This window comes from Stylophora pistillata, chromosome 11 (genome assembly GCF_964205215.1).
Source record: "Stylophora pistillata chromosome 11, jaStyPist1.2, whole genome shotgun sequence".
NCBI lineage: Eukaryota > Metazoa > Cnidaria > Anthozoa > Scleractinia > Pocilloporidae > Stylophora > Stylophora pistillata.
In genome coordinates, this window is record NC_142529.1 from 15057291 (window position 1) to 15129379 (window position 72089).

Below are 72089 nucleotides of genomic sequence, written 5' to 3' on the forward strand. Positions count from 1 at the left end.
CTCATTTTTATTCCTAGTTCTTTCTGTTGTGAGTCTAACGGAACGAAAAACACACTCACTTTTTACCGTTTATATGTTGCAAAATCACAATTTTGGGTCGTCAGGCAGTCCACCGAGTAATTTTTCTTTGAACCATCATCAATGATGATTAATGGAGACAAACTAACTCCCGAGTTAGGATTTCGAGTTAGAATTTCAAGTTGGATTTTCGAGTTAGGATTTCGAGGTAGGATTTCGAGTTGGATTTTCGAGTAAGGATGTAGAGTCGGTTTTTCGAGATGCTTACTAGTAATCCAGCTGCGACGAATCGGCTAGTCCAATGCAGTCAACAAAAGAATTCGTGTAGGGGTGGGGTTGGTGTTTTACCTTTTTATTCTGCGACGTCACTATGTAAAGCAAACATGAAGTAAGAGGCAAGACATTGAGTCTTCCACGAACTTATTTCCCTTCGCCACTAACATGCTCCTCATTTCAAAAATGGCAAGATTGGGAAAGCTTTAATACCAAAAGATAAACGAAACGAAAAAAATTACGATAACCGGGCGTAAATCGAAGGTAAGATCTAGAATATGATTTCTCTTGTCATATCTATTCTGGTGGTACAAGTTTAGAATTCCGCGTTAAGAATTGGACAACAACAGGCAAATATATAAATCCTGTAATCCCACCATATTTTGAAGACCGACAAATGGCACGAATGCTGCTTTACAGTGCTTTCCTAGTTCCCCAGCCCCCAGTAACTGTTTTGTTTTCTGCAAAAAGGCTTCATAAAAGGGGAGGCCCTTAGACTTCTCAGAACAAACTCCTCTCAAACGATATTCCAGGAGAAAATTGCAAATTTCAAAGCGTATTTGCTTAAGAGAAGCTACCCAGAGGACCTCATTACCACAACCCTCTCAGAGGTGAATTTCAAAAACAGGAAATTAGCTCTTCAACAGAAACCGAAGCCGAACCAACGAATCTTGCCTTTTACACGATACCAACCATCACTGCCAAACCTAAAGCAAATTCTCATGAAAAACTGGCATTTAATAGAAACACAACCACTACTGAGCGAACTATACAAAAATCCGCCGCTAGTATCTTACAAAAGAGGGCGGTCGCTCAAAGACATACTCGTGAGGGCCAAACTTTGAATAGGCTATTCTAAACACGCGCTGGGAGTCGTGTAGGCCTGTCAACCCCATTTAACACAAAAAATCCCGCCAAAAAATCCTAACTCGAAAATCTTAACTCGAAAATCCAACTCGAAATTCCAACTCGAAATCTAACTCGAAATCCAACTCGAAATCCTAACTCGGTAAATAGGCAACCTGTGATTAATGTGTTCTTTGATAAAATCAGAATAATTTTTAATTTGAATCTTCTTCGTTTTGTATTTTTTAAACAGGTGAAAAACGTCAGCATAGTTGTTGTAGGAGTTGGTAAAGAGATAAAAAAAGCAAAAACGCAGTTCCTTGCAATTGCTGGCAAAAATGGGAAGGTCTTTCTGTACGATAATTTGCAAAAACTATCTAATAGTTTGGATGAAATCCTCGAAGCCGCTTGTGGTAAGCATCCCTTGCACCGATTTATCTCCTTGTCATCTGGTTTTGTTCTCCGTGTGTCTTGAAAAGGTGATTGCAATTTGAAAGTACAAAATAGAACATAGGCCCACTTTCTCTTGACCAATGCGAACACGCTGATATAGTTGTATTTCACCAGCGTGGACACTTTGGTGATCCTTATAGCAACGTAGATTCGCGCACGAATAGCAAAATCAAGGCTTTGAGTCTAGTTTGATATAATTTTCTCTCTCTGAGAGTTTTTATTAGTAACGTGGAAATGCTTTTTGAATAGTAGCCCTAACAGTGCTGACTGAGGATGACCAGATGTGTTTTGCTTGTTTTTTAGAATAAAGATGCTTCGTATTTAGAATGTGACGTCCACCAAGAGGGAAATAACAATGCAGGGAAGCTTTAAATTAAATGTTAATTTGACAAAATTAATGTATTTGCAGATGATATTGGTGATGGGTTAGATGAATACAACACCAATCTAGTTATATTGTCTTCGTTTTATTACCACGGAACAACTTCAGTCAGCTGTTTGAGAAAAACGGTGCTGAAGTAAACTTTTCTCAACTTCGCTCTCAAAAATGAGCACTAAGCTGAAACAAAGTTCCCTCAACTTGCTTAGGTTGATATTCCCAACCGATGTCAAAGGTTTTCAAACTCCGCACATATCCCGTAAATCAAAGAGCGCTTAGATTCCTCCACTGATGATAAGTTCTATGAATTTTAGGAATTTTCTTGTCCAGCCGAAGTTTTCAGCAAGATTTCTTCCACTTAGTCACCTGCTAAAAACCCTACACTAAATAAAACTCATTTTTATTCCTAGTTCTTTCTGTTGTGAGTCTAACGGAACGAAAAACACACTCTCTTTTTACCTTTTATATGTTGCAAAATCACAATTTTGGGTCGTCAGGCAGTCCACCGAGTAGTTTTTCTTTGAACCATCATCAATGATGATTAATGGAGACAAACGTAAACTAACTCCCGAGTTAGGATTTCTAGTTAGGATTTCGAGTTGGATTTTCGAGTAAGGATGTAGAGTCGGTTTTTTCGAGATGCTTACTAGTAATCCAGCTGCGACGAATCGGCTAGTCCAATGCAGTCAACAAAAGAATTCGTGTAGGGGTGGGGTTGGTGTTTTACCTTTTTATTCTGCGACGTCACTATGTAAAGCATACATGAAGTAAGAGGCAAGACATTGAGTCTTCCACGAACTTATTTCCCTTCGCCACTAACATGCTCCTCATTTCAAAAATGGCAAGATTGGGAAAGCTTTAATACCAAAAGATAAACGAAACGAAAAGAATTACGATAACCGGGCGTAAATCGAAGGTAAGATCTAGAATATGATTTCTCTTGTCATATCTATTCTGGTGGTACAAAATTAGAATTCCGCGTTAAGAATTGGACAACAACAGGCAAATATATAAATCCTGTAATCCCACCATATTTTGAAGACCGACAAATGGCACGAATGCTGCTTTACAGTGCTTTCCTAGTTCCCCACCCCAGTAACTGTTTTGTTTTCTGCAAAAAGGCTTCATAAAAGGGGAGGCCCTTAGACTTCTCAGAACAAACTCCTCTCAAACGATATTCCAGGAGAAAATTGCAAATTTCAAAGCGTATTTAATTAAGAGAGGCTACCCAGAGGACCTCATTACCACAACCCTCTCAGAGGTGAATTTCAAAAACAGGAAATTAGCTCTTCAACAGAAACCGAAGCCGAACCAACGAATCTTGCCTTTTGTTACACAATACCAACCATCAATGCCAAACCTAAAGCAAATTCTCATGAAAAACTGGCATTTAATAGACAACCACTACTGAGCGAACTATACAAATATCCGCCGCTAGTATCTTACAAAAGAGGGCGGTCGCTCGAAGACATACTCGTGAGGGCCAAACTTTGAATAGGCTATTCTAAACACGCGCTGGGAGTCGTGTAGGCCTGTCAACCCCATTTAACACAAACAATCCCGCCAAAAAATCCTAACTCGAAAATCCAACTCGAAATTCCAACTCGAAATCTAACTCGAAATCCAACTCGAAATCCTAACTCGGTAAATAGGCAACCTGTGATTAATGTGTTCTTTGATAAAATCAGAATAATTTCTAATTTGAATCTTCTTCGTTTTGGTAGGAACCCTTTATTCATTCGAGGGAGATAAGCACAATTTAGCGATTAAACATCATTTAGCGGTTAGCACAATTTACGAATAATAACATTTTTGCAATAATAATTGCTCCGCTGATTATAGAGACGAGCGCGCTCTGATCGGTCGAGAATCGTGTAAGGAATCGCCATAATTACCTCGCAGGGGTGATTTTAGCTGATTCGCTAAATTTTAAAATAGCTGCCTCGCATTTTATCCTTGTTATACAGGATTTGATAAACGCGATAGAAGGTACAATTCTTTGGAGCGCAAAAGATGCTACTAAACTTGGAGTAACATTTTTAAAAAGAAAGATATAAAGTTTTTGCTGGTTAACTTGAATAAACCTGTTAAATCCTAGTGGTAAGTGGCTGCTCATCTCGATACGAGCGACCAAAACAATTTATTTTCAGAAATAAAAAAGTTTCAGGCTTAGGTTTAGTGAATATTCACTTCGCCTTCAGTGAATGACTGTTAAACATGTTAAAAATTCTTGCAAAAAAAAAAAAAGAAAAACACCGACATACTTAACTGACCTTTGAGTTTGGTAGGCCCTCCGAAGCTCATCTAAATCATCTTACAGAGCTGAACGACGTGTCGTAATCCGGACAACAGTTATCGGAGAAAATGACTCAAAATTGATCCATAGACTAGCAGCCGCCTGTTTTTGTTTATCAGACATTCAAAGATATATTAAGTAACAGTCATTGCGCCAGTCGTCTTGAGCTTTAATAAATTCAGATGGTATTTTGGGCTTGGAAAGCAAAAGTTGCGCCCCCGCGCCTAAACCTATATGGAGAGTAGCCAGAGGATTCTAGATCAACGGCACTAATAACCCTTGTGAGAAAAGAGCAAAAATGTGCATATGTTATAGGGCGGATAGAACCAGCTGATCGAACTGAAAATAAAGACATGCCCTGCGGTACCTGGGCAATATGTAAGCGATTGGACAGCGCGGCTACGAGGCAGAACAAACTGCCTGGAATGCGCAGCAATAGTAAGGAAAAAATGCGTTCCTGAAACTGAATAGTTTTGGAGGCGCGAACGATGCGTGGAAACTGACGAACATCTGACCGTAAACTGACCTTAGTCGAGGCCGCACGATCAACAACTAAATTAGACTTTCATAAGAATGTCTAAAAGACCGTTAAGAAAAGCGTCCACATGGCGACGTGCAAAGGATTGGAAAAATCTAAAAGGGGGAAATAATAAAGGCGTAATAACAAACGCAGAGCAATTGGCGCCTTGCGCTTGACTGCCGTGCTTAAGTACCGTTTAGCTCCGTCTAACAACAATTTATAACGATGATCAGCATCCCAAGCCAATTCATGACCTAGAAGTTTATGCAATGTGTTTGATACTAATCAAATGATTCAAAATAGTGCCATCAGCGCGGCCGAGTGATACCAAATATGCTATGTAACGCGTAACTAATTTAACAGTCACTGGGAAAGGAGCAAATGAAACCTTGGCGCAAATCGCAATATAACTCTGTGTATGCGAGTTGAAGTTCCTTTTCTATGGTAATTATTCATCATCACCCCGGGTGATCACTGGACCATTGCTTTGCATGTAAGCAATAGGCAGCGTATTTTTCTTATTCCTCGTGTAGCAATAGGCCTAATTTGAACTTCGATCTTCAGAAATGATTAATAAAGATGGTTCATGTACTAGTTTGCCACAAACGAGGGTCAAAGCAAGCTGACCTCCCGGCCCATGAGGCCTGGTTTTCCAAACAGTACTGGTAATCAGTGCCTATCTCGGCGACTGTTTCAAATTCTTAGATTTTTTAATTTCAGCGAGAGCAAATGATTCCGTTATACACGGCATTGACTAGTTTAACACAACACGGAAGAAAGAGCCAAAGCAAATTCAGCCGTCGCTTACGCTAATTCGGCTTTGCAATGGCCAGAATGTTCCGTTCCGTTCTCTCGGAAATCCTATGATGTATCATATTATCCGATCTATAGAATTCCCCTGGGAACCTTTAACAATTACTTTGAATCTTGAATTTCAGCTGAAATATTTCCTGGTCATCGTTATTTGATGAAGTTAATGTTTTTGTTTTTTCATTGTCCATTTATCAGCGTTAATTCTGTTGCCATGATTCATGATTCAATTGGAAAATTTTGGCCCTTTCACCTGTTTTTTTCTTTTCGAATGGGGATGGGAAAGCATTTGTGCAAGGGACCTTTCCTATGAGATGGTACCAATTGCAATATGATTTTTTCAGGGTTTTAGCCCTTAATCAATTGAAATCCAACCTTTTAAGGTTGTAGTTCCCAGATGGAACAGGTGAACCATGGTGTGGTCTCATAGCCACTGGTGAAATCGCACGAATTCCAATCATTAATCGCTAATAAATACCGTAAACCAGTGCACTCAGAGACATTCCTTTTTATTTATATTTATTGTCACTAACTACAGTTTGCAAATACAATCAGTCCCGATACTCCACTGGTTGTAAAAAGGAAAAAAATGACTCCGACATGGTAAATGCTATGGGGCATTTTCATTCTGGAAATTGAAAAAAAATTTCATCAATTCATATATTTTCTCAATATCATTCACTAAACGTTCCCTTTTCGTTTTGCACCAACTCTGCCATAATGTTAGAACAATGCTTAAACTCTCACGAGAGATTCCCATGTTACTTCCTATAGTAAATTATACAGCAAGCATTTGATGAAAGAAGGCGATTTTATCATCCAGCTGAAGTAATCTAAAATAATATTTAGGAAAACGTAAAGTAGAGTTTTAATGTAATATTGGTGAATGAAGTATTTTAAATCGAGTGTTAAAAAAGCTTTTTGATTTTCTGGAAAATTAACTTACTCGAAACCATTAATGTCTATAACGGAGTTATATTTTTGTGTTTTACATGTCACCTTACCAGAACAAGCTTTTGCTTTGATTTCTTCAATCTTCTCTTTAAGTTTGTCGAAGTCCTCCACCTGTACCACGTTACCTCCACCAGCGATCTGTTTCAGGGTTTCTATTTCTACCATCTTGCCAATTCCCACAGCCACGGTACTAACGTTCTTTTTCTGTTGTTGGCAGAAATAGAGGTAATAGAAGGAGACAGCTGATATAGGAGAATTGAAGTATCTACGCTCTGACTTGAATGGGGGGGGCAAGGAATATTAAGAAAGAAATAAACGAACCAAACTTACCAAACTTACTAAATTTAAAAAATTTAATTTAAAAATCTAACTTACCAAATTAGGATCATTGGGGCGAATATACTATTAGCTGAAAAACTGATTTAAATTAATTCTAAACGGATATCATAACAATTTTTCAAACACAGTGACAATGTCTACATATGCGAGTTGCATAGTGACACAAGTCGGTACCACCATTGTAAATTGGCAGTACGCTAATTGGTGTTACAAAAAATAAAATTAAAATGTAAAAAGGAAAAATGAAAGTAGCCTGTCAACGGAACTTGCATGGGAACAATAGAAAACTGTAATTCATTATGACTGACAGTTACCGGTAAATAGTGACTCACTTTAAATTCGTTTTCTATTCTCGCAGCAAATGCCTCGAAATTGAAGCTTTTGCCGGGATGTGTTGGCTTTCCATCTGTAAACACAATCATGACATTCGGTTTGTCTGGTCTGTCTCCCCCTCCCTCGGTAAACAGCTCGTCTAACGCCATTTTTAAAGCCAGATCGGTGCGAGTTTGCAAATGACGTTTTACAGGCTCATCGGCTATTCTCTCTAAGAGAGCTTCCTTGTCATGGTATTTTGAATTCGCGAAGGAAAACGCCAGGTCCGCATTCTTGTTAAAAGTGATGAGACCGAAGTGATCTTCTTCGGTTGCCGGGTTAAATTTCTCCACGAGGTCACACAAGAAGACGATAACTTTTTCCAGATTAGATTTTCCGACACTCTTGGATTTGTCGAGTACAATGCCAATGTCAAGTCCAGCTGTACATGGAGGACCTGTGGAAAAGTAACTTATTGGTGATGATTAAGTTGCAATGATTCATTCAACTCTCTATCTATTGTTGAACTATGCTCCATTCACGCACCTTGTCCGAGAAGCTTGGCAAGAGTTATGTTTTTATTTCTAACCGTACTTCGTCTTTCGATCTACCATTACCAAATTATCGGTCCAAGGAAACTGATTGCATCGATGTATGTATTATTTCTTGTGGTGTTTTGCAAATCAAACCAGAAGGTGGTAAGTTTGAAGCGCGGTAATGAAATAGAGAGAGATGTAAAAGAGATCGAGCAGAGTTTGGTATCTCCCTGATAAACCCTGAAAATAAATTTAAAGTATCTTAAAGAAATAGTAGTTGCCGAGGCTAGGTATGCGTTTGAATAACTTGAACTACTTGCAGAATAAGACATCACGTCTCGCGTATCTCATTCGACGCACGTATGGAAACTGTAAAAATAAAATAACAATGCTCTAAAGTGCCCATAATGTCAAAAATCGTTTTTCGCTCATCTAATTCTACATTTCGCCAACTGAACGCGATTTTTTTACGAATTTTTACATAGTTCAAAATTCTATTTTCTTGTAGTCGACCCTGGCCGCTGATCACAAGAATAACTTGCTCAAAATGACCACGTGACTGATGTCTGTGACGTAGGCTCAAGAACCTCACTTGACCTTAAAGTGCATATAAATACACTGATCGAGTGAGGGTCGTTTACGATATTGTGAGCTTACGATATTGTGACCACTCTGAAGCCAATTCCCACTTGTTTTCAAGTCAGAGAAGTAACAACCCAAAATCACGTGTTCCTGAACCCACATCACGACTCACTTTAAACCGAGGAAGACTGGTGCGAATGGTGGGCCAAAATGCGGCAAATTTGAATGTCTTTAATAAATTAGAAAAACTGCGTTTTATCCAAATCGAAAATTTTTTTCGCAGAAGTTCATTTGGGGAAATGTAGATTTAGATGAGTGAAAAATATTTTTGGACATTGTGGGCACTTTAAGAATCTTGAAATACATTTCGCTCTTCGAGCCTTCGAGCCTCTTCAAGATTCTTAAAGCATTGTTCTTTTATTTTTACAGTTTCTATACGTGCGTTGAATGTGATACTCGAGACCTGATGTCCTATTCTGCAAGTAGTTCGAGTTAATTTTAAATTAGAAAAATAATAATTTTGTCTTCACCGAAACAGCGTCAGCGAGTCTTACGATGATTTAAATACTCACGACATATTCCTTCATTGCAAAGAACTGTTTTTTGAGCTGGTCCCAACTCACTGCAGTCTTTTCCACCTTGAGATGGCGGAGGATTGGTGCAGGTCCTTGTCAGTATTTTTGTCCCTTCTCCACATGTCACACTGCATTCAGACTCAGACCACTCAGTGTAACCACCATTAGTTGCTACATAAAAAAAAGGTCATTCGAATCGAAAGTTGTTAGTTAAGAGCGTGTCCATAAAAAAACCGGGCAGGGGGCGATAAACCTCAAATCGCCGATTTGACTCAAACTTGGCACAAATGCTAAGTATCATGAGTTAACAACTGCGTGAAATTAATAGGTCAACATATTTAATTCCCTGGGAGAAATTGGGTCCCCCTGGGAAAACCCCTATTTCCTGCATAATTTGTGCATAATTAATTAGTTAACTTTGCATCGCTGCTACGACAAACTGAAAATCCGTCTGCCAATCCAAACAACTGGGTTGTATTTTATATCTATCAGATGTCTAAAAAATTGAATTTTTTTTAACTTTTTCATTTCATTTCTTCTCTTACCTCTCGCTTAAGTAAAGACGACTTTTTCTGGTTTTGACAAAGTCCAAAAATAAGGGTATTTTAAGGCCCAATACCTCCGATGAGCAACCACTTCTGATCATTATTCCCATATGGGCAGTGAAAGCCATCACTGGAATTCCAAAGTTAATAATAAAATTTTTGAGCAATTTATTTCGTAGCTCGTGGTGACGTGAAATTTACATTTATTTCCCGCTTTTTAGTCTTTATCGTCAAAATTCCATACACCACATCTTTGTTTTATTAACTTGAAATAACTTGAAATTTTCAAGAAATTTCCCAGAGAGTATCGTTTAAACATGAACGAGGAGAGAATGTTTGAATAGCGCAAGTTGAGCCATTTTGGAGAACTTTTTTCGCAGCCATATTTTGATTATTCTCGAGGAAACGCAGCAGTTGATGATGAACATCAAGGGCGCATATAGTCGACATTTCTGACAAGAAATCTAGCAAGAAACTTGATAGTACATACATGTCTCTGTGGTGCCTCAGTTGCAACTTTTGACTTGATATCATTTGTTAACAATGTACCAGATTCGACTTGCTTCGTTGCCTTGTTGAAATATTAAACGCAGACAGAGCTCTCGGAAAGATCCACCAAAATGATTGGTCTTTTACGGCGTGACACTTATCGTATTATGTGACAGGTGTTGGTGGCAAAAAGATAATTTGATGCCCTAAAAGCTGAAGTTACTCAAAAGGACAATCCGCCATCTTCGATCAGATCGCGCCTGCAGTTTTGTCCAGCGGTCAGCTCACATTCATTTGGCATGTTGTGTTTCTAGTCTACAAAGTTTAAAATGTAACAAAGATTAACGGCTAACAAAATATTTAACTCGTTATTTTTTAAGCCTGAGATAGTTGCTGGTTCACCAAAAAGCAAATAAGCCGGTCATATACTGGTCTCCTATCAGCACAGGGAAAGAAAAGAAAATGGTCAAAAAACTGACATGGGGTTAACTACGGGCTCATGCAATTTTGTTGGTCTTTGAAAAAATCTACTTGCGCTTATTTATTCCAAATTGCACTCGAAATCATGTGATTATGTATTAATAATATACATGAAAAAATACGTGTTAGCTTCTCATAACTATACAGAAATTATTTTTGCGCGCCTCACGCGCAAAAATAATTCATTGAAACCGTGCAAGTGACATTGACCTTGACATTGACCAATCATTCTGACCAATCAGAATGTCTGGTTTGTTACCTTCGTTGCACTGAATTAACCCTTTTCTGCTCTGAATTAACTCTCCTCTGCACTGAATTACCTGAAAACTGCATTCATCTTAACTACCTGGGTAACTTTTTCGTGTATATTATTAAAAATGTAACAAAGATTAACGGCTGACAAAATATTTGACTTTTTTATTTTTTAGGCTTGAGATAGTTGCTGGTTCACCGAAAAACAATTAAGCCCGTGATATACTGGTCTCCTCTCAGCACAAGGAAAAAGAAAATGGTTAAAAACCTGAAATGCATATAGAAATCACTTACATATAATTTATCTAAGGTTTACTGCATACATATGATATGTAATCTCTTGTAGCCGTCTATTGTAATATCTGGCTCTTCGTCGAGATGTGCCTTAGAAACTGGTCAATTGTAAGAGTGCAGATTATTACTGAAAGGTGGGGCGAGGAAAGGGGGGGGGGGTTAACAATCGATTTCGTAGTAAGTATCAGACAGAAGTGTAATAGCCGCTCTTAAAGGTTACAAATAATAACCGACAATCCACTAATATTATCATCAAAATCCGGAAGAAAACCTCCTTCGTGTGCAGACGCTTCTACTTTTCTTAGTGACTCAAGTAGGCCGGACACTATGTTTCCCTGAACTCCTTTTAAATCCGAACATATTAAAATGCACCGTTGGAAAAGCAATTGATAAGAGAAACTGTGTACCATGAACGTCAGCATGCATTTCAAGATTGTCGGAGTGTCAGACTCAGCTATATTGTCAGGTTAACGTGAATACAGGAGAGCAGGATTTTGCGACACCAACTCTCGTGCATTTGCAAACATCCCAGGAATAAAGTGATGGGAAAGGCAACTAGAATCTTCTCTTTCACATTTCGTGGATCCTCGTGTTTTCGCAAACGTCTCTGAGGTCGCCAGGGGGCAAACATAGCAAGTTACTACAAGAAAGATTACAGTAAGCAAAAATTTGCAACCGAGGCACCACAGAGACATGTATGCACTATCAAGTTTCTTCCTAGCTTTCTTTTGTCAGAAATGCCGACTATATGCGCCCTTGATGTTCATCATCAACTGCTGCGTTTCCTCGAGAATAATCCAAATATGGCTGCAAAAAAAGTTCTCAAAAATGGCTCAACTTGCGTTATTCAAACATTCTCTCCTCGTTCATGTTTAAACGATTCTCTCTGGGAAGCTTCTGGTAAATTTCAAGTTATTTAAGTTAATAAAACAAAGATGTGGTGTACGGAATTTTGACGATAAAGACTCAAAAGCGGGAAATAAATGTAAATTTCACGTCAGCACGGGTTATGAATTATATTGCCCAAAATTTTTTAAATTGATTTTGGAAGTCCAGCGAAGGCTTTCACTGCCCATATAGGAATAATGATCAGAAGTGGTTGCTCATCGGAGGTATTGGGCCTTAAAATACCCTTATGTTTGGACTTTGTCCAAACCAGAAAAAGTCGTCTTTACTTAAGCGAGAGGTAAGAGAAGAAATGGAATGAAAAAGTTAAAACGATTCAATTTTCTAGAAGTCTGATAGATATAAAATACAACCCAGTTGTTTGGATTCGCAGACGGATTTTCAGTTTCCCGTAGCAGCCGGGAAATGGGGATTTTCCCAGGGGGACCATATATCTCCCGGGGAATTAAATATGTTGACCTGTTATTTTCACACAGTTATTAACTCATGATACTTAGCATTTGTGCCAATTTGAGCCAAATCGGTGATTTGAGGTTTATCGCGCCTCCCCGGTTCTGCCCGGTTTTCTCGTGGACACGCTCTTAAGTTGTGATCTTTTGCTAAAGTTATAACATCTTAATTGGTTCGCCCTGAAAATAATTAAGTAAAAGAAAAATAATCATGTCTTTCACCGAAACTGCGTCAGCGAGTCTTACGATAATTTAAATACTAATACTCACGACATATTCCTTCATTGCATGCAACTGGTTTTACAGCTGGTCCCAGCTCACTGCAGTCCTTTCCACCGTGAGATGGTGAGGGATTGGTGCAAGTTCTTGTCAGTATTTTTTTTCCCTTCTCCACATGTCACACTGCACTCAGACTCAGACCACTCAGTGTATCCATCATCAATCGCTATACACACACACAAAAAAAGGAACTTCTCGTATGCTTGTTTTTTCAAGTCACTGTGATAACTGGTTAAGTTCAAACTAAAAAACATCGTTTGCATTTGAACTAATTGCTATTAGCCTTAGGAAAGATTAGATTACATCTAGGCAAAAGAATTCTTGGATGGACGACTAGGCAGTCAGGTAAAAAAGAATCGAAGGGAGATGAACGTAAGGTTTCTCACTGAAATTGATCTTTTTCTTTACTTTATTATCTGGCTATAATTTGCCACTCTTTTGTATTAAATTTCATAATGCTTTTTTATTATACATCTTTCACGGTGTCGTTTTCGTACTTTCCTTCAATTTAATTTGTACTGTTCATCACAAAGTCCCCTCTGTTACCAGCAAATTGGCAGACCAACCTCAGGTACTATACAACTTATCAATTGCAAACTCCCGGTGGCTTGTTAGCTCAGTTGGCAGAGTACTGCGCCGGTATCGCAAAGGTTATGGCTTCAAATCCCGTACGGGCCTGAATCTTTTTCAGGCCTTATTTCCACTACTTCATAAGTAGGGTTTATTATTATGGGGATCGCTTTCGTACATCCCGGTGGTAACTTGTTAAACTCAGGCAGTTTCCTGGACAAAAATTATGTTTATTGCCAGGTTTTTTAAAATGTTGAGACGGAGCGAGGACGAGGTGCCTTTTAACAGAATTGTGATTATATAGATGAGCAATTTTTGGGCTCGTTATTCGGGAAAAAGAGAGCAGCTGTAAAAATACATACGGCATTTTGCTTCGTTGCACGAAACTTTCTTTACAGCTGGTCCCAGCTCACTACAGTTCTTTCCACCGTTAGATGGCGGAGGATTGGTGCAGGTTCTTGTCAGTATTTTTGTCCCTTCTCCACATGTCACACTGCACTCAGACTCAGACCACTCAGTGTAACCACCATCAATCGCTAAGCAAACACAAAAAGACAAAAGCTGCGAGTCCACTTGTGCTTCTTTCCATAAGTTACAGCATATGACCGGAGAACAAAAACTTCTTTACATTTAATCACACCACTTTAACCATAGGAGACGCAAAGTGACAATAAAATACTCACGGCATTCTGCTTCGTTGCAGGAAACGGTCTTTTCAGCTGGTCCTAGTTCACCGCAGTCCTTTCCACGGTTAGATGGCGGCGGATTGGTGCAGGTTCTTGTCAGAGACTTTTCTCCTCCGCCGCACGACACGCTACATGTAGATTCAGACCACTCAGTGTATCCACCATCAATTGCTTTCAAGAGAGAAAAAATGAAAGCATGACTTTTACTTGATTATGCACCAGTCAATGTAAGTCCCCGCACCCCCCCTCCCAGCCGGGACATAGCGGGGCATTTGCGGGGAATTTTCCGTTATTTGACAAGCGAAAGGGCCGCAGGTATCAGGGACTTTGACCTCTTTTGCACGTCATCCAAGAACAGCGGGGGAGTGGACCGGGGTATTTTCCACCGAAGTGGACTGGGTCAGGATCGCTAGTCCGGCAAGATGGCGGCTTTTGGCCATGAAAAGAAGGTAATAGTCGTTTTATCTTAATCACCTTATATCTTTGGCTGAGTATGCCCTCTGTCCTTAAGTTCTTTGTATAATTCTAAGAACACATAAATGTTTTGTGAACAAAAGGTTTTTCTCCAAAAGGTATTTTTCGTTTTGTGAACAAAAATATTTTGTCACAGTTTTTACTCGTAACCTCCTAACCCTAACCCTAACCTACAGGACAATGGTATTGCGATGAGTGCCAACTGAGGGTTGACCAGGAGTAGGTCTTCTTTGGAAACAAGAAGGTGGAATAGGAAAGTTCAATGCGTTCTTTAAACCCATTCTATAAAACTGTGTTTGTTCAAATTTTGAAATACATTTTTGAACTGCTTTTACTAACACTTAACCCTCTTCTACTAGCATGTAGAATTTAACATTTCTCTTAAATGTTAACAGTAGACTATAAATACACCACAAACATTTTATACTATTTGAAAAGCATTGTATGCGGTTACGTGTGTTACTTGACAAATAAAGTTTAAACCCTTTACATTAGCCTGTGTCTTCCACTCAACAAGAGCGGGGGATGTGAGCGGGGTCGTTAGCTTCAATTAGAGGAAAAACCTGACCTTGGGGTGCTTGGCATTTTGCAACTTTAGAAGTGAGCGCTTGTCAAATTTCCCGCTATGTCCCGGCCGGGGGGGGGGGGGGGTGCGGGGGTTTACATTGACTGGTGCATTAGGAAGCTGTAAGGGCATATTAAATGTTTTGACTAAACGCTGTTGTAAACACCAATGTGCTTTCACTGACTCATCGTTACTCATAACATCTCAAAACCACCCCTTCATTCACTAGCCTGGCTGGTCCGTTTCAATCATTTATACTTGAGACATACACAGAGGATGCACTCAGAAATAAGATCGACACCATTTCCTTTGCACGTCACCACCAATTCTATTTGTTACTCCCCTTACCTAGCAGTTTTCTGTTTTTAATGAGCTAATGAACGTCTTCAGCTTGTAGGCAACAACGTACTAATTCCGTCTGTGGTGTAATGGTACTTACCAGATTACTTACGTATGTATTTTCAGTGAACGAATAAGCTTTCTCAAATTCAATTATTTCCTTTTGTAAATCATCATCTTCCTCTTAAATGCAGAGGCGCCAGTTTATGTTTTAAAACCCAATGATGTTTCAAGTAACTGTTATTTCCAACATAAATTGAGAAGATCTTTCTGAGCTCACCACAGGTAGCTTCTAGAATATCGTCCAAATGTCCAGAGAGGTCGTCAAAATCAGGATACAGAAGCACTTTTCCATTCTTTCCTGCAATCTCTGACATTGTCTTCTTTTCTTTGAAAACCTTTTTTCCTACTCCAACGACAATTATGCTCACACCTTTCCTCTGTTTAAAAACAAGAGAATGAAACTGTATCCAAGTCACAAAATGCAAGGCTCTTATATGAGGTTCGTGTGCAAGTTGAAATCTTCGGGATGGTTCTTCACAAATTCTGAAGAAAGTTTACTAAGATCCAAAAATAGGTATTTTGCAGGTATTTCTTCTGCAAGGAATAAACGATCAATTAATGTGGGTAATTATCACTTTACAGTACCTATTAGATTATCACAGTTGTATTAATAATAATGATAACGATAATAACGTCTTCCACGGTGACAAAGGATGCTCCTTTTATTGAAGGTGTACTCAGAAATGAAACGAAGACGGCCATGTAGCTAGAAACCTATCTACAAACCAAATCTATGAATTTATCTCCTAAAAATCCGTCAAAAAGAATTCCAACAAACGTAAAATGAATATAGCTTGGTGCAATTTTTTCCAGGTGTTCTATTGTTAGCTCTGTACGATTTTCTGATTGTTTGCAGTCGACTGCTCCGCACTTAAGGTGGCCCCTGGTAATTTTATTTTATTTTAAGGCTCAGTAAGCCCCTTTAATGTTTACTTACCAATCGCTAACAGCTACGCCGAACGGTTCTAGTTAACAGACTCTTAACACTACCGGCCGATTTAAAGAAAATGTGTTTACCATACAAGGTCAAAATGACTATTCTAAACACACTGAAAGATAAAGCAATTTGACAAGGACAGCTTACCACATGTAGCTTTCACGATGTCGTCCAAATGTCCGGGGAGGTCATCAAAATTAGGATACAGAAGGACTTTTCCCTTCTTGCCAGCAATCTTGGACATTGTTCCTTTTTCTTTACGTACGTTTTTACCGACTCCGACAACAATTATGCTCACATTTTTTCTCTGTTGAAAGACAGTGATTCTGATTTTAACAAGGTTCTGAGCTGCAAGTACCACTCTAATATCAGCTTAACGCACGTGTTCAAATTTTGGAACGTTCTGAAGTTTTCGCGATACTTCTTCGAAAATCAAATTCGGAAGAGAGAATTCAAAGTTTCTCTGGTATAATTTTTGTCGTGCCAATTTCCATAAAACGATAGACGAAATATCATTCAAGTTGGTCTGTATTCATTGTTTGGTATGGTATTTTCTACAGCAAAGCGTAGAAACTTGCCCTCAAACAAAACGAAGAGCGAAAACGGAATCCTTTCAGTTAAACTGGTCTGTTTGTTTTTTTACCTCCAACACTTCAATGGAATCCTCAAACGGAATCTCAGGTCGTTTATCCCTCTTTGACTTATAAGGTTTCCCATCTGTAAACATGATTATGAAGTTCTTAGCATCTGGCCTGTCTCCTCCTTGTTTGGTAAACAACTCCCTGGCGGCAAGATCCATGGCAAGGTCTGTTCGTGTTCCCCAGGCCTTAGGTCTCACGCTGACTGTCTTCTGAACAAAGTGCTTTAATTTTTCTTCTTCGTGGTATGACTCATCGTTGAAATTGCTTTCGATAATGTCTTCCTTTGCAAAGGTTATTAGAGCGAAATGATTTCCTGACGGGGAAACACCTTTCTTTTCCACCAGCTCATCGATGAGTTTTATCTTATCACTGCGTTGCCTCGAGTTCATACTTAGTGATACGTCAGCCAGAATTGCGATATCCATTATTTGATCGTGACAGCCACCTACCGGTAGTAACATGATTAATTATTAATTATTAATTATTATCCTTTTGTGAGTCGAAGTGCAAAAAAAGTTACGCAGCCTGAGGAAAAACTTCGTGTCTCGTATGTTGCGCATGGTTACAGCACAGATTAAAGTTGGCCTTTAAGATAGCGCACGACATAATTGTACTGAGCCGATACACTCTTAGATATCTGTTGCGTATAATTGGGTCTGATATTCATGAGAAAAATGCAAAATAACAAACCTTCTGCCTGAGATAAATCTGGGAATAAAAAAAGAAATGAAATACTTTTCATTATAATACCCAAAAACAATATAAAATAAAATTTTGATGCTGGTAGCGTCCTAAATGATGTGGTCCTAAAGATCTCGAGGGCAACTAAAAAAGAAATATTTTTTAGAACAACTAGAATTATAACATAGATGTTAGAGCGCAGACAAAGCGTTAAAGGATAGTTTGACTGGTGACCAACCCAAGGCAATGTGACATTGTGGAAACAACCCTACAGGTCTTTTAAAAACCCGTATAGTTATGAATAGTGATGGTGATGATTATAATATAGATAATGACCATGTATCAGTGACTGAAAAGAACGTTTGATCGGGTTGTTTGATCTCCCTAATAAGATGCCGGTTAAAACAATTATAATCTCTTATGATAACTCGAACCCTGCTAGCTCGAATCATATTCCTTTCCATTGGGAGTTTGAGTTAGCGGAGTTCCTTTGTAGATGATTCCTCTGTAAAAAATTTATGCATAAAATGCTTCCTACCTGAAGACAGGGCCAAAGTTAAGATGATACAGACCCAAAAAGTTTCCATTGTCAACAATTGCTCGAATTCTGGAAGACAATAGCAGTGAACATTAATTCAAAGTGTGGCATGTGCATGCTTTCATTTATGATTAGATTCCATGCATGATGCACAAAATTACTATTGCAAATATCACCCATATTAGGGAGCCCTCGGCCCCTTCATTGAAATTGATTCTGCTACATCAAAACGCTGGTCACTTTGTTTGTTGGCTTTTCAGACACAACTCACCAGGTGTGATGTTCGCCGGAATGAAAAGCTTTGTTGAGTGACTTAGAATATGATTATATCGGTTGGATTTTGTGATGACCTTACGTCATGCCAGTTAAACTCCAAACTACAAAACGGTCCCTTACAAAATGCTCATCTTCTCCAAGTTCTTTGCCATAATATCATCACTTGACATTAAACAACCTGGTCACCTTTTACTGACGACTACACCGAAGATGTGATGTTTTTAGCATTAAATCCTAAGCGATTAATATGAGAAAATATCGTCGAATTATCCATCACGCGATCTAACTTATTCTGTCATAAATACGATGATTTATTCTTGAACAACAGGTTTTTAATGAATACTTAAGAAGCGACTCATTTTTTGTTACTATTTTCCTCATAGCAACACTAATGACCAAAAGGGCATATTTCTAAATTCGAAACTGTCAATTGTTATGAAGATTGTTAAAATATAGGAAACGGGTGACTTAAAGGCCACGGATTCGAACCACTCATGTACATCCCTGAAACGTCATGCCAACCAGGTGGGCTTCTGAAGTGAAGGACTGTACTCCGATTTTTTTGCATTTTTTTTTTTACTTAATACGTATCTTTACCATCGTTTCCTATTCGCCGTGGGCTGTAACAGGTCGCGAAAATGTTGGGAACGCTTTTGAAGGTTTATTAAATGTTCTTCGCAGCTGGAGTGTGTGTATCACGGCTCGGTGATTTTCCCACAAATTGAAATCTCCTCTCGGGTCGTTGATCACAAAGAAATTAAAGAGTACGCAAGGGTGTTTTTGCATTTTTATAGGGCAGCATTTCTGGGTGGTTCTACATGGCCCCATTATCCTTTAGCTCCAATTCCTTGTTCGATCAATACTATCACACTCTTTCGTTTGCTTGCTCAAAAATACACATATTTTCAAGAAACTGGATGATCAATCGCTTCTCAGCAAATTTTGATCACGATTCGTTTTGATGCGAGGCTAACATAACAACGAGACAGCTTCTTACAAACACCCTTCTATCTAGCTTAAATGCCTTAGACCTCCTTGTAAATGAGAATGTTGACCATGTTCCTTACACGTATCATTGAATGATAATCAGTAAGAAGATTACGTTTTTTGTGCAGTTTTTAATAAGTATGACCATCCAGGTTTTTTAGATCTGAGATGAGATTACATTTACGTCTTTTTATCAACTTTAATTTACGCTGGTTAAGGACTTAGCATTAAACCAGTTATCTGAAAGCTGTTTCCATCTCATCATAGTAAAATCAAACTTTTCTAACCCTTGTTACATCGTAGAGCACACTGCACCATGGAGTGGAGTTTTTACCCTTAAATTAAAAGTCACGTAACAAGGACAATTTTCGACAGCACCCACCAACAGTTACGTCCATATGCTAATGTACTTGCAATTGTTTATTGGGCTGGAACACTATTTCTCGGATAATGGAAACTTCAAAGAGGTACTGGTACAAAAGAATGAAAGCAAACGCACTTTTGAAATCTTTTTTCGAAGTAGTAGTTTAAAGACATATTTACTACCGATAATGTCCTCATGGCGCCATTAAAGGTGTGCTTCTGAAACGGATAATTTAGCTTAGTTTCTGGAAGTTGACGGATTTAAATTTATGCGAAATACCCGACTGAAGAAGTGAACTTCTAAAGAGCTATTTGTGTTAAGTTTCTTTTAAGAACTTCCGTCCACAGAATGGAATAGATCTCCCTTTTGGATAAAATTAGTATTCTCAGACTGAAGACAACAGAAAAGAGCCCCGTAACTGGCTGGGCGTAAGCAAAACTGAAGAACCGCTTGATTGTTTCCTCAATTGAACTTCCGTTTAGCGACGGTAACGTGCGGCAAAACCTCGTTGTCGACTTCTTTATGCCGACTGAAGCGAAAAGGCAAAGTTGATATATTGGAATTAGTCCGGAGCAAACTATTAGTGAAAGAGCATGAAACTTACCTTTCAAGGTGGAATAAACTGATTTCGACTTCAAGCAAATGACGGTAAAGATGAGTTCCCACAACAATCTTTGCAGATGTGTCTCCTAGTACCTAAAATTGAATTTTTATTATCTATTCCTATTGTTCGCAACATGATAGGTTGCGCCATGATCATGACATCCCCTCAGAACTCGACAAACTCGCAGTCGGGGTCGATAACGATTCGGTGATTTGCTAAGAAGTCTCCCTGCGGGTACTTGATCACCAGACTAAAAAACAGCTCAGTTAATTAACTCGGGAGACTATTAAGAGAAGTGTTTATCCCTCAAGAAATTTGAAAAATAACAAGAGAGCACTCCCCTATCTGCAACATTAGGTAGGAAGGGTGGCAACGGTGATCACTGTCAAAATTAGTCATCGTATCATGCTGTTTAACATAACGTTTCAGACCTGTAAATTGACACAATGCTCCTTGTATTCTCCATCAAACGATTCGCTCATGTGTTTTGTCAGCTATCATGCACATCAACAGTAAAGTCATCCACAATTGAGTTGCACATCTAGCTATTGTTCTTATTATATTGGGAGAATTCGTATCATGCTTGCGTCGAATCCTACATGGCACTCACTGGACAAAAATTGAACGCCTGAGCATAGTTAGTAAAGGAGATTACTTCCTCTATTAATTATGGTCTGAGGCAGGGAAATTGTTACTAAGCGGACAACATATATGCTCGGGGGATTTAATGTAAGAATTTTTGGGTATTAGGGAGAGGAAGTCTAGTGATATTGTGGGTTTCTTGAACTCAAATTTCAGTTTAGGGGTACAAGTCATTCATTAGTCCATAGTTAATAGAGGGAGCTAACTATGATTAGTGAGTGGAAGTCGTTTGCCATTTCTTCGTTAGCTGTCTGGGGATGGCTGTGACCGACGTATCTCTTCTTCTCTTTATAGTATTGTAAAGCGCCACGAGAAGCTTTTGATATGCGCGTTATATAAATATTATTATTATTATTCTACGGACTGACGAGGGTAGTATTTTCTATCTGTCCACGAAAAATATAGCTTGAATGCCAGAGATGATAGAACCCACCGAGTAGCCTTATGCTCAGCGAGATATTTGGTTTACAAAAGTGAGGTACATATTGGAAATATCTTGGACATGACTGTGAAAAGGTCCATGCCATCTTGTTTGAAGAGATGAAAAATAGGGTTCTTGATTCTGTGGACAATGTTCTCGATGGCTCATTGGATGTATATCATCATCAGGATGTTACATCGAAACTGAAAGAATTCAATATTGTCTAGGGGTTTTGTATCTAGTGTCATTTAAAGTGACAACAACAGTCAGAGTTACAAAGAGAGTGACGGTGTTACTGGAGGCGAAAAAGAGGGGAAATAGACAATGGGATTGAAAGGGAGATTTACGGTGCCACTGCCAGTTAGATAAACAGAGATAGTGACAGTGACAATGAAAGAGACGGCGCCACTGACAATGGGCGAGGCAGTGTGAGTAACAGTGACCGTGGCACAGACAGTGACAGTGAAGTGTGACAGACACAATGGGAATATGAGACAGAGAGAGAGTGACAGATACAATGAAAAAGACAATGACAGAGACAGCGAGGAAGACAATGATAGAGACAGAAAAATCTAAAAGGAAAACGTTAGTCACAGTGAAGTGACAGTGACTGAGCAAAGGACAGTGAAAGTAGCAGTGAGAGAGATGTAACGGTGAAACCATCAACGACAGTGACAAAGACAACAAGGGAGTAACAGTAACAAAGACAGGCACTAAAAAAGTGACATGGACAGTGACAATGATAGTAACAGTAACAGTGCCATCGACTGTTAAGAGACAGAGACAGTCACAGCAAATTTACAGAGACAGTGAAACAGACTTGCCTAGGGACAGCAACAATGACAGCGTCAATCACAGAAACGGAGACAGGGACAGAGACCTAAAAAGAGGTGGTAACTGTGACAGTTACAAGGTAGTGAAGCAAAAGAGACAGAGACTGAGATACTGACATTCAAACTGACAGTGACTATGATGGTGACACTGATAGCGAGAGTAACACTGACAAAGAGATAACTACTGAAAGGGGGCAAAGAAAAGGACTTCAAGGCGTTTTCGGGTTAGTTCGAGGTAGTAGCGTGAGGATAAACGGCGGGAGCGAAGAAGAAAAAGTGGATCAACTTGTCTTGTGCATGAGGGATAAAGTGCGTATGGTCATGTCCCAGCTAGGTTATTAAAAGTTTATTGCAAGTTTACGAGTTGAAACACAAAACTACAGCGAGTCGAGGCGAGACGCGGTTTAACACGAAACTGATCATTTAACCTAAATCTAGCAAATAAAGTATAAGGTAAAATGTTATCGATGCAATCGTTAATATTAATGTTTAGTCATTTATCCCCATGCATTTCTAGTTAACTTTTAATTTGTCAAGAAATAAATTGAAAGTTTCTTAACACAGCCCACTCATTGGAAATATTGAGAACTGTACTGTTTGCTATTGAATCAAAATTAATCATGAGAGAAGTCCACGCATACTCACAGCTCGATTGCACATAACTAACATATGACGGGCCTTTTAAATCAATTGCCAGTGTCGGCGTTCTTGTTATTAGCTTATATTAAGAACAGAAGATTCCCAAACTATGCTAAGAATGACAGTTCCTTCAGCCATATATTCTTATTTATTAATCAAGGCCCAGACTGACTACACAATGGGTCACCCTTGGCAATATTCCATGAAGCTTGATGTTGAAATTTTCACAACGCTTTCGCCTTCCACTTTATCCCTTAACATACCGGTTCGCTGAGTTCGCGACCCATGGACTGAAGCCTTTTCATCCGGGTTCTCATGATGTCTCAGTCTATTAGTAGTCATATAGAGCCTGAATGAATTTACATTGCAACCTAATTTTTATATCATTATAGTGAAGATGTAGAGCTGAATCGTGTAACAATCTTTTGTTTTCTATCATGAAAAACAAATGTTATTTGAAGTTCAGGTGTCCTCTCATAAGTCTTGTCGTATCAGCGTTCATTTTAGCTGATGATCACGGGTGCGAATTGACTTGGAGTTCGGGTAAGAACGACACAAACTGAGTACAAAGTGTTAGTGGGCATGAAACGACTGAATACCACATTAGTCTCACCATCTTGTTGTAAAATTTAGCCCCACGACTAATAGTAACAAAACCCCACAGTGGTTAAGGTTTGTTGTCGAAGTTTTATCACCGCAGGATTTTAAAGTCTTTTCCAGCAAGATAGAATCGCAGACGTTGACTAAAAATAAGTTCAGTTATTGTTTGTTCCATCAGATATATAAATGTGAGACTAGAAAGAAATTATCGGCCAGGGAGCTCCCTTTCGCACGTAACACTCTCTCCAGGTTTCGCTCAGTACATTTCAACAAGAAAGTGTGGAGCTTGCCAGTCACAAAAAACTATAAAGAACTGCAAAAGGAAAATCGGTCTTGACTTTTCTTTCCTGAAAGGTGAAAATTTTCAATATGATTAAATATCATTTAATAAGTTCAAAATGTCCGCTCAACTTTCAACGAAAACAACCCAGGTGGGGTCATTGTTTGACCTCGGAACGTCATCTGTGAGGAACGCCCGGCAAGGATTTGTATATCTGGAGTGGCTTAATAGTAATATAACAGTGTGAAAAATGTCATAAGATATGCCTCTTTTATTGCAGATATTATACAGAGTGCTTTACATTATTTAAAAATAAAAGCTTAGTGTGTTTCCACAACGTACAGAAAAAAAACGCTCATCCTTGCTCTAACAGAATTTCCGGCCATTTTCAAATGAGCGGTACATTAAATCATAACAAAGGTGTTCCTATCAGCCACAACCCCTCTGAATATCGCTTTTTGTTTCTTGTACGAGTCGAAAACAATAGGAAAAGAATTAATTTAAGCAACACTCTATTGAGACGGTTCTTTCCGTTTATGAAAAAGCTTTTCAACAATAACAGCAAAACGGTTGTGGTAAATATGTCATTAACAATGCACTTGATTGTTTTCCGATATCAAAATTTAAACAATTTTTACGACTCATGCAATACTACATTATAAGATATGTCACCGAATCAATGATCTTGTCGATAAATGACACTTAACTGAAAGGTAAATACATTAGTTGTATTCTATGCTCCATGACTAAATCAATACTAAACTACTAAATATCTTTACAAGTCTTTATCACCAACAGGGAATACTTCCTCAGAATCATTGCTGACAAATCTTCGTATTGTTTCAGATATAACAGGAGTAAATAGCTTGTTTAATACAGAAAATTAAATAAAAGAGCTGTTTTCTAATTTCTTATTCCTTTTTTTAAGTCCAGCCTCAATCAGCTGGATCTAAATTGAGTTGTTTATCAATTGCAACTTACTAAAAAACTGACTCAAAAGTTTGTCATTAAGGACACAGCTTTAGTTTATTCTAACAGAACGAGACCCTTAAATTATCACCATTATCATCAATACACATTTTCTAATGCTTGATGTACTACAAAATCCTAGCAGCCAGGTTCAAAATGCAGTATTCAAAATGACAGTGTCTAACGACGATCGCTGGCCCATTTTCCCAATCTCTTTGCCGCGGCGTTCGTTGTAGCTCGAGCTTTTGGCTCGGCATCTTCATCTCCGAGATCTTCAACCCTGGAGTATTTGGTCGTGTCATAGCATCCCATGTCGAGCAGGTGCAGATATGTCTGAAGGGGTAAGCAATAAAAGAGGAATACTCATGAGCGTCACAATGTTCTCTGACGTCAAGTCAGGTAGAAAATGAAAATGACCACTTCAAAGTACAGAAAGGACCCTCGATTTAAAGACACAGAAGGTTGGGAAGAGAAGCTAAGTATAGGGAATGGCGGGAGGGATGGAGATTGATGGGTTCGTTGGCACGAGAAATCTCAGCGTGCTTTATGTTTAAGAGCGTTTTTGTGTCAAAAATTAAATAACATTGATAAACTAAGACAAATAGGAAGAAACGTTACACTAGCAGGAGCCTTCGGTGGTCCAGGAAGGGTTAAATAATCACTGAACCCTAAGTGAAGGACGTGTTCAAATCATGCTACAAACCTCTTCACGAAGGTAGGTATCCATTCTTTTGCGAAGGTTTTCAAAGGGAGGACGAAAGTCGGGGTTAAAATTCCAGCATCTTTTCATTATAGCATACCTGGAATTAAGGAATGAAGGTAAATACAGGATTGTGTTTTAATAATTAAGCGATCACCATCAACCCAGAAATCTTGAAGTCTTTGCCATATAATGGTTAAATGTTAAGAAATGTCTTCCTAGACCAACGTGAAATTGATATTTTCAAAAACTTTGAAAGCGAAAAGAAAACCCTTAACAAAACCAACTAATGGCCACTGTTAGCTTTTTTTCATTGAGAGGAGAAATCAGATTAGACTCAAGACAATGTTTTTCCACGAAGGAGGGGAGGGGAGGGGCAATTGGGGGATTTAAAATGAACCACAATGTTTTATAACTTGATAAAGCAAGACTCACAGTTTATCATCAACATGATCGGGCTTTGGAAGTTTGTAGCCACGTGTCACCTGTGCAACTACGTTGCCTTCTGACCATCCGTCATAAGGAATTCCTCCTGTAAATGAATAAAAAATGTGCCTGTGATACTCCAGAATATTTTGTTAAAAAAATATTGAGATTTAAATCAGAGAGATTCACTTCTAGTGCTTGATCAGAACATTCCAAAAATGGTGTTTCCTAACCTGATACTTAATGAAATTGATGACCACTTTTCTATTACGTAATTGGTAAAAAATGGGAGTTGTTTGTCATTTTAAGTCGCACACAAAATGATACCCGTCTTGTGTGATAGTAAAAGCGAGGAAAGTCCCGAAACAACAGAGATTGAAACTTCGACAATCTAAGCATGAGTCATCAGTGAAGTCAATTTTGGTAAGACAAATTTATTTGTTACAGCTCATCAAACTAACGTCGACCGCTGGAGTCTGACAGGCATTGACACTGACTAACGAGTTCCACATACGATACTTACAACATTTTCAGACATTGACGGCCCGGATGTATAAATATTCGTTATTTTGTTATTGAACATACTTTGACTTACCAAGGGTAACTATCTCATACAGAACGATTCCGTAAGACCACCTGAAAAATATCTCAAAAAAATATTGCCAAGTGAGAGTTGGATATTAACTTGTAAAAGATAAAAAAGCCCAATAGATGAGCTGCTCAGTGCAAGACTATACGTCATACATACACGTCGCTCAAGGTGGAAAGTCCAGCAAGATTTCCCAACAAAAGTTCTGGTGCAGTCCATTTAATTGGCAGACGGCCCTGCAACGACAATCAGTGCTATCATACCGGTTTATTAGAAAGGACATTTTGCATGCAAACAATCGTAAACACTACGAATTGTTTGGCACTTCAGGTGGGTGGTACACTCCTTCTAGGACTTTCGAGTGTCAAAATTTAGCAGTTGTCATAAATTTAAAACAGTAAAGTCAACAAACTCAGTTGCTGTGGCATAGCAAAACGTAGGACCATCTTTGCAGTGAAGGCGAATTTTAAACAGAGTTAGTGCTAACCTTAGGAATTTGTTTGCGAGTGGCACTGTAAAAAAGGTAAGACAAAGAAGATCTTCTACCTTTTTGGCATTTCCATGACCATATTTGAAGTTTTGATATGCCATGCCAAAGTCGGTCACTTTGCACACATAGTTGTTATCAAGGAGGATGTTTCGAGCTGCCAGGTCACGATGAATTATCTTCAAAAAGAAAAAGATCCAAAGTGTAAACCAGAGGAAAGATTATGTAGATGTTTGCATGGTTTTACAGTAAACTTCAACCGACAGAAAAAAATTACAATCATACAAACTCAACTACTTTGTTACGCAACGTGTAATAGGAGCGACTCAAATAGACAATTCTAACAGTAATTATCCTCAATAACTTACTTAAGCCCTCTACAAACTACAGTGTACATCTTATCTCCCCACTAGCTCAACTTCAAGTTTTCTCCTAAATTCCTTGAGATGAAAAGTCTTCCACAGCAGCTCTCTCTATCTTAGTATAGCGTTCAGACAGGCGGTCTTTTCCGACAACAGTAACAACTCCTACTACACGACTGAGTCCTTATATACATTTAAAAAGTATTCCGGAACATTCCAGAAGCTTACAATACAAATATTTCGGTAGTATTACATCATAACAACAAAACCTAACAGAATATTCTAGAAGGTTCAACAGAAAGTTCATGCAAGCAAGTCCTCTTGATACTTATCCATAACAACGGGCTGTAAGAACTATTGTTCCTTGGGTTTTCGTTACAGACCAAAGAAATACCAAAATCACTGTGACATCAGATGACCCATTAACAATACTGAAAGAACCCTTGGCCTTCAGAAACATTCAGAATCAAACCTGCTTTCAAAAATGTCGTTTAATTTAGATTTATCGATATTCAGGACAATCAAAAGGTATAAAAATTCTTACTATTTATTTGAGGCAAAATTGAATGTAGTAGCATATTGTTTACTTACTCCCCTTGATCCAAGGAATACCATACCAGCGGCGATTTGTTTTGCAAATAGCACAAGGTCGTAGTTGTCCAAATCTTGAGCTCTTCCTTCTCCAAGATAATACCGATCCTTAATTCCTCGGCACTTTCTCATGTAACCAAGCAGGTCACCACAAGGCAAGTATTCCATGATAAGGATTGGATGAACTTAAAATAACACACAAAAGGAAAAACACATCCAACAAAAAAAATGAAAACAAACAAAAGTAACAATCTCATACTCTGTCAAAATGTAACTGCATATACCAAGAATTATGCCTTAACCTGAATATATACCTTGTCTGGTGACGCAGCCAATGAACTTCACTATGTTGGGCTGATTGCTTTCACCGAGAATTTTTCCCAGCTCGATCTCTCTCATCAAACATTTCCTTCCTTCCTCCCCTGCAGTGGCTACAATAAAATTGATATGCTTTATAGCCAGGGAAAAAACTTATTGACGAATTTTCTCGCGGTTAACAACAGAAAACTTTGCGTAAGGATTTAGACCTCAGATTTTAGGATTTTTGTCTTTGAAGCTCAGTTTGTGGCGCTCACAAAATGGAACTGATTAGCAATAGAATCCTTTTTTACTATTGAAGCACATGCTTGCCATCTTCAAATGCTTTATTTCTTCTGAAACTTTTATTTTCGTTGTTTTTAAAATGACTTTGCATGAATCTCTCAGAGTGCCTTAGTTGACCCGTGATAAACAACCATTGGAAGTGCCAAACAGGCCACCCTTGGCTGTAAAGTATTTATCTACGTGATTTGAGAGATAGTTGACTGGATCTTACGTGTGAAGCATTTAGCAGCAACTGTGCGATTTCCAGGCCTCCCATTTGGAGAACTAAGAAGAGCTCTCCACACTGCTCCAAATGCCCCTCGCCCAATGACCTCTTGAAGCAGAACACGCTTCACTTCAAACTCCCATTCATCCACTTCTACATTCCACAGCTCCATCTCAACTGCCTCACCTTGATTAGGACTAAATATTATGAAAATCAGATTCTATTATAAATCAAAGTATATGTGATCAAGAAAAAACAAACTAAGGAAAAGTTTTGAGTTTCTAAATTAATTGACCATTTCTTTAATCTACGGAATAAAAATCACTCTGAAGTTGGCAAAACAACCTTTTCTTGTGCAGAAAAACTAAAATTGCAGAATATCTCGTACATTCAGACAAGGTAAGAGCCACTTACCGTAAATATTGAGAATCCGCCGTAATTCGTAATTCATTTTATTTTTCCTAAACGACCCTTTTAATGAACCTTTGTCGAAAATTAGATCAAAAAGTTCTATCGCGCTTTTTTTTTCTCGATCCGAAATATCGAAAAGTTCAAAATACACCTAGCTGGCCGTTTCCACCCCCCCCCCCCCCCACCCTTACGCAATGAAAAATTATGAATGAATTATTGAATTTGAACTATATTTTACCTCTACGAAAAAGACGCGAAGTATTTTATTTCAACGGATCACTATTCAGACTTAAACGTGATAACCTGCTAAGAGATCCCTATTTTCAGAGAAACAAAGATCATCTGCTCGCACTCAAAATTTAAAAGCAGGATTGCAATAACCTGTGGCGTTGGAAGTGGCCAAAGTTGCATAACTTTTCAGTGCTTCGCAGGGAGGGAGGGAAACGGCCATCTAGGCGTATTTTGAACTTCTCGATTTTTCGGAGAAAGAAAAGCGCAATAGAACTTTTGATAAAATTTTTCAACAGGGTTCAACAAAAGGATCTTTTAGGAAAAATTAAATTAATTACGAACTTTTGCAAACATCGACTGATTCTCGATATTTATGGCCAGTGGCTCTTAACATTCAAAATGGAATGGTTGACATGACATAAAACCCCAACTTCAATATGTTTTTTAGTCAAATACATTCCAATTTACCGAGTAGAGGTAAAAGGTAAACTGATTAACTTACAGAGCCATAGCATTGGCTGTAGTTTCAGATGATAAATCAAGAAAGAAATAAAGAAGGAAAAATTTCTCCTTAACTTGAGTATTTCAATAAAAATGTTACCCACTTCGGTGGTGAAGGGAGTTTCTACAAAGCAGTTAATAACAATAACAATAGTAATTCATTATTAATGAAATCAGTGGTTTATTCAGAATTCTTTGTGCCAAGAAGTAATCAACGGTTTATGGTACTTTATAAATCAGAAACAGTAAAAACATGCCAATAGTAACCAAAATATTTTCTTTTTTTCTGCAAACCGAGATGATATTAATACCTATCTAATAGCAAAATTGAAGAGAACAATTGGAATATGGAGTGAAGTAAAAGTAAGCAGAAACAAGTCCAATTTTTGCTTCTGACACAACTATTCTCTGGAAAAGTTACCAAGGACAAGATATGAAGAATGAATCTTACCTGTCCTTCGGCGCTTCCAAAAATACCAGCATACGAGCAAAATAGCAATGACAGCAGCCATTGATCCAACAATATAATACCACATCAGAGATGGACTCCTTGCAGCTGTTGGTATAAGGTAAACACATGGCCATTAGCCAAATGACAAAGCTAGCACATGTGATCATGATAATGGAAAGGTTTTTACCCAGTATTACCCATCCTCCCTGGATTCTTTCTTTTGCTAGAGTTTTTCTGGCTCATTACAAATGGCTAATATCAACTTGTATGGCAGACATTCCAAGAGGGGTTAATCCAAACTATGTTGTAGAAAAAATAACAAAATAACCATAAAGCGAAGTCTGTTTACAATCAAAGTGGCCCATCAGGCCGGCGCTTAACTCTGGTTTCCGTAGCATGAAGCTCCTGGGAGTATTTCTACTCCCTCTTGCTAGTCCATTGCAGGGTTACCCCCCATAATAGTGAGAAATAACCTGCCTTTTTGCAAACTGGATGAAGAACAATTCCCATTACCCAGTAGAAAACAAATGATACTGCAAACGATTATACCGGTATCTAAAATTAGGTTCTACCGCATTTAAAAGGCTAAGGACCCAAAACTTCATTTGAAACTCATACTTACCATAAAAAATAATAGCAACAACAACAATGAAAAAAAAAAAAAAAAAAGCAGCCGACAGCATGATTAAAACAATGCAAAACTTTCAGGTTACATTTAAGTTGAAATATTCTTTGCTGTTAAATAATAGATTGTTTCTAGGACACTACAATAATGCCAGCTTACGGTTGACATTTATTGTCACATTGGAGCCGGCCACATTTCCTAGTCTGTTACGAGCTTCACAGGAATATACACCACTGTCCTCCTCCACAACCTTTGCAATATGCAGGTAACCTTTTTTCTCATCCGATTGCATAAAGATGTTGGCTCTCTTCTTTATTTGGTCTCCATCTTTTTTCCAAGTGATATTTACTGTTGCTTTGTTGACAATGCAAATTAACCTAAGCTTATCACCTGAAGTGAGGGTTGGATATGGTTTTGGGCTCAATTCCGCAGTTGGTTTTCCTGTTTTGAAAAAGAGATAATGTACATGTATACAAATCTCAATTTTTTTTTATGGAAAAAACTTACTCTCAATACCTTAGTAGGGCAAAAATTATCATGGACACGAAGCAGTCCAAAAGCAAACCCCAAACGGAATTTCCAAGATGCTTCTTAGTAACCCCAGACCCAGCCCTTTGTTGCTATTAATATTCTCATGACATATAATGTGCCATTCAATGTTACAAATCTTTGCAGTGATAAAAATCTATTGGATTAAAATGATCAGAGTGACCATGACAAACTGTCAAAGTGATCATATAAAAAAGTTATCTCAAACAATAATTGGTTAATGGTGCCTGCACAACAACTATGCTTCTCACAACTCATTACAGTATTTTTCCCAGATACCTTACACCCAAGTTAGTACTTCAACTCTTTGACTAAATTTTCTTGGAGAATTTCCAGGGGTATTAAGACTCCAGGGGTATCTCCATCTCAAAACAATTGTTATAAGAACCAGTCTCAACACAGTGTCAGTTATTTTTGGTCAACCTTCAGACTAGCCAACATTTACACCTCATATTTTACCCATTAGCAAAGGAGATAACATCAAAGAAGAAAGAATTGTATAATTGTTAAAGAGGATCCATCATCATCATTACCCTAATACTATTAAGTTTCAATTACTACTATTACCATTATTATACTCATCATCATCATCATCACTATCACTATCCTCATTATCATTATCATTATTATAATTATTATTCAACCTACCAAAAACTTGAAGTGTTGCGGAAGAACTTGTTGTATTTGCTTTGTTTTCTGCTGTGCACTTGTATGTTCCTTCCATTTCCTTTGTTGTTCGTGGCATTTCCAGGAATGATTCCACGAATAAGTCTTGATCAAAATTTTTTTTATTAATACCCGATTGGAGTTTACGGCTATTAAATGTCCACGTTACTTTTGGTGTTGGAACACCTGAAGCACTGCAAGTAAAGTTGACAGGGTCTCCATCAGTAACAGATTGGTTTACCGGAGACAATAAAATCCGAGGAGACACTGAAAATAAAAAGAACAGCATGATCTTCAACCAAGGTTCTTAAGATAAAACCAAACAACCACAAGTAATTTGGCAGTAATTTAGATGTAAGAGTAAATTTGGAGTCCCCTAACGACACATATTTCCAGAATTAAAAGAATCACCTCCACACATTGAATGGGAATAGGTAGAGAGGATATTATATTTTGAATGAGTGAGCTTCCCTCAACCCTCAATGATAGTAATAACATCAAAAGAGTAGTCTAATATATTATCTACTATGATATTATTAACATGAAAGGAGTAATCTAGTATATTATTTACATAATACTGTAAATATCATGAAGCATGCAAATCAAAGTCAAACTTAAAAACAAATGAATAAACTTGGTTTGTAAAAATCCTATTTAAATATCTAGCATGAACAAAAGCATGTTAAAAAATTACATGTACTAACTGGTCAGACCACAGCACCGGGGGCTACGTTCCCTACATGCACTCTTTGTGAGAAGTTCTTGAGTTCTTTAACGTCCCCATGCTAACCAGTACAGAGAAGATGAGGGAGACAGGGCCTACAGTCTATTGGCCTTATCCATGAATACTAGAATGTCTAACCATTTGCTAATATCACAGCACACTAAGCACATTCTCCTAAGTTATTTAAAGATCCTCAGTGGTGGTCTGGTCTAATGTTGAACCCTCGACATGACGCATGGCAGTTCAGGGCTCTATATCATGAGCTTACAGAGTGCAGTTTGTAAATATTAATAAAATTATTTTGATTTACCAGTAACATCAATCCAGAAGGATGAGTTAGCTTTTCCAGCCAAATTTTCAGAGACACATTCATAGAAACCTTCATCATCAAAAGTCACGTGCTTAATAATTAACGTGTTGTTGTTGCCAAGAGCTTCTCCATCCTTGCTCCAATTGACAGATACTGGAGGACTGCCCTTTACAAAACAAGGTGTTGTAAATGTGGAGTTCAATGTAACTGAACGATTCTTGAGTCCAGAATTTAACTGTGGTGGAACTAAAATGCAAAATTTAAAAAAGTGACGATGAGATTATCTTCACAGGTACATTGGTATCTTGAGCTTGGATGTAAACACTGCAAACAAATAACAAGTCAGCAACTTTTAAGAATTTCGTTCTGCAGGTGCTATCAATATGTTACTTAGTTGACTCAGGAGTAAAAAAAACTTTTGCCATATCCATGCCATTTACCTGGGACAGGGCTGTGGCCTAACAGCACCCAGTGGCTCCTGGCACCTTACTTTTGCTCTTGGGCAACTCAGGAATCTTAGTTTTTTCATAAAAACCATATGCTAGGCACCCTGGATTTCACAGTTTCTGAGCACTGGGCTCCCTTCAATTTTTCTTAGAGCATAGCCTTGTGGGACATTTGACTTAATTTCCATTTATGTGAACGTGAGATATAAGTTTCAACTCATTGCCAGAGCAGGAAGCATCCGAAATTTGTATTTGTATTTACGAATATTTATGTAGGGTGGCCCAGTTTAGCAGATAGCTAGTTTAAATGGGGCACTGTGAAACCCACCCATCCCTCCCCAGGGGAGGACATCCATCACACAGTAATCTCGTGCGTTGGAAATTTAACATCTCCTACCCCTAACCCTGCAGGAGACGGGACCTCCATTTATTTCTCCCTATCTAAGAAGACTAGAATATCTAACCATTTCTTGATGTTATAGTAAGGTAGCATATTCTTCTCAATTATTTTAAGACCTTAAGTGTTGGTTTGACTGGGGCTCAAACCCTCGACCTCCCGCACAACAGTCCAGCGCTCTATCCATTGAGCTAACAGGGAGGCTGTATTTCAAATTAAAATGATGTTCTCATCTTCAAATGTTTTACCAGTTTGTTGTTCTTTTGTAACAGGATCGTTAAGTTTGGCAAAAATATGCCACAAAGTCTGAAAAAGTTTTTGAACCACTTTAACCTTATGGTTATTCAAACTTCTCTTGATGGGCTCTGTAACACCTGGATGTGAGGAATAACAGCAAAACCAGTCGCTGGTTCCTTCTCATCATGAGTAGTTACTAGTTGCGACTGGTTTCAGGCAGTTACAGAGAAATGCTTTGGTATAGCCATTTGTATTTGAGTATATCGGACAGACCAAACGTCAGTTTGGTCTGAAAGAGCATCAGAAAGTGGTCTTCTTTTGTTTAAAAGAAAATTCAGCTTTGTTGGAGCATGTTTGAAAAGACCCTCCACAGGATTTCCAGCATAACGGTGATAACACGGGCACGTGTGCGATGACACGCCACGCTAAGCGTGATATGTGACACGCATATGCGCATTTATTAACAAGGAAACAAAGAGTGTCATGGTAGCTTTTGTTTTTCACATCTTAACACGCTCAATCTTTTATTTTCAACAGCGTGTTAAATGACACGCTTCGTAGCGTGTTAAAGTTGTGCGATATGGCACAGTAGCACGGAAAGAGTTGTTAGGCAACCGAAGAGGTTAAGCAAGAAAGCCTTTAGTTTTAGAAGTTGCTCCGCACATTGAATAGTCTTCCTCGCAGCCGTTTTTAGGGTACCATACATAAATCGTACCATGAAATTGTATCATATGGCTGAATGAAATACATGTACTTCTGTGATGATTCTAATATGACTGATCTGAAACAAACCCTTTTGGTTTTCTGGGATAATTCATTTGAATATTTATGTAGAATATGTTGGATGCAGGCATCAGCCAAAGGTGCTAAAACATCAAAGTAATTGACCAATATTCTTGAACACAGGATGGTGTAGTTAAGCCTCTGACATTTTTGATCCTCCATTGATGGCAAAAACTTCAAATTACAAACATAAAGCAGATTTGCTTTTGGTGCTGAAGAATCAAGCATGGCCCCAGAAACTCTATTCTTAACCATCTGCTGGTTTACCCAGTGGAAGTCCTTGTTCTGTGACTCCATAGTCCTGTTCTTTCGATCCAAGTGAATGTCCAAGTTGTCAAAAGAGATGACAAAGCCAGGGTGAGCTGCCTTTTTCAGCACACATTTCTCCCTCAAAGCTGACTGGATTTCATCATGACATTTAGTAGAACAGTGGGTGTGGGAAGCATGTCTTGAAACAACAGCATTGCATTTCTCTAGAGCAGTCTTCAAATCTCTGTTTTGGTTTGAAATTTGCTGTTTTGCTTGGACAATATCTACATCATGGTTCTCACCCAGCTCATCAAGTTTTCTCAGGTTACTGAAATTTGCATTAGTCAGTTTCATCTTGTTAAATCTGGAGATAGTAGCCTGTTGAGCAAATATGTACATAGGTTACTGTGTATCTTTCCTACACAAAATAAAGTGAACCTGTTAAGTGTTCATGTAACGTAACCCATGAGACAAATGTGATATATTTTATGAGCTTTCTTTAAAGAGGTTAAATAATATAAATTGTCAACAGCTTACAGCAATAGACCTTTTCTGCTTGTATATTTTGTTTTCCCAATACAGATTGTTATGTGCACAAATGACCAAGAAATGTCCGCTAACAAAGCATATATGAAAATAAACTCCCGAGTACGATATATGGCACGCAACAAAAATGTAACAACAAGCAGTTACCCATTTTAACTATTATTTAATTAGTTTTACATTGTTTAATTGACTTAGGTTAGAGATTAAGTTAAGCAGTTCATAAAGCAGGCTTGCAATCCTTCATGCCGTGTGATCGTCGTCTTCATCAACTTCCAATTGCAACATTCGCCGACAGAAGACCACAGCGCTTGGCTTTCTTCATTCATGACTTTCCTTCCGTGCACACAAATTCTTTCGGAGGACTTCATAGCGAACTCTGTATTCTTTATCTTTTTCCCTTCTCGGCTATCGTCTTTTTCATCTCTTTCTTCTCTCCGGATATCGCAAGGTCAAAAGGTCATAGCCTCGTCACATCATAGCTTCCACAAGTTCAGTCAGCAAGCCACGAGGGTAAGCCCTCGGGCAAGTCTCCTTTGTACTTCTCACAAGCCAGCTTTTATACATTTACTTTAGTTATCTAGAATGTTCTATTACTATTTATAGTGTATTACAAGTTGAACTATTTTTGGAAACTGCCGAGTCACATGAAAGAAGTTTCTGGAATATTACAGATTATAGATAATTCTAGAAAAGTCTGGGATTGCGTGACAGATTCAGTAAAAATAATGCGATCCTCATAACAAGATGATGTGATGATACGCAGGAGATTTGATCCTTTGTCTTGTTCATTAAAAAGAGTATGTGCAGACATATTCATGCTTGCATGTACTCTTTTCAATGAAGAAAACAAAGGATCAAATCTCCTTAGTATCATCACATGTTCTATGTTGTGAAAACAAAATGTATAAGCGAAAAAGGTTCTTTTTATCTCGCCATAAACAAGTAATTAGAAAAGATACTTTTGGAGAGGAATATTTGATAGCATGTTACTTGTAAAACCACAAGATGGCTTGTTAACTTTTATTAAAAAATAAAAAAACAAAACAAAAACTGGTGAGTCGAATCTGAACATGGCATTTTTGTTTCTTTTTGGTTTTCTCTATCACTTAAGTTTTCATGAAGGAATAATAATTTGAATATTAAGAAACAAAACATGGCAAGAATTCTATAAGTAAATTGTAGACAATAAAGTTGTCATAAAAATGCCCTTTCTATTGTAACTGCGGGTGGTTTGTATTGTTATTTTAGGTTTATGTCATACTATAATACATTTTTCAGTAAATATGACAGGGCTATGACTATTTTTAGTGCTTACATAAATTCATTATTTGTATTTAACTGATGGAGTCATCCCCCCCTTCAAAAATATTTGTATCTTTTTATTTTTCCATGTTTGATACATCAACATAAGCTGAACTTAGCTAATTAATTGTGGTTTTATGTTCGCTTTAAATACAGCAATTTTAATATGTTACCACTTTTTGGTATTGCATTGCAATATTTTATGTTTAAATTTAAAGCAAATATCACCGGGTTGCATTCCCTGCTAGTGTCCCCCGCAGCAGTTTCTAGTCTCACGGAACGCCTGCGAGGGAGACTAAGTTCCTGCATTCCAGCGTGCCGGTAATATTTCCGTCGCGTCTAACTGGGAAGATTTTTATTTATTATATGTAAGCAGACGGTTTTTCTTAAAACGTATCGAGCATGAAAGAGACTTACATCTCACTTAATTTAGCACTTCCGGTATGGAACCGTACACATATTCCATCAGGCATTATGCAATAAAATAACTACTATAACTTACCTCGACTGACTTTGACTTAAGAAGTACGCCAAGCACCGAAGCAGTTGCATCCATTTTCTCACTCCTTTGCTTTAAAAGTACTGACCCTGCTATGGCAATGCTTGAAAACCAAGAACACTCTTTGGTCCTTTTGTTTGCTGCAGAAGTCATCAAGAACGAGTAGAACAGTGGAGCCCTCTCTTTCCACTCGTTGCAGAGAAGTTGCAAGTCGAATTTGGCCAGATCTTCTTCGCCAGATTTTCTTAAAATTGAAGGATTCTTTTTTGAGCACAACGCCGCTACCTCTTTGGAAAAAGTTTTCAATACATTTTCAATGACGTGATTTCTAAGCGTTGGACTTTTCATCACGGCATTTGCGATCTGTGAAGGTACGCCGTGCGCCAAAGTCTTCCCAATGGTCTGATAGCTTCCACAGAGGGTTTTGTTCATAGTTTTACTAGGATACTGGACGCTCAAAAATGTCTTTGAAGTTTCACTAGTGTTAGTACGATGATTGGAAGCAGCTTTTGAGGCGATTGGAGTAGAAGTAAGTATCGGTTGAGGAATTTCGCACGGGGCTCTTACCGCCGGTTGACCAGGGAAAGCTTCTGGCGCAAGTCCGTTTGGATGACTTCGAATAGGAGACACACCAATAGAGCCAATATGAAATCTTGACGGAGTATAACGTATCTGTTGGCTGATCGCGGTAGAAATACTAGAATTGGCTGTAGCATTTGTAGAAGTACAAGTGGTACTGATCGGATCGAATTGTAAACATTTCCAGGATTTCCCACGGCACGAAGCTTGGATTTCTCCACCGTCGCTCTCAACCTTCAATAAGCGCTTCGTTCTGGGAAGTTCGCGATCCTTGAAGATTCCCTTCAATTCATCTTTGAGCTCTTCAAGATGATCAGAGGCCTTTTTGTACTAGCTTGATCAATCGTCGGTAGCAAGCTTTACAAACTGAAAACTCGCTGGTCGCTGAATAGCAGCTCACACTCACATCCAGACAGGAACTAAAAATCGCTGGAAAATCAAAAGAACTTTTTCCGAAAACATAAATTTTTTCTTTTTTCTCAACTTAAGTGGAACAAATAAAACAGCGATCACTTTCCAAAACCTTTTTCGGCTTTCCTCCATCAAGAAACTACGATGAAATGCAGAATTTGAAAACGCGGGAATAATCATATTTATTACAATCTCTTGTGCTCTGATTGGTCACATAAGAAACGATATCAGTGATCTCATTGGTGCAAAGACAACAAAGGGAATGGAATGTTGTTCGAATGTGAGCAGCCGTTTGTGGGGAGGAGCGTTGCGTGACGAGACTAAAACGGCTGCGAGGGAGACTACACATTGAAAGAATTGTAGCGAAAAAGACGGCTTATGTAAAAAGTTCTTCTTAGCACAAATGCTTTCACCGTACGCTGACTTCAAGCATAAAGACAGCCTATGTAAAAAGTTGTTCCTAGCCAAATGCTTTCACCGTACGCTGACTTCAAGCAGGGCCTAACGACAGTTTGACGATTCGATGGCTCAGTAAATATTATGTTCGAGCAACAATGTGTTAAAAAAGTATTGTTTAATAGAGGATTTTGCGTCAAATCAAAGTTTTTCAGAATTTTCAACGTAACGCAGCGCAATTTCTGGCCTTGAAGGTAAGTAAACAACGATCTAAGCATGATGAATTTTACCGCGTGGGCTTTGCAAACGTAAGAAATTCGCACGTTTTCGCTTTTAACAGCAAATCAAAAAACTGTTTTGAATAAATCTGTCGTTCCGAAATATTTCTTGGCCAGTTTAGTCTTGCCTCCTTATTAATTGGATTCCATGGAACTTGAGATCTCTTCGCTCACGGACAAATTTGCATATTCCCGTTTGAAATATGATCTACGGGCTCATTTGCACACATGCGAAAATATTTAGCGATTTTATCTTGATTTTTGAGAGAAATCGAAATATGCACCTATTGCTTTTTTCGACGAAAATAAGTTCTTTAATTAGTCTTATTTCACTGGAGCTTGTTTTTTGGAGAAAATGATTTTTAAAAATTTACTGCGCATTGTTTGCTTTCTTGCTTTCTCCAAAATTTTGACTTTTCGTAGGCACGTGTTAGATCGCGTTACACGTAAGTGTCAATGGGTTAAACTCGATCTTGCTATAAATTTCCGTGTTTTGAGAAACGAAAAATGGGTTTCGTGTGACAAATTGTGATTCATTGGAAGATAACAGGTGAAGCTTACAACATGAGTCAGTGATTCGATGATGAAAATAAGTTACCAATGCAGGTTTTGCTTTAGTGGAGATAGTATAAAAACACGGTGAAGGTATTTGTTCTCGTCGGATAAGCTGTCTGTCGAGTCGCATACTAGTTGTGCCCGTCGTGTTAGAGTTCTGATAGTTGTGGCTTTGTAGCGACTCGACAGACAGCTTATCCGACGAGAACAAATACCTTCACCGTGTTTTTACGAAGAACAACTACAACAACGACTTCATCCGACGAAACACTCACCGACCCACTACCACTACTGAAACAAACGACACCGCAACCCCTACGACTACAGCAACCATACCGTACATAAAAGGCATGTCTGAAAACATCTCGCGCATCTTACTACCCTTCAATATCCGCGTCGCCCACAAACCCATCACCACACTACGTCAGTTACTAACCAACGTTAAAGACAAAGACGAACCGAGGAATAGACAGGGAACGGTTTATAAGATCAATTGTTCCGACTGCCAAGCCTCCTACATCGGTGAGACTGGCAGAAACCTAAAACCAAGACTGACTGAACACAGACGGGCGACGAGGAAAGGTGATGTCAGCAATCACATTGCTGAACACCATCGACTTACCAACCACAACATTGACTGGGACTCTGCGCAATGCCTAACCTACAGCACTGACTATTTTCAACGACTGACTCTGGAAAGCTGGTTTACTAACTTAGAACAGACTCCCCTAAACAGATGTCAACAACTACCCTCTCCATACAAACGACTCATTCACGACATAAACATCACAAAGGACCAAATAAGAACGACCTAACTTTACCGACAGATCGAAACAGACCAATCACGACCGACTTACGTCACTTGAGTCTTACAGCCAATAAATCACGGCAAAACCAACCGATCATTTCACACGAACTGGAATAAGAACATTCTACTGACAACAATCATTCACTTGACTCTGATGATGACTTCCGCACAGGTTGTCGAAACGTCAGTCACTACCACCGACAACAGTCCTTCTCAGGACTACACTCACCCGGACGATCAGACTACGTCTTCACATGTTACCCCCGGGTTCAAACCATTTTTGTTTATAAAAGAGCTTATGCACCAAGGCTAAAAATGAGACGATTTTTGAATGGTTGAAGCGGTGATCCGAGGACGCTGCACTATCAGGTTTGTAAAGCAGTGGCTTGAACCGTATAAATGGGCATGTCAACGGCATTTCGGTCAGATTCGCCGAAAAGAAGACAAAACATGCCCGTGTAGCACGGCCACCCTATCCCCACTAGTTACTGTATATATCATAGTTGGCCAAAAAACCTACGACTGTAACATGCATAGGACTGAAGCCCCCAAAAGTACAAAGACTGGCTCAACTAGAGGAAGAATAAACCGAGGTATGCTTTAAGTACAAAATGTCCATTATAATGATAATAAAGAAGTTTTCACTTTCCATCTTAGTTTGTAATTTTTTTTCTGAGAAGCTGTAATTTTATTTCTGAGCAATAGTTTTACTTTCCCAACAAGTATATCTCATTATAATTATGAATTATTTGTAGTATGTCTATTTTTTAAGCTGCTTTTCCCTCACTAATCATTTTATTTTATTTATTTTTGCTTTTTCTTTTCTTTCTTAACTAACTTAATGCCATCTGCAACATAAAATGTACTGAGCTAACAGGATACTTCTGCTTTATTTAACCCCCTGATTCACAAAGTAACATTACCATCTTGGTACTACTAGAAAACAAATTTTTAAGAAACAAAACTACTGTAAGGTAAAATAATTATTATAATATAATTTAATCGATGTGAATAAGGCACTGTGTTGTCTTTTCTCATATTGCAACAGCCTTGAATGAATCAACTATCTTCTGAACTTGATTTCTTATATTCAGAAGCTGCATGCCTGAGTTATAAACAAAGAATTCTTGTTGGGTGTTTATGGAGGTGTAAAGAACATAATGATTATGATGATTAATCTTCCAAATTAGAAATGTCATAGGGAAATTATCAGAAGTATTTTCTGAAGTCGAACAAATGAAGTTAAAAAATGTTCAGGAGAAAATTGATTAGATTAAGTCAGCTGTCAATTCCCAGTTAACAGTAAATCATGAGTAACCAAAAGCTTGTAATTAGCCTTGTACTGCTGTACCCATCTAGTCAAATAAAAATCAGTGATGGGATATTCCCAAACATGAACAATGATAGCACCATGCAGATGTCCTTTTCCCAACTGATTACAGGGAAGGGGAGCACTGGTATGGCAGCGCTAGTTGTAGTCAATAAGAAATTCTCAACAAGTTTCAGCAATATACATATATTTTGCCACCTTGAAAAAAAAAATGGTTACAAGTCAAACAGGAATGTTTCATAATGATGTTCTCAATGTGGGGATATGATGTAATATTACTGATGGGGATCATAAATATATCTTATTAACCAAGCGGGAGGGCCGTACTGGGAGAATATCGGCCCGAGGTCTTGACAGTACGGACCTGGCTGCGCTCGGTCCGTACAAAAAAGACCGAGGGCCGATATTCTTCTAGTACGGTCCCGAGCAAGCTTGGTTAATAAGAAATTTATTATACGACTGAAGTTCGAAGGGACACAAGTGTGGTATCATTCGGGACCATTCAGGACAGTGCCCGGTCCAATACTGAGAGAATATTGACCGGCACTAGAGCATTTTCATTGGTTGATTTTAGTTATTGGCCCTCTGACTGCCCGAGTCGGGTAATAATTATCCTTACAGTGCTTCAGAGCATGTGATGTATATGATTCCTTAAGCACATGGAAACTATGTAAAGCTATGCAAAGCTAATCTAAAAAAAAAAATGAATTATAGAAGAAGAGTGGTTGATTATTTGCATAAATTAATGCAATGCACATGCAAGGTAGTGGAATATACTTCAGGTAAACATACATGTGCCTGTAAAAGTTTCGAATGACTGAGTTATAAAAATATAATAATAATAATAATAAAAATCATAATAAAAAAGTGGGTTTCATTGAAAATGCTTTCATGTAAAACAAATACAGCTGTTTTGGAAATTAAAGTAGCAGTTGTAGTAACAAGTACAAGCAAACGTACCAAAGACAAGTAATGGAGATCTACAATCGATTAATATCAATAAAGACTTAATTCAAGATAAATTGTAAATGAACCAATCATGCTGGACGGTCTCAAATACAAACAAATCACAATTTCTTCGATTTCCACTCCCTTTGTAAACATCACCATTATATAAGCTTAAGTCAGGCGTTATTCTGTTCATGAGAGATAAGTTGTTGATAAAACTGCATGTATATGAAATGAACAAATGTTTTCATATTTTAATTTGGATCTATCAACAAAGTTGAAATGGTCAATTGGCAGCCGTAACGATTACTAAAGCTGACGTTTCGAGCGTTACGGACACCCGTTCTTAAAGGCACAGTAAATCAGAAAGGTGGAATGGCGAAAAATCAGTCTAGAAAAGTAAAATTCTCAACCAAGCGAATGATTTCCAAAATGAAAAGGCACCGCAAGTCGGCGCAAAGTGAGTGTGAATATTTTCGCAACTCAATAATTACGTGTATCGCTTCATGCTAATAACACTTAAAAATCCAACCAGTCTTCAGACTCGCTGGAAAATTATCTTACAGAACTAATCTCTTGCTTTGTCTGGATAACTATCGCTGTTTTTGACAATTCTGAAGGCGAGGGCGACTGGCGAACCACGATCGCACTTCGTAACGACGGCCAGCTAAAGTCAGCAAACAGCACAAAACTCCAAACAAAATGACTCCCCTGTACTGCTATTTGTTAAGACGTGGTTTTAGTATTAAAAACCCATTCAAAGGATCAACCATAATAAACAAGGAGAAGTATCATGGATATTTTCCGACTTAAAACCTTGCAAAAGGCCGATGTTTTCATCGAACTAGTCCACAAACACATGGAAGCACTTGGCAGCCTAATGTTGATGACCACTGACCACTGTGACGTCACCAAAACGTATTTCCGCGGTGTCAGTTAACACGCGTGATATTTTGCACACCAGAGTGCAATATGACACGGCATAACACGACTTTTGTTTTCGCACCCTTTAACACGCTTCTTTGTTTAACCTAAACACGGTTCATTGTTTATATGGAACAAAAGGAAATTTTAATCAGGAGTGCATTGTGACACACTGCTACTGTGTTAACGAAAATTTCTTTTGGGTACCGTGCTAAAATAGTGTGCCCATGTCATCACCATTATGCTGGAAATCCTGTGAAGGGTCACATTATGTTGCACGGTTAACCAGTACTACAAACACACTGTATGTACTATGTAGATTTGGAGTTTGAAATTTAAAAGTTAATTTATGTTGACAAATGTGGACATGTTAACCGAATGGAGAGCAGTATGTATGAATGAATAGGTACTGTTGCCTCACTCAAGAAAACAACACAATGATACTTGCCACCCCTTGAACCCATGCAGAGATATTACTCCAGAATCCAACAGGCCACAGTCTATACAATTAAATGATGGAACTGCAGTTTTAAACCTAAAAACTTACCTTTAACTGTAATATAAATATTTCCAGTGGAACTGCCTCCACTATTTTTTGCTTCACAGGTGTACAGTCCTGCGTCTTCCTTTTTTATATTATCGAGGGAGAGAGACCTGGTGTTTCCTTTCAATGTGTTATTCTTGAGCCAGGTTATCTGTGGCTGAGGCTGACCTTGAATGATTTTACAAGTCAAAGTCACATTGTCTCCTTCTCTGATGAGATTGCTTGCTCCTGAAACATTCACCTCTGGTCGAACTTTGAATAAACAAGTAACAAAGTTCAAACAAATTGGCACGGTCATACACACATAACATAAGTCTCCTAGAAAGCAGTTATCTTTTGGGTTACTACTATCAATCTACAAAATGGACAATGCATTTTGACATGACTAATTTGAATAACCAGATGAAGTTAATTTTTCAGACAGCTAAAAACAAATGCATGGATTACATAAAATGACCTTACAGGAATATATACAAATTAATCGAATGAAGCCTTAAAATGTAAAAAGCAAAATGTTTTAAAAATCTGAGCTTTCGCCGATCAACGGCATCATCAGGGATAAGAAAATATTCCTGATGATGCTGTTGATCGGGGATCGCTCGGATTTTTAAAACATTTTACTTTTTAAAAAAATATTCCCTGATGATGCTATTGCCGATTGGTGAAAGCTAGGATTTTTAAAACATTCTACTTTTTACAGCAGTGTAAGGCTTTATTCGATTAATTTGTATCTATTTCAACATTGCTGCTGAAGGACAACAAGAACAGATTATTGACCTTACAGGATTGCATATTGGCAAAAATTAAAGACCTTACACACAAAAAAAGAACAATGCCAAAGATTGTTTTAAACCTCAGTAAGCTAAATGAAGAACCCATTTTATCAGCACTAAATGTTGTAACTGCACTACTTTAGGGACTAAATTCTCAACTTTTAAGACAGGTAGTATGGTGTAATGATACAATTAACAGTTTTATATTTTGCCAACGCTTCACCTACCTATAACAGACACAAGTATGTTCTTAGGTGCACTTGTGACCCTACTTGGTCCTTTATTCTGTTTCATGGTACAAATGTATGTTCCATTGTCTTCAGGTTGAACAGGATCAATGTGTAGACTGCCACTGGGCATTTGAGAAAATCTTCCCCCATTAAGCAATAAATTCCTTCCTTGTTTGCTCCAAGTTATCTGTGGAGGTGGTTTTCCTTCAGCATTACAGTTTATAATTCCAAACATGTCTGCAGTAAGGCTCTGCTCACCTTGAGTGTTTTCAGTGAATCTTGCTGTTGGAATAAACAATGAGGACAACCACTTACCAAAATTGTAGCTGCATTGAAGAAATGTCGCCTAGTCTGTACTTTGTCTATATGCTGAATGCTGGTCACATTTACTGTACAGTTACATGTATTTTAACATACTCTAAAATTAATGCCTTCTCAGTATGTTGAAAACCATTTACCTACCATTAATATAAACTGTGTAATACTGAACATATTCCAATCTGTGGCATTCATATGTTCCTCCATCAGACAACTGCACATTTTCTATGACCAGCTCACCATCTTTTTTGGTCTTGACCCTCTCAGAAGGAGAAGTTCTATTTTGCATCTTTTTACCATTAATAATCCACATTGCAAAACTGGTTTTGTTAAGTATTGCGCAGTGAAGATTTTCATTGCTACCAATATCAAAGAAAAGTTCCTTTTTCCCCATTACTTGTTTGTTCTCTGAAAGAAATTTTTTCAAATAGAACAATGATAAGTTCATTCTGTTTAAACTTTTTGGTACTAGCTAGCTATGGATTGTAAAACTATTAGTATCTTAATCCTTGTTGCAAACACTGTAAACAAGTAACTGGTCATGTTCAGGAATTTTCATCTGGGCATTATAAATACCTTACTTACTTGGTTGACACAGTGCTTGAGAACCTTTGCCATCTCCTTGACATTGACCTGGCACATGCAACTTTCCATCAGAGCGAGTGCAAGATGCAAGTTCTAACTCGTTTCCAGTGCAAGAAACATCAAACATTACAGCAGTAATGTTCTCACCCTCTATGTCTGAGCCAATGAATTCAGCAAGAGCCTCTTCAAAGCCAAGTTGACGACAAATAACTTTGACATCATTGAAATCCCATCCATTGGCACATATTTTCCCCCATTTTCCTTTGTAAAATACTTCCACTCTTCCACCATACTCTACATTTGCACCATTCAAGCGAACAGGAACTTATAAAGTCACAAAATACTGAGAAATTAGTGAAGGTATGTTAATTATGTAGTAAATTAAGAAAAAGATTGAAACTATGGATAAAAGAGGGAGATAGCATGATTATAGACAAATTTAAAAAGTCAAGGTGTGACCAAACAGGTTAAGATATCCAATATGGTTGAAGGGTTCTTTGATAGGCAGTTGTCTGGGTATCATCTTTGGGTCTTTATTTACATCTTCAGTTACAATTTAAATTAATCCTACAAAACAGTCAAATTTTCTTTCTTAATTTGTGATATTTTTAACAGTAAGAGCAATCTTTGTGAAAAAGGCTACTACATTATTACTGATCAAAGCAAGAAAGAATGTTTTAGTGAGGTCTATCACCTCAAATATTGATCAAGTCTATAAGGGTACCATGCAACTAGAATGCCATGTAGAAGACTGAAGCGGATATGACTAGAGTCCAAAATGCATAATTGATCATTACCTTTGCACAATTGCAATTTGTTTGAGAAGTGTTCTCCACATTTTGTCAGAATGGTGGTGCAGTTGTAGTTAATAGATGTCTCTGATTCATTGTCACTGTCTTCATACCATCTTCCATAGTAACTGCTGTTAGAGTATCCCATTGCCATGCACATCAAATCTTCTTCAGCTTTATTCCAGTTACTGATGCAAAGCTTTTGCCAGCTGCTGTTTGTGTAGATTTCCATTGTGCCAACTGATGGGTTCCCCTCCGTTGTAAAGCGCAGTGGAAATTCTGATAGAAGAAATAACACAAAATTGCAAGTCTGTTTTAAATAGCCTTCTTAATTCATTCAACATGTTTTAATTGTTATGTGAATGATTCCCTTAGATAGGCACTCAGTTTCAAATGAATTCCAATTCTAGGTGTAGATGTCTAGAAACAATTACTAGCCCATGGCAAAAACATATTAATTTATACTGCTAGCATCAGACATTATATATTTCAACAAGAAACTGAATATTTAAACTGAATATTAATTTATACTGCTAGCATCAGACATTTTATATTTCAACAAGAAATGGAATATTTAAGAAGTAATTTTCAAGAAAATTTAGTGGTAAATGCATATAAATGATGACACCAAATTAAAATAGTAAAAACATTTGCAAGACATAATGTATGGGATTGGATGCTAAGACAAAACAATAAAGATGACGATCCTGATGATAATAATAGGTGTGAGAATGATAATGATAACATTAATAATGACTAGAACTTAAATATTCAAGTGTCAACGTAATGTTAATGATAATTTTGGAAAAGGTGAATCTATTATGAAGTAACTTAAAAGGCAAAGGCTTTTAAAGAAATTAGCCATTAAATATGGGGTTCAACAAAGATTACACTCTGATGTCTGTATTTCCATAAATATTGCACCATATAATTACAATTCACACACACTGATTTCACTATCTGTATGAGTTACCTTCACAGCAGCTGGATATGTTGTTACATTGTCTCACAACTGCTCTGCTCCCATCACAGTTTTCCCCGCCATATGCTGGTTCTGGATTAGAACATTCTCTAAACCTTATCTGTATACCACTGACTGTTTTTGAGCAGATACTCCAAGCACTCCACTCATTCCAACCGCCATTGACTGACAATGTTTCAATAACAAGCAGATGAGAAACAACTCCAAACTTTGCCTCCGGGAGAAGACACTGTGATTACTTTGTTTTCCGAAATTAGGATTTATTACTTTGCCTAGTCAACATTTTCATTCTAATAAAGAGCTGGAAAAAATTAAAAAAAAACTTAAAACACATATATCACTGAAAAAATGTCACGTAAATTATTACCTCTGCCTCAGGGTTAATACGCTTTTTTTAATTGTTACAAGATTTTTGGTAATTTTTAGTTCTCATTTCAGAGACCCTGATAGAACGCAATGTTGCAATTTCGAACAATCGACCTCAAATCGTATCCAATCGCACAATTCATGAAAAATCACATAATTCAAAGAAAATTGCCAAAATTCCACAAGCTAAACGATTAATTATTACTTTATCTCCAAAAATCCATTAACTATCATGGTATCAGAGGTTAACATGATCAACTGACTAAATATGCTCTAAAATGCACAACTGCTTGCCAATTAGCAAATGCTATGCATATGGCTAATTCATTCATGTATTAAATAAGAGTAAGGTGAGAAAGGAACTTGGATAGGCTCGTTCAATGAGGCACGAGGAAATCTAGGCAGTTCTGTAATTGAAATGAACAACTGCCTGCCAACATGCAAATGACATATATATATATATATATATAACTGCAGACAGGGTGCACACTGTTTCGACCTATGTGGGTCTCGTCAGTGCAGTGCAGACACTGGCACTGACACGTACTGCAGTGCAGACACTGACACTGACACGTCAGTGCAGTGCAGACACTCTATATATATATCTATATATAGAGAGTTTAAAAAATTGCGAGGATGGACAACTTCTGACATAAAAAATATAAAACATTTTAATAAAAAACGTTTCGGTCCGAGACCTTCAGATATTTACAACTTTTGAAATAAAAAAAAGAGAGCATTAAAGTGCCACTACGACGAAAATTTGTCACTCTCTGGTTTTGACATTTTTTAGCGCCAATCAAGTAAATATGTTTAGAATTGTACTATGTGATAGTTTTTAGGTCGATGGAAGCGAAATAAGCCTTGATATATAGCTGGCCGAAATTCACGAAAAACCCGTCCGCCATTACTCAGCTCGCAACCGAGAGCCAGCGACTGAACTGAAAAGCGGTTTTACGCATGAGTTGACCTGTGACATCCCATGCACACTTTCGCATCGTGCTTCGTGTGTTGTGAGAGATTCCACAGTGGAAATTCTAGGCATTTTATAAGATGTATTCTTCCTCGAATTCTTCTTCCAAATGGCATACAAATTTAGCCACTTTTTTTAAGGTTGAGCTGTGCATATGACGTCACTTCCGAAAGGCTCCAACTAGTGCCAACTCTTTTTGCCACACTCGGCCAGTTTTGAATTGAGTAATGGCGGGCGACCAAAAACGAAAAACAAGGTTGAAATAATCATACTTCCCGTGAGAATTTTGCGATTAAACTTGGCATGGTAAGTGTTTCTTACTTCTAGTTTCCAGAAGTGAAAAGAAAAGGCAATGCGAAAGTTTGATCATAGTGGCACTTTAAATAAGATCGAAGTGCTAATGAATACGTAATTATAAATAACAACTAATGAATTGGTGCTAATAAAAAGATAACAAGAAACCTAATTAAAAAGAAAGCAATGGACAAAATACAAGAAACAAACCCTAAAAACTAAGAGATAAGAATACTAAATATGTTAAAATGAGTGGCGTAACCAATTGCAAAGAAGCAATGAGGCAAGTTAAAAAAGGGGGAGGCCCACTTTTAACTACAACTATAAACCGTAACAAAATCCCAAAACAAGGCCTTTGGAGCCCGAAAGGGCAAATTAGCAGCAAAATCCCTGGAGGGGCCCTTAAATGATACTAATCATAATAAGATCCCTTGGCAGGGCCTCTGAGCCCAATCCACACCTTAAAAGGGCCGAAAAAATCCAAGAATAGGGCCTTTGAACAATCAATCAGTAGTGCCTAATATAAGATGGAAAATTAATTATTTATAGCAAATTCTATTTTTTGAATGAAATTCCTTTCTTTTATTCAAGCCATGGGGTGCCAAAGAGAACAACTGAGCACTCCAATAAGCCTCTTTTGTGATTAAAAGCCTATCTATCTCTTCAGAGCCACTAGAGGCCTGTACCTGATCAATGCATTGGAACGAAAAATCGTCCAGGGTGTGTGGGGTTTAGTTAAAGTGTATCGCTACTTCATAAGTTGTTTTGTTTGTGAGCATAGCAGATTTGTGCTTTCGAAATCTAACTTTAAAGTCGGTACTAGTAGATCCCACGTATTGTAGGCGACATTTCTTTCAAGAAGCCAAGTAAATCACATTTTTAGAATCACAAGAGAGTCTAGAGTGAATGGTGTAATTTTTGTCCGTCTGAAAGCTGAGAAATGATATAGATTCAACAAAAAAATTCTTACAGAGGTCCCTATATATATATGTTACAGAGGTCGCCTATATATATTAAAAAACAGACAAGGAGAAGTTGTGGCTGTGAAAAAGTGCTTGATGTGGGTTGTAGAGCATTTCAATAGCGGTTATAAATTAATGACAGGAAGATCGTGCCACCATTACTCTGAGTTTCATGGAGCTTGCGCTGTGATCGTCAGACTGTTTGAAAGAAACAAAAACCGTCAACGATCGCAGCACAAGCTGCATGAAAGTCAGAGTAATAGTGAAATGATCTTCCTGTCATTAATTTATAACCGCTACATATAATTATAACCTTTTTACTGTATCAAATAAGAATAAGGTGAGAAAGAAACTTTACCAAATCAAAATATCGACACATAGTAAAAAACATAGCAACTACTGCATGCACATTAAGAGCAGATCCGTGCAAGAATCAAACAAAATTGCAAATCCTCAGCAAAGCTGAAAAAATCAAATTCACTCGTCTTTTGCATATAGATAGCCTTTAGAAAGTATATGAAGGCAAGAGTACCAGATAACCCCATACATTAATTATGCATTCAGACTAGTAGACTTTGTTTTTAAAGTTTTCTCATAAAATACAAAGAAGTGGAATTCATAATTAATGTTTGGGGTTATATGGCACTCTTTCCGTATGTGAATGCCATGCAGTTTTTTCCTTGAAATATCTGTTAATTCCTGAGAAAAATGATGGAAGCCATTTTCCCCTTAGGCACAATTTGGTGATCCCAAATGCTTACAAATGGGGTGCAAAAGTCACTTGACTCGCTTGTCAAAAACTGCTTTGCTAGAAAAAGCCATCATAGTTCCAATTTGTTGTATAACTTGCCATGGTCTAAACAACATGATTTCCTAAACATTAGATTTATCTGTGTATTCAAGAGAAGTAAAGAAGTTATGGCTCTCCCATGCTACGTAAGACGGTAGGCGAAGAGTGAGGATAATTTTGAGCATGCACCTTTGATTAGAATTTCATAAGATTAAGAATGACAATACCCGAGTTAACGATCTTTCAAAGTAAATGTGAATTTTACTTTGTGGAAAGGAATGTGGGATTTTTAAGAATTTGTTGAAAATCGTCAACGAAATACCTAAAATCCCGCCATGTTGTGTATACGTGACCATTAACAAAAACAAAATCGTTTTTGTTTTAGAGATCATGGCAACTCAAAAAGCGTAAAGAACAATGCAAATATACTGACCCCAACTAGGATATGATATTCTCAAATTTTCAAAGTGCTTCATTTTACCGTTTGGTTAATTTCATTCGTGAGGTTTATCATGAACAGAGAACTGAGCCCGCCGCTGCAGCCTCTATCAAAACCAGCTTAGTTTTCAATGAATTCTTTGTAGCTCGCTTTTCACACTTGTACTCTTTATACTGTTACTACAAATTTTCTGAAAATTCTGAAGGAAACCATAAAAGGGCTGACAATAAAGCCAACTAGTTCAAGCATGTGTTCCCATGCTTTTACCACGGACCGTTTTGAGACTATGTAAATTACGTCTTGCTCACAAAGCACCACAAAATTTGCATATCAGGCTGAGCAAGAATTCGTGACAGTAATTGGTACGGATAAGGTATTCTCAATGGCCAAGATTGGGTCTCTAAGCCATATGTCTCTTTTCTTTTGTTTTTGAAAATTGTTGTTCCGAAGTTTTCAATCAAATCAGTTCAAAACAGGAAAGAGGTCTCGATGGTTTTACCTTATGTAATTTGCGTAGCGCGACATTATAATATGATAAATTTGTGAACTGCTGACTATACACGCAAAGTATTGTCTTTCTTAAATTTAGAATTTTTATTTAGCTCACGTGGGAAAAAAAACATGCACTAATGAGGTTAATTTAGTTACATAAAATTGAGGTGTTCGATTCTGCAAAAGTAAGTAACAAGAAAGATAAATTCTTGGTAAAATAGTTTATCAGCAATCTAAAGAGAAATCTGCTACCCTAAAGTAATGCATTATAGAGAAAGACCACATACTTCCTCTCCGCCCCCCACTCCATGAACAAATTCAGCTGTCACTCAAGCTCGTTTGGCCTCTATGCTAATTTAATTATAAATTCAAGTGAATCAAATTTGCATACAATCTATATAGTCGGCTCAATCAGTGTTTTAATGAATTTTGTCGCAAAGAACACCAACACGTCATATCAAGCACACAAGGAATACAAATTGCAAAGTTTAGACGTTTTCAGAAGCATCCATTTTTATTGAGCTGCAACATAAAAGTGGCGGTGCAGATGTCAAACTTACAGACACCGCAGAATGAAGAAAACGGCAAAACAGACTGAAACTCCGGACTTATATATATAAACAGCTAAGAATATAATATTTGAGTAATGGTTATTATATTTACTTTCAATTAATATATGCATCGGAGTCGTTTTAATTCTTATTATATCAATGCCTTGATGGTCACAAGTACACAACAGGATGGCAGGATTTTTTTGTCTTTCTTCACGAATTTCAAAAAATTGTAAAAAATTCCAAATTCATTTCCCCAAACTAAACTATACATATTCTGAAAGATCATCAACTCTAGTATTATCAGTCATAATCTTACAACATTCTGAGCAAAGGCACATGCTAAAAATTATCATTGTTTTTCGCCTACCGTTTCATGCAACACAGGAGAGCTATAAGCTTTTGACTTCTCTTGAATACTGGAATCAATCTAATCCTTATGAAATCACAGTGTTTAGACAATGAAAAGTTGTACAATAACTTGGAACTGTGATAGCTTTCTCTAGCGCAGTTTTATTGATACGCGAGTTGAGTGAATCATGACCTATTTTAAACCTGTTCGGTGTTGCCAAATTGATCCCAGGACTAAAAACGAAATGTTTCCATTTTTTCGGAAGCAAATAACTTTTTAAGGAAATAAACTGCACAACAATTGTCTACTTTCTAAAGGCTACTTGTACGCAAAAGAACAACAAATTTTAGTTTCTTAACTTTGCCATACAATGTTTGATTTTTGCACGGATTAATGCTCTTAATATCTAGAAAATCATGTAAATTGGCTAAAAAGGGGATGGAGCACCTTAACCTGAAAAATTAGTGCTCATAAAGATAACAGATGGCTGGCATAACACTGATTACTCACTCTTCTTACCTGGACAATGATTTGTGTTGCAAGTTTGGTTCATGCGACTAAGTCCTTGGCAATCCTCTCCAGGCCACACTCGCGGTGGATTGGTACAGCTGCGATATCGTCTCTGTGATCCACCACCACAAGTTACACTGCACCTCCCCCATGACCCCCATGAGGACCAACCACCATCAACTATCATCAAATTAATTAACATGATTAACAGTTTAACATGACTATACTGCTTGTCCTTTTAACTTTGGAACCAAATCAAACAAACGTAAGGAATAAGTTGGAAAAAACAAACAGTCAAAGACTGCACTTGGCTACAAGCAAAGCACAATTTTTATACCATAAAAATAACAAGAGGTTGTTATTATAATAACTGTACACCAGAAAGAAGTGTTGCAGCCTATTTGTTTCACATGTTAAATAGAAAACCTGCTTCACCCCATATGTTTATGACATTTTCATTACATTAAAAGCAAGAAAACTTCAAAAAAAATTGAATCACATAAATTATTCAGGAAATGCCATGCAAATGATTACTTCTGCTTGGGTTAACACACCTTTTTCATTGTTACAAGAATTTTGGTAATTTTTAGTTTCTTGTTTCCTTTTTAATAAAGCTGAAATTTTTCCACTGTCTCGTTTTGGTGGATAGGAGGTATAAAACACTGAGTACTGACTCGCCCTTAAACAGTTATACATGTTGCAGCATGAGAGTTGGTCCTTGTTAATCCCTTCCACCCCACTGTAGAGAGGGACTGGTACAACAAAGCACTCCTCTTTGTAATTCACCCCTGCAAGTTACATTGCAGCTCTCCCATGTTCCCAAGGATGACCAGTCACCATAAACTATCATTATATCAGTGGATGACAAGATCAACTGATTAAATATGCTCTAGGCAGTTCTGCAATTGAAATGCAAAACTGCCTGCCAACATGCAAATGACATATAATTATATACCGTATTTATTCGCCTACAAGCCGATCTCGGCTATAAGCCGAGACCCTAAACTTCTTCATGTCAGCAGTTGTTGCATTGAAATAAAAAATAAACACAAAACATTCGGCTATAAGCCGAGACCTAATAATTGCAAAGTACTCCACGCGTGTCGTTAACTGAGATGAATTAACATAAACCGAAAACAAAAGGAGCTTCCCTCTCGGGAAACATGCAAAGAAAAAGTAGGTTATTTTACTCAGTTGTTATTGGTCGTTTAATTGAAAGTAACAACAAATCACAGATAAGTTGAATTTAATGTGTAAATAGATAGAACCATGCGTGACATAACAAAACATTCACCTGAGTTCAGAATCCTGTCTCGAGCAATCGCTCTCTTTCAAAGTTATCGTAATCGATCATCATGCCGAAAGTTCGTCGTTCTTCATACAACTTAGCGTTCAAACTAAAAGTCGTTGCTGAAGCAAAGGCCGTCGAGAACAACTCCGAGATCGCTAGAGATTACGGAATCAGTGAATCGATGGTGCGTCGCTGGCTAAAAGATCAAGCGAACCTGTTTAATGGTGAGCTTAAAATGTCAGCAAAGCGAAAGACGATGGGCTGCTTTTCGCCAAAGTATCCTGAATTGGATCAAACACTACTGGACTGGTTTTCAGAGCAGAGGAGTCAAGGTAAGTCTTTCGCTTCTTTAAAACAATGAAAAGCTTCGATCAGCTGATATCTGTCAGATCGTGTTGCAATGTTTACACAAACCGTGGGAATGACCGCTTCTGATTGGCCAGTTTTTCATGTTGTCAAAACAAGTCAAATTGATCTCTTTTATCTTTTAAAGGAATTGGTGTAAGCGGATTAATTCTACGGCTAAATGCGAAAAAGTTGAGCAGTGATCCAGACTTCAAAGCCTCACTGGGTTGGTAGCAGAGATGGAAAAAGCGCCATTCCATCAGCCTTCGCACTAAGATCACTAATTTCGTGATCTCGGAAATTTGTGTTTGTTAATAATCGCTCGGCTAATAGTCGAATAAACATTGAATTTCGAAGCTTGTTAAGCACCCGTAAATATTTTTGGCGAAAATACTCGGCCATAAGCCGAACCCCTACCTTGGCGAGAATTTACCTGTTCTCAGTTTAATTTGTTGGAAAAATCGCTCGGCTTATAGGCGAATAAATACGGTATGTACCAAACAACAAACATATGAAATACATATGAACTGCGGTTATGAAACGTATATGTGCACGATCCTTCGCAGTAAAGCACTATTTAAGCAATAGTGAAAATCAGACCTGAAAAAAATTTGAAATCTGAAAGGTCAATTTGAATTAATTTGATGGCCTGCTCCCAGTTGGCTTGTTAGCTCAATTGGTAGAGCGCTGCACTAGTATCGCAGAGGTCAGTGGTTCGAATCCCGTACAGGCCTGAATTTTTTTCAGGTCTGATTTTCACTATTGCTTAAATAGTACTTTACTGCGAAGGATCGTGCACATATACGTTTCATAACCGCAGTTCATATATATGTATTTCATATGTTTGTTGTTTGATTTATCATCTACGGGTTTATCTCCAATTAATTTGATGGCCTACTCCCAGTTGGCTTGTTAGCTCAATTGGTAGAGCACTGCACTAGTATCGCAGAGGTCAGCGGTTCAAATCCCGTACAGGCCTGAATTTTTTTCAGGTCTGATTTTCACTATTGCTTCAATAGTGCTTTACTGCGAAGGATCGTGCACATATACGTTTCACAACCGCAGTTCATATATATGTATTTCATATGTTTGTTGTTTGATTTATCATCTACGGGTTTATGTCCAATTAATTTGATGGCCTGCTCCCAGTTGGCTTGATAGCTCAATTGGTAGAGCACTGCACTAGTATCCCAGAGGTCAGTGGTTCGAATCCCGTACAGGCCCAAAATTTTTTTCAGGTTTGATTTTCACTATTGCTTAAATAGTGCTTTACTGCGAAGGATCGTGCACATATACGTTTCATAACCGCAGTTCATATATATGTATTTCATATGTTTGTTGTTTGATTTATCATCTACGGGTTTATGTCCAATTAATTTGATGGCCTGCTCTCAGTTGGCTTGTTAGCTCAATTGGTAGAGCACTGCAATAGTATCGCAGAGGTTAGTGGTTCGAATCCCGTACAGGCCTGAATTTTTTTCAGGTCTGATTTTCACTATTGCTTAAATAGTGCTTTACTGCGAAGGATCGTGCACATATACGTTATATATGTACCGCCAATTACTGTTAGAGAATAAGGTGAGAAAGAAACTTTAGCTTAATACCAAATCAAAATACCAGCATATAGTAAAAAACCTTACAAATCCTGCACATTAATATCTAGAAAATCACGTAAATTGGCAAAAAAGGGGATGGAGCACCTTAACCTGAAAAATTAGTGCTCATAAAAATAACAGATGGCTGGTGTTGGAAAAAATAAACAGTCAAAGACTGCACTTGGCTACAAGCAAAGCACAATTTTTATACCATAAAAAGAACAAGAGGTTGTTATTATAATAACACCAGAAGGAAGTGTTGCAGCATGTTTGTCTCGCATGTTAAACAGAAAACCTGCTTCACCCCACATGTTTATGACATTTTCATTATATTTAAAAGTAGGAAAAATTATTGAGGAATTAATTTACCGCATAAATTAGTACTTCTGTTTGGGTTAATACACTTCTTTCATTGTCACAGCATTTTTGGTAATTTTTAGTTTCTTGTTTCCTTTTTTTGTAAAGCTTAAAATTTTCCGTTGTTTGGGTTTTGTGGATGGGAGATATAAAACACTGACTATTGACTCTCCCTTAGCCAGTTATACGTGTTGCAACATGAGAGTAGGTCCTTGACAATCCCTTCCACCCCACTGTAGAGAGGGAATAGTTCAACTGTGCACTGGTCTTTGTAATCCACCCTCACGAGTTACATTGCAGCTCTCCCATGCTCCCCAGGATGACCACACCAGCCACATTAACTATCATTTCAGCATATTTCTAGAGTCTACAAGTTCCTGTATTTGAGCGATTAATGAAATTCAATAGAAAAAAGAACATTTTTAAATAACACAAATGTTAAAATGAAAAACAATGCCCACTTCTGATAAACAAAATATCAAAGCTTGAAAAAACTTACCACCTGATTTGTTTGCAAACATCCACAGGAAAGGGAAAAAGATGAAAGTGAATGAAATAAAAAGAACATTTCTCAATAAAATCAATTCATTTTCATTCAGGATACTCTTAACCCTTCATTGACCCCTAAGAGTACTTGTATTTGATTTCTCCCAACAATATCACACCTTAATCAAGTACTAAGGCCACAAGAATAAAGGAAATGATCCACAACTAAAGAAGTTCTTGACTGTTTAACAAATTCTACTTGTTAACACTTTGTATCCTGAACAGTATGGAGAATATGCATACTGATGTTAGGGTGCTAATTTAGGTTAGAGAATGAAGACAGTGGTACAGTAGTTAGATACAGTCATAAATTATGACCAACTGACTAAATGAGAAAGAAGTCTTTTTAAGACAATGACTAAAGGAAGCATTTTTAATAAAAACATAGACATGATAAAATGAAAAGCACTGAACACTCTCAATAAACAAAATATCAAAGCTTCAAAAAGCTTACCACCTGATTTGTTCACAAACATCCACATGAAAAGGAAAAACGTGAAAGTCAATGGAATAAAAAGAACATTTTTTGATAAAAACAATTCATCTTCATTAAGGACACTCTTAACCCTTCATTGACCCCTAAGAGAATTGTATTTGATTCCTCCTTACAATATTACATCTTAATCAAGTACTCAGGTCATAAGGACAAAAGAAATGATCCGCCACCAAAGAAGCTCTTGACTGTCTAATAAATTCTACTTGTCAGCATCTCAGGAAATGGATAGTACAAAGAATATGCATGCTGATGTTAGGGTGTGAATTTAGGTTAGAGAATTATGACAGTGGTACAGTTATTAATTATGGTAATATTGACCAACTGGCTAAATGAAAAGGAAATCTTTTTAAGTCAATTATTATTAAATTATTATTAGGAGCATTATTATTAAACACTATTGATAAACAATGAATAAAAGATTGAAGACACTAAGTATCTAATTTGTTCCAAACATCCACATGAAAAGGAATAACTATATAACACATAAGATACAAGATATAAAAAGACTAACTGATTACAATTATATGAGGAATTCTTTTAAAGTCAATTATTAAAGGAGCATTATTAATAAACACACAAGTGATAAAAAGAAAAACACTGAACTCTCTTGACAAACAAAATATCAAAGCTTGAAAAAACTTACTAGCTGATTTGTTCACAAACATCCACATGAAAAGGAAAAAGATGAAAATCAATGGTACAAAAAAGTACATTTTTAAATAACACAAACGATAAAATGAAAAACATTGAAGGCTCTTGATAAATAAAATATCAAAGCTTGAAAAAACTTACAGCCTGGTTTGTTCCCAAACATCCGCATGAAAAGGAAAAAGATGAAAGTCAATGGTAAAAAAGGAACATTTTTATATAAAATCAACTCATTTTCATTCAGGATACTCTTAAAATTAACCCTTAAGCTTCATTGACCCCCAAGAGTACTTGTATCTGATTTCTTCTAACACAGGGTGTCAAGTGACAAATGACACTTAGAAAATAGAAAAATAGGAATGACAATGGCCAAAAAAATAGGAAATAAATAGGAATTCTCATCCCAAAATAGGGAAAAAATAGGAGGACTTCTTTGAGTTCTATCCTCTTAACACTCCCAACAGCAACTCCGTTCCACAACCCAACGCTTTAATATTTAACAGGCACCATGGCATACGTCCACAATGCATTGCCATATAAACAAAAACAAGTGTCACCACCTCTGTTACCAAGCACAACTCATCCTACAACAATTACCAGATTCTAAATTTCATTAGATACATCACAAGATGCCTTTAATTTAACTCATTAGTCCTTTAAAACTGAGAATGATAAGCAGCAATTATTTTTTTGACAAACCAAAACAATACCAAAGTTCACTGTCACCAAATGTATGTCTTCCTTACAATAAAAGCCAACCTCGACTTTTGAACATCAACATTCAAAAAGTCTAACACTAATACTGTTTTCGCTCTTTTAGTAGATTGTGTAACCTTAGCTTTGCTCTTTTTTTGGCAGCATTTTCTGTTGAGGACATGGCCTTTTCTAACAGTTTGAGCTGTTTGTCAGTCAACGACTTTCTCTTTTGTCCTATTTTCTCCACGCTTTGCATTACTTGGTCTCACTTGGTCTTAGCAGTGTGAAGCATCACTGTGGCTACATTACCAGTTTGTATGTTGACAGTTGTCGCTGAAAAGGCATCATGTAGCTTCGATGTTGCAGCACTCATCAATTCATCAGCCTCTTTCAAGTCTGCTTTTACTACTTCTTTCTCTTGCATCAAAGTATCCCCTCTATCTTGGAGGGACTGTCTTGATTTAGCCATCTCTATTTTAGCTTTCTTTCTTTCGGCCTCCTTCTTCTTTTGTTCGGCTTCCTCCCTCTTCCTATCATCTTTTCGTTTTTCTGCCTTTAGTCGTGCCTGATATGCAGTGTGAGCTGATTGTAGAGATCTTTTCAACTCTTTTGTGATTGCAATGTTCTCAGGTTGACCATTAACTGGATCATAAAACCTCACTGCCTCCTTTACAGTGTGCAGACCTGTAATTAATTGTAACTTCTCCTAGTGCTGACCTCTCACTTGTGACAACTCTTCCATTTACTGACAGACTCCTTTCAGACTCAGCATTTGTTTGAGCAAATACAAGTCCAGATTTGATCCCTAGGGGCAGACATTGATATCGACTGTTACCATCAATTCACTTTGGCAGGAACACAGCATTCCAGTAATGACCAACCCACTGCTTAGTTTCAAGTTCAGATACCTCTTGATCTGCTTGTAGCAATTTCCACTCGTCCAGCACAGATGAGAAATAAAGCTGAGGCTGAAGTCTCTTAGAAAGATTCTGGAAGGAGGAATCTGTGGATTTCTGGTGCCTTTTGAGGCAGCCAAGGTCTCTCAAGAGCTTATTTCCTAGGGCGTAATTATGACTGAAGGTGGGACACTGTGGCAACATAAAATGCCCTCATAAAGGCTTCAAACTGCTCTTTTTTGACATGAAGTTTCCATTTTTTGTAGAATTTCTCAATTTTATTGGCAATTTTCAAATATTTCAAAACATTTCTGTGCACCTAGCAATACGTACCCTAGAAAAATAGGAAAAACAAGGAATTTCATGAAAAAAATAGGAGAAAATAGGAGGCAGGCCAAAAAAGATAGGAAAAAATAGGAAATTGACACACTGCTAACAATATCACACCCCAATCAAGTACACTTAGGAAAGAAGATTTACATGATTTATAAAATTAATGCCCTTGAAGTAGAAACGCTATGTAACACAACACAATAAACACAACAATGGGCCTTTTGCTCCACAAAAGGGTCTCAAACACTGTCACTTCAAATGCTTAAAACATTTGCACCGTTGGAGCACGTTTGAGTGCGTTGGGTCAGAGCTGTTGAAAAGGATCAAAGTAGCCATACAAATCTTTCAAAGGCTTCAAATTACGATGTACAACGAATTTGACCTGCTCAAAAACTGGTCTCAAATTACATGTTAAAATACCGTGCTTACATTTGTCCTTGAGAATGATATCATATGTGATAAATACGCATGAAAAATACTTCTACACGTCCAGAATAAATTGTATCAAATTATATTTACCTATAGTGAAAGGAAAAAGAAGCGGCCAACTTTTTACGGAATATTCAGTCAAACTCTACTCATTTCTGCCGCTTTTACCGCCGTATTGAAAATAACGCTACCACAATGCAATGCAATCGGAATGCGCACACTGCCTGCTCTTAACCCATCATTGACCCCTGAGAATACTTGTATTTGATTCCAACAATATCACATATTAATCAAGTAGTAACATCATAAGAACAAAGGAAATAATCCACAAAATATCAAAGCTTCAAAAACTCACCACCTGATTTGTTCACCAACATCCACATGAAAAGGAATAATTATAGATAGATAGATAGATAGTTTATTATCAAAAACCTTGCAGCCACAGGCTGAATTACGTTTGATTTACAATAAAATATATACTACAAAAAATACATGGCTAAGAAGAACTAATTAAAAAGACAAAAATATATAATTAAGAGAAAAACAATATTACATCATTGCTTTATGGACATAGTGATGGATAAAACTATTTCGAGTACGAATGGTGTGGAGGCGCCGTGTAGTAAAAGAGTGCTGACTCCTTAAATTGACTTCGCACTCATTCTTGGGAGGTAGTAAGCTATAGAGCTTGTGCGAGGGATTAGACAGGATGGAATTAAAAAGCTTATCACATAAGAACTCGCGGCGGTTGTGTAAGGGAACTAGACCAGTCAAAAGAAGCGCCTCATTGTACGAACAATCTGGATAGATAATACGTAAAGCTCGCCTTTGACATCTCTCAAGATCTACTGAAAGGTATTGCGGGAGGCTATGATGATAAACAGGGCATGCATATTCAGTGACAGGCCTAATACAAGTCAAATAGAAGAGCAAAAGTTCCTCCGACTTGACCTGTGCACGCTTAAGCTGACGCAAAAAATACAGGCGCTTGTTTACTTTCTTTACAACTTCGGATACGTGATTATTCCACGTGAGATCGCAAGATATCTGCAAACCTAAGATCTTTGCTTGCTCTACACACTCTAAGTCCTGATCATTAACCTTAATTGGATCAAAGTTCTTTCTAGAGTGACTGAATGTTATGCGCAGTTCCTTGCACTTGGTTTCATTTAATTGGAACTTGTCAGCAGAAGCTTGCGTCGCGAGTTCGTCAACCGCTTGTTGGACTTTGCTGACCTCAGACTTCATGACTGTTTCAGAAATAGTGGAGTCATCGACATATTTCCACATGTCTGTACCCGGGATGATGAGGTCGTTTATCATAATAGTAAATAACCAGGGGCCAAGTTTTGTGCCCTGTGGGACCCCTGATGGGATGGCCCCCCACTCCGAGTAACAGTCCTGACTAAGTTTAACACAATGTCGGCGACAGGACAGAAAGTCCACTATCCAGTCAATTATTCCGCTTGGAAGATCGTATGAAATGAGCTTCTGAACTAGGATCTGATGGTCAATGAGGTCAAACGCCTTGCGGAAGTCAAAGAGGATGGTTCTGACAGTTGCACCGTTCCCATCCGTAGCACTAAGCCATGAGTGGACCATGCTTATTAGTGCTTGTGTCGTACTGGAACCTGGCACAGTCCCAAACTGCCGTACATCCACTTTCGCCAACACAACAGGCTTGAGGAAACTCTCCACGACGAAATCTTCAGCAACCTTAGAAAGCACGGGAGTTAAGGATATTGGACGTAGATGTTTGTTTACATCGTGTATTGGATTCTGCTTTGGTACTGGAGTGATGTTAGCGTCTTTCCAAGACTGAGGCAACCGTGCTTCCTTAAACGAACGGTTAAGGATATCAGTCACAGGTAGTGCTAGTAAATCTGCATTCTCTTTAAGAAGCCAACCGGGGATTCCGTCCGGACCGGTTGCCTTAGTTGGATTTAAGGCGGATAGCTTCTTTAAAACAGAGAATTCTGATACCTGGAAAGCACTCTCCTGGTCAGAGTTGGTTGAGGTGTTAGGTGAAAGGGGGGTGAAGACGCGCATAGGAGCCAAGAACGCCTGGTTGATGGTGTTAGCAATGTCTATCGTGCTTGGAGGCGAACCTCTCTGACCACAATCAATATGTTGGTAGAGGGTAGCTGGATTAACGCCTCTAGAAGCTGCGTCTGACATACCACTGAGCTTCTTTACCTCACGCCACCAAACTGCGGGTTTACAGTCCTTCAGATGTTCAACCTTGGAGTTATAGAACTTTGCACGGCATGCTTTCCTCTCACGATTAACGCGGTTTCGTAGGGTGCGGTACTGCTCCTGGTCGCCTTGAGCGAGGGCCTTTTGGCGGCTGTGAATGAGACCCTTCAATTGTTGATTGACCCAGGGCGGCTCGTTGGTTTGTACCGACTTAGACTTCAGGGGGAGGAGAATGTCCATTCCGGTCTTAACTATGGTCTCCAGCATTTCCACTTTGCCCTTGCAAGAATCTTTACTATCGATAAGTGTCTTAACGTCCACATTTCCAAGATACGTGCGCATAGCCATACGCGTTGTAGGCCGTAAGTCCCTTGATTTCACGATAAGTTTAGTTCTTAGTTGTTGGGAACGCACGAGCGGCTGAACTTCTTATGAAACAAAATAAATAAAAAATATAAACATATAATTTTACATAAAAAAGACCACCTGACTATATAAGAAGTAATTCTTTTAAAATCAGTGACTAAAGGATCATTTATACAAACACACCAATAATAAAATGAAAAACATTGAACACTCTCAATAAACAAAATATCAAAGCTTTGAAAAGCTTACCACCTGATTTGTTCAGAAATATCCACATGAAAGAGAAAAAGATGAAAGTCAATAAAAATAAAAAGAATGAAGGGGGTAAGTTTCTAAAGAAACTGTGATACTGCGTCAGTGGCGGTAACAAGGTAACTTTGGTAATATCAACTAAGTTGAAATTATAAATTGGCAACCGTTAAGAGTTAAAAAGCTGAAATTTCAAGCGTTAGCCCTTCGTCAGAGCAAAAGATGAAGGGCTAATGCTAAAAACGTCAGCTTATTTTCAAGAACAAGTCTGTAAGAACCAAACATCTTGGGAAATGAAAATTTTCAATCCCCCTTTAAATTTTGCATGTAGTTAGGCACTCAGGGGGATGCACAAAAATGCTCTTTTTAAAGGTTACAGCACTCTTGTTGCCATAGTAATAATAGCTGCTTCTTCGAGGCCTGGGGTGTCATTGTCATACAAAAACATCGCTAAAAAGTGTAAAATGTTTATTTCTCTATCTCAAGATAAATACAACGTTACAGATTGGTACTCGTAGCATACATAGTGACATTATTCATTGTTACTTTGATGCATTCAATTTTCCCTGGGAGTGAATGTGAACACACCAATAGATTACTTATCTTGGTACAGTTTCAGTCCTTTTTGCTCTAGGGTAAAACAGGGAAAACGTTTGTCTAAATTTCCCCCAAAGTACACCGATTCTGGAACTAAAACTACGCATTTAGTTAGTTATAATATTCTAGTTTTCAAATATGTAAAAATCTCTGCGGGCCGGCCTCACTTTTCAGTGGCAATTCGCGAACAAAGCTCAAACATCAGATATTGCATAAATTGGCAATGTTTACATCTAATCTTCGCAACATTACAAACGTTTCAGACAAATGAAAAGTGCAAGACCTTGAAAGAATGTTAACTCAGCAATATCCCGTAGAGAAATCTCGCCTCTAGCTTTAATATTTAAAAAAAAAATTGATCAAACTTTATGCAGGACTACCCGACGTAACTACAAACATGTACCTTAAATCGTGTGCATATCATCCAGATTCCGAGTACAGTACCTTCTTTCATGGGAATTTGAGCAGTCCGAAATCCTCTGATGATACAACGTTATACATGTCTGTCATTTGAAACATGTTAAAGTTGGCTGATCTTCACGAAACTATCGTAACACCGGTCACTTGTCGATTTGTCATAAACATGTACGTTATCACGATGGCGTGACGCTGGATTTCTCCATGAAGTTTCCATCAGGTCGCTCCAAGGAAGACGAGAAATGGACATTTTTCGATATTTCAGCAGATTTCCGTGCATACTGAAGTAAAAACAACCCAAAGAAAACAGATGAAAACCTTGATTGAACGTTCGTAAACACTACGAGTGGGAGCATAAATCACAACTTGTCAGCGGTAGTACTACATGTAAAACCCACCACCTGCACGAAAACTATCACAAGTGAAGATTTTGAACAACTCTGTATCCCCTCATTACAGCAAATAGAGCAGGGATTTTATCATAATCATTTTCCACAAATTTAGCTTTTTTTCATGATCAGGGAATCTTTTACATGCTTGAACAATATTTTGGCTTTGAGCCTTGAGATTTCTTTTTCTTGACAAAATGCTACGGTAAGTGCCTACAAAATTACGAAGGTTCTGTTTTCGGTGTCGCATGGACCGATGAGTACAGATTTGTCACTGATGAACCAGGGAAATTGAAGAGACCTTTGACTTCCTGTCGTGTAAATCACCGGAAGATTGTGTTATATTCATCTTTCTGCAAGCTTATAAAAGACATTCAGGAAAAAAATTGTGGAAAATAATCGTGATAACATCACTGTTCTTTTTCCTAAGGAACCTGAAGCAATCCAGATAACGTATTAAGTTAACCAGGTGGAATTTCATTTCAGTTACGAGTTGCGATTTGTGTGTGGATAATGAGTTGTTTGAAAGGTGGAATTATGACTTTGTGATTTCATTGAATCTTTTATTTCAACTTTGTTTTGATTTTTTCTTGATCAAGACATGGAGGGAAACACTGACTGACTCGATTGCATTGCGATGGTGATCAGTCTCTCGTTATCATATCTTATGCAAATTTTCTGAGAGTTTTCTAACAGTTTTCAGATGATTCGAAATATATCAGTTCGTTTCATCCGGAAATGACTACTGCCCGAACCCGCTCTTTGTAAGAAGATGCAATAAATGTCGTACAAATTGTTGTAGTGGCAACTGGGTTTTACATGGCGTAACAACCGCTGACAAGTTGCGATTTATGCTCTCACTCTCAGTGTTACATGTAACAAACGTTCAATCGAGGTTTTCCTCTGTTTTTTTTTCTTAGTTGTTTTTACTTCAGAATGCGCAGAAATCTGATGAAATATCGAAAAATGTCCATTTCTCGTCTTCTTTGGAGCGACCTGATGGAAACTTCATGGAGAAATCCAGCGTCACGCCATCGCGATAACGTACATGTTTATGACAAATGACCGGTGTTACGATAGTTTCGTATAGATCAGCCAACTTTAACATGTTTCAAATGACAGACATGTATAACGGTGTATCGTCAGAGGATTTCGGATTGCTCAAATTCCCATGAAAGAAGGTACAGTACTCGGAATCTGGATGATATGCACACGAATTAAGATACATGTTTGTAGTTACATCGGGTAGTCCTCCGTAAAAGTTGATCAATTTTTCTTTTCGCTGTGTCTCAATGTCCGGCAGCCGGACAGTGTTTTCAAAATACTCCGTGTCCGGCAGTCAATTTCTTTTTTACTTTTCATTTAATGATAACAAATCCTTCTTTATATTGCTGAAAACGTCACTATTTCCACCGTAGTGTGAGCTCGGCAAGCGGTATACCGGTATTCATGACTTTGAAGCTCGCCGCGAGCCTCCGGACAGGAAATTGAAAATACTCCGTGTCCGGCAGTCGAATATTTTCTCGAATATGAAGTCATTACACTCAATATATTCGGGCTATACCATCCTAGGCGGTGTTATCGTTGTTTACATGGGTAAAGAGTACGATTACCAGTTTTGAAACTGCCGTGAATTGTAGTGTTTTCCACGAGCTTCCGGACACGAAATCGTAAATACTCCGTGTCCGGCAGTGAAATATTTCCCGAATATTAAGTCGTTCTACTTAGTATATTCGAGCTATAACAGTTGACAGTTGACAGTTACTCGAGTTTCACGCACAACGCGATGAGCCTATGTTTCTATTTCACTCTACATGTATTTGTATCAACACATGTTTATGTTAATATATGTATCTATTTTCAGGGAAGTACGCAGCCTGGAAGGGTGGTTTGCGAGCGCCAGAGTCCTGGGGTACGACCCCTAAAAATTTCGAAGAATCATGTTTTAGTCCGCATTCCTTGCATTTTGAGGTCTCATTACATCATATGTTTTCTAATAGTTTCTCTTTTTTAACACGCACTCCCCCCTTACCCCAACCCTTTGTGGCCAGTCCGTGAGTAATTATATAGCATACAAGTAGATGCATAAAATATTTACAGTATGATGTAATACTAAGGCGGGTACTAATAGAGGTTTTACACAGCAGTCATGTTGGATGGCAGGAACAATGAAAATATTTTGCATAAGAAAGAAATTTTTTTCCCATGGGTAAAATAATCTATTGTTTCTGAACTAAAACCCTAGAAAAGTGTTAGAATGCTGTAATTGTTTGTTAAGTTCAGGTTTGGTATTATTTAAATAAAAAGCTTCTTTGAGTTTTAAATCAATTGAGTTGTTAGCAGAATCCAGAATACTAAAGCAAGAAAGGGAGTATTTGTTCTTACCAGATGTGTTGAAATGCTTAAAAATATGCGAGTTCTTATCGCTTTCCGTGTGCTTCTTTATCCTAGTAGAGAAGTGGCGACTAGTTTCGCGGGAATTACAACTCGGACAAGAAAATTGGTGAACTACCATGGATTTTAGAGCATCAGGAGTACAATCTTTAACACGGGCAGGTACAAAAAGCAGGTCACTGGTCACAGGTCAAAGAATGTTGAACTAGTGACATTTTATTATTATTATATACACGAAAACCGGAACACATGTATATTATATGTTCATTTCTGACGACCGGAAATGGTATAATTATAATGCAACGCCTTTACTCTATCCGGTGTATAACTCTTTAATTGTGACCTGTTAATTGTGACCTGTGACCTGTGACCTGCTTTTTGTACCCGCCGCTTTAACACTGAACATGTTTTTAATTTTAATAGAAGTGAAAACTAGTTTGATATTAAGATCCGGTTTGCAAAAGCGCTTAGTGAGTTTTCGGAGTTTAAGGTTCGCTATTTTAGAATAATGGCCGACAAAAGGGAGTTTAAAGTAACGTGTATTATTGTCATAAATGTTCCGGCTATTTTGAGAGGAGGACCCGTCAAGATACCGCTTGAAAGTTCTGTCAATAATATGCGGAGGAAAAGAATTACGTTTCAAAGTGTTGAAAAGTTTATTAAGATTGTTTTGAAGGCCGGAAGAGGTGTTATTGATTTTGTAGATACGGTCAATAAGAGTGCGGATAAGGCCAAATTTGTAACATGGTGGAATAAAACTAAACAAATTTGTTAGGAGACCAGTGTAAGTTTTTTCATGAAAAACTGAAAAAACACAATCATTCGAAGAGTTGTCGATAATTATATTAAAAAAGGAGAGTTTACCATCATTCTCTTTTTCGAAAGTAAATTTTATGTTGGGGTGCCGTGAATTAATGTAATCTTAAAATGACATAGCAACCTGTTCATTGTGGAAGACACAAAAGGTGTCGCCTATATAGTAGAAGGCGAGTCGAATGCTTAAAATTATTTAGCCATGTTTCCTCGTGGAAACCAAGAAAAAGATTAGCTGGGATGGGTGCTGAAGGAGAACCCATCGCTACCCCATCAACTTGATCATAAAATTCTCCATTAAAAAGAAAATGAGTCTCGGCTGCAGCGAATGAAAACAGTTTCTTAAGGTCGGATTTTTTGATCGAAAATTTAGGGTTATGCTTGAAAATAAGGTGACAGCAATAGTTTCATGTAACGGAATATTGATAAAAAGACTTTCAACATCAAAGGAAACGAGAAACTTGTTAATTAAGATCGAAACTCCTGAGCTCTTCAACAAAAGAGAATGAGTCTGTGACCGAATATTTACTAGGTGGAGTAAGAAGAGAATATTTACTAGTGGAGTAAGAAGAGAACTTTAATACTTGGCTAAATTATAATATAAGCTCCAATAGAAGATACATGATTCCCGAGAACAGGACAGGCACGCAACGCGTGCTTACAGGCATCAGGATATTCCTAACAGGGAGGATAACCGTAGCACCCGGAGTAAAACCCTCGGAGCAAGGACGAGAACCAACAACAAACTCCACCCACTTATGACGCCGGGTCCAGGAATCGAACTCGGGCCACATTGGTGGGAGACGAGCGCTCTCACCATTGCGCCACTCCTACTCTCATGCAATTTCGCAGCTGTAAAAATTAATGAAGGTGTTGGGAAAAGAATCTGAAAGGACTCGAAGATGGGGTATGTCATTCGTACTGCATAACATTGATTCGCATTCCATAGAGTAAGACTTAGAATGTTTATAAACATTAGGGTGCTGAGACTGCGCAGTACGGACTGGAAATCACCCAATAGATTCGAGCCACACCATTTTATGTATACGAGACTGCTGGAATCCCCCTTCCCTCCCCCACGGGTCACAAAGGGTTAGGGTTAAGAGGGAGTGAGTGTTAAAAAAGAGGAACTATTAGAAAACATATGATGTACTGAGGCCTCAGAATGCAAGGAATGCGGACTAAAACATGATTCTTCGAAATTTTCAGGAGGGCATACCCAGGACTCTGGCATTCGCAAACCACCCTCCCAGGCTGCGTACTTCCCTGAAAATAGATACATACATTAACATAAACATGTGTTGATATAAATACCTGTAGAGTGAAATAGAAACATAAGCTCATCGTGTTGTGCATGAAACTCGAGTAACTGTCAACTGTTATAGCTCGAATATACTAATTAGAACGACTTAATATTCGGGAAATATTTCACTGCCGGACACGTAGTATTTACGATTTCGTGTCCGGAAGCTCGTGGAAAACACTACAATTCACGGCAGTTTCAAAACTGGTAATCGTACTCTTTACCCATGTAAACAACAATAACACCGCCTAGGATGGTATAGCTCAAATATATTGAGTGTAATGACTTAATATTCGGGAAAATATTCGACTGCCGGACATGGAGTATATTCAATTTCCTGTCCGGAAGCTCGCGGCGAGTTTCAAAGCTATGAATACCGGCATACTGGTTGCCGAGCTCACGAAAACTCTTACTACGGTGGAAATAGTGAAGTATTCAGCCATATAAAGAAGGATTTGTTATTATTAACTGAAAATTAAAAAAGAAATTGACTGCCGGACACGGAGTATTTTGAAAACACTGTCCGGCTGCCGGACATAGAGACACAGCGTCTTGTTTTTAAATATTAAAGCTAAAGGCAAGACTTCTCTTTGGAATATTGCTCAGAAAATAACATTCCTTCACTGTCTTGCACCTTTCATTTGTCTGAAACGTTTTTTGTTGCGAAGATTAGATGTAAACATTGCCAATTTATGCAATATCTGATTTTTGAGCTTCTTTCGCGAATTGCCACTATGAAAAGTAGGGGCCGGCCCGCAGAAATTTTTACATATTTAAGAATTAGAATATTATAAATAAGTGCGTAGTTTCAGTTCCAGAATCGGTGTACTTTGGAGAAATTTAGACAAACATTTTCCCTGTTTTACCCTACGGCAAAAATGACCGAAATTGTACCAAGATAAGTAATCTATTGATGTGTTCACATTCACTCCCAGGGAAAATTGAATGCATTAAAGTAAAGACAAATAATGTCACTATGTATGCTAGAAGTACCAATCTGTAATGTTGTATTTGGCTTGAGATAGAGAAATAAACATTTTACACTTTTTTTGCGATGTTTTTGTATCAAAATGAGGCCCCAGGCCTTGAGCAGGCAGCGGTTGTTACCATGACAACAAGAGTGCTGCAAACTTTTAAAAGGGCATTTTTGTGCAACCCCCCTGAGTGCCTAACTGCATGTAAAATTTAAAGGGGGGTTGAAAATTTTCATTTCCTAAGATGTTTGATTCTTACAGCGACACGTTCTTAAACTGTGCGATATCGGTTTTCAAGTGCAATTTAATGCGGAATTCACGAGTAAAGTAATGGATTTTCTTTGAATCGCATAACTGAATAAAAATGAGTAAAAAAAGGAAACAGCATTACCTAAAATTGTTTTGTTTACGTAGATGCGAAAATTTTTCACTTAGCCTAGTTTACAACTCGCAATTCCACGCTAAATACCTCGCTTCGTTAACTAATCAGAATGCAAGATTTTATTCAATGATGCGATTCTATAAAATAAATTAATCTTCATAAAGGATACTCTTAACCCTTCATTGACCCCTAAGAGTATTCTTATTTGATTCCTACTAACAATATTACATTTTAATCAAGTGCTAAGGTCATAAAGAATAAAGAAAATGATCCCAAGAAAAGACGCTCTTAACTGTTTAACAAATTCTACTTGTCAGCATCTCAGGAAATGCACCCTTAACAGTATGAAGAATATGCATACGGATGTTAGGGTCAAGGCTCGTCAATAGCTTTTTAACTTGTTGGACAAGTGGCTAGTGAAAATTTAGATTTTACAACAATTTCAGTTTGTTTACTAGCCAAACTGACTAATGGCAATCCAAAACCACAAGCCAAAACTGAATTTTTACTAGTCTGTGACTGCTTGGCTACTTTTAGTGTTGATCCCTGAGGGTGTTAATTTAGATAAGAGAATTAAGACAGTGGCACGGTAATAAAATACGGTAATACT

General features: G+C 37.8%; 2 protein-coding genes and 1 pseudogene across 4 annotated transcripts in view; 1 reads left to right on the forward strand and 2 right to left on the reverse strand.

Moving 5' to 3' along the window:
* Positions 1–2393, forward strand: part of LOC111320373 (mucin-like protein) — a 7540-nt gene extending 5147 nt beyond the window's left edge. Inside the window, exons 9-10 of the mRNA XM_088739675.1 lie at positions 1391–1550; positions 1894–2393. The gene's annotated coding sequence lies outside the window, so the exon portion shown is untranslated. The remainder of the gene's footprint in view (positions 1–1390; positions 1551–1893) is intronic.
* Positions 2394–6085: 3692 nt separating this feature from the next.
* On the reverse strand, positions 6086–20443 carry LOC148720225 (coadhesin-like; annotated as a pseudogene). Its single transcript, XR_015992939.1, has 14 exons — positions 20313–20443; positions 18082–18150; positions 17553–17570; positions 16865–17307; positions 16369–16528; positions 15561–15661; positions 14664–14697; positions 13841–14014; positions 13520–13693; positions 12579–12753; positions 8891–9064; positions 7221–7657; positions 6600–6753; positions 6086–6223 (listed from the first exon to the last, which is right to left on the reverse strand). The product of XR_015992939.1 is annotated as a coadhesin-like (transcript).
* Positions 20444–23980: 3537 nt separating this feature from the next.
* Positions 23981–58132, reverse strand: LOC148720226 (fibroblast growth factor receptor 1-like). 2 transcript variants are annotated; one of them, XM_088739653.1, is made up of 22 exons: positions 57855–58132; positions 53777–53947; positions 48030–48203; positions 47063–47335; positions 46266–46589; positions 45825–46088; positions 45360–45644; positions 44363–44611; positions 33128–33373; positions 32076–32360; positions 31038–31319; positions 30254–30358; positions 29804–29819; positions 28666–28856; positions 28166–28282; positions 27852–28036; positions 26958–27077; positions 26571–26647; positions 26418–26458; positions 25832–25928; positions 25400–25496; positions 23981–25029 (listed from the first exon to the last, which is right to left on the reverse strand). In XM_088739653.1, exons 1-22 carry the CDS (start codon positions 57874–57876, stop codon positions 24877–24879), a joined length of 3774 nt encoding a protein of 1257 aa, XP_088595779.1. In that variant the 5' UTR covers positions 57877–58132; the 3' UTR covers positions 23981–24876. The 2 variants fall into 2 exon arrangements, with proteins under 2 accessions (XP_088595779.1, XP_088595780.1); XM_088739654.1 differs by lacking the exon at positions 57855–58132 and adding an exon at positions 55062–55201.
* Between the last annotated feature and the right edge of the window lie 13957 nt (positions 58133–72089).

What these genes read in the sequence shown, in the direction of transcription:
- LOC148720226 (XM_088739653.1), bottom strand. Translation starts at nt 57,876, where the DNA reads ATGTTTGCAAACAAATCAGGTG. An exon ending in GTTTGCAAACAAATCAGGTG is followed by an intron (nt 53,948 to 57,854) that starts GTAAGTTTTTTC and finishes ATTTGATGATAG; the next exon opens with TTGATGGTGGTTGGTCCTCA. An exon ending in GATCATGTTGATGATAAACT is followed by an intron (nt 25,497 to 25,831) that starts GTGAGTCTTGCT and finishes CCTTAATTCCAG; the next exon opens with GTATGCTATAATGAAAAGAT.